Genomic DNA, 59633 nt, shown 5'->3' with positions numbered 1-59633 from the left:
AATAATATTGAGTGATAGTTCTTTCCTTTTAATAACTGTCTTTTCATAATTTTTATCAAATTTGTGAAAATTCCAACGAATATAAAAAGACTCGAAGATAAAAACTCTCTCTTTTTCTTTTTCTCAACGGGGAGGGGGAGTGAAATCTTGCTACTTTTATAGTTTAATTTGGTGAATTTGTGATATATATGTACTAATGCATATATATTTTGAAAATATATTTTGAAAATTTGTGTTACATGAAAATATATTTTGAAAATTTTTCTTGAGCATAATTTTTTTGATTAAAACATCTTAAAATATTTATTTTATGGTCTTTAGTTAATGTATTAATGCATATATATATGTATACACATTAAGATAATGCTTTTTCAAGTTTCAACTATAGCTTTTAACTATAATACTAATTAATGGAATATTGTGTGAAAAATAATATTAGTCAGCCTATCGATCAAGTTCAAACTCCAATTGAAATTTGGTTAACAAAATAAAATCAAAGATATTTTTTTTAGATATGGATTATATATATATATATATATATATATATATATATATATATATATATATATATATATAATATGGAATGAAATTTAAATATTTAGTAAATATACATATTTTTATAAAATAAAATTTTATAAAAGTAATTAAAACGTTTTAAAAATAAAAGATAAAACGGGAAAAAAATTAAGAAGAATGGATCCATAAAGGAGAGAGATACAATAAAATTTTAAAGAGAAACAATAACATAATAACAGGATATATTTTATTTTTAAATATTAGTATATATCACAAAAACAAAGAGGACAATTTCCAATCTCTATACGTGAGATGATCAACTTGGCACCTTCTCCATCACATACTCTGTCCCAGAGCAGTTTATGCAATTTATATTTGTAAGTATTTTCTTAGCTTTTCTTTTCATGTACTAAAAAGAAAAAAAGAAGATATATGTTGATTCAAAGTAATTAAAAGGTATTTTCAAATAATATTATTTTGAGATTGAATATTCAAATAATATTATTAGATAAATAATAGTTTCAAATTTTTTATAATAACTACACTGAAAATGATGTTTTTCAAAAAATAATTTCAATTTAATAGTGGATAACTATCATTATTAAAAAGTAATTTAATTAGTTAATTCAATCGAATTTTAATAATTGATGTCAATGAAAAAGAATCTAATATATAAATTGAAGTGGTTGGTTTTAATAAATTGGGAAAATTAGAATTTTATTATGCAAAATTATAAAGAAGATTTAGATGACAAGTACGTATTGTCAAGACGTGTGAAAAAAAAAATTATATTCTTGCAGACAAACAGATATGAGTTTGGTCATTCAAAAAGATAATCTACAACGACCCTTACGTTTTTATGAGGCACAAGACAAAAAAACTTTTCTTTCTTGTATGTTAGGTTTTAGACAGAATTATTAATTATAAAACAAAAGAACATGCACATGTAAATAGAGAAAATTTAAAGTTGTAACATTTTCTTTGATTAAACAGGATCATAGCCTATAATGCACATTATTTTTTAAAAAGTTTCATTTATTGTTCATTTGACATTTTGCATCTGTCGGTAGGATATGTTCTTTTGCTTTCTAAATTGAGAAATTGCACGTGGAGGTATAGGAATTCATAAACTTCAGTAATTGCCTAAAGCTGTTCATAATTGAGAAGGGTTTTATTTCTTTAATATGAATCAAAGAGAGTGTCATGTTTTACTCAATTGATCAATAAATGGATGATTAAATTGTAACATTGAAAAAATATATATCTATTAAACCTTTGATAGATATCTATTAAATAGTCGTTGAGAGCGCTTCTCTTTATAAATTTGGTGTAACGCGAGTTAGGTTAGACTTAATTCAACAGGTTAAGAACACTTGTAGTATATATATATATATATTTGAAAGTAGGTGTGAGTATTCAGTTTAACTGAATTAGACTGAACCAAATTGGTTCAGTTTAGCCTGGTCGAATAGATTTGAATCTGAATTGAAAAGCGTGAAAATCAGTTTGGTATCGAATTAAATGAGATAGATTTTGATTGATTATTCCTATTTTGGGAGTAAATATCAATTAAATTAGCTATGCAAGTGACAAAATAAAAAACTGTTCAGTTATCACTATTGAAATCGAACTGTAATTAAATTCCTAAAATACTAAGTGAACCAAACCAAAATGAGTCAGTTGAGTTTGATGATTCGTATGGTCTTGGGAGAGCTAATTTCCACATCCTTTAGCATTTTGAGACCCATAAACACTAGCAAAGGATAATGGGATGAGATTAAAAAAAAAAAACTTCAAGAAGTCTTACTTGTTGAATTTGATAGTTATATATTTTGTATTAGTTGTATGCACAATTGCACATAATTGAAATGGACGGATTTAAATTTTTTCTCTTACTAAACTTAAATTACTTAATTTTTTTGAGTACTGGGAAAGAAGATTCAAACATGGTCTATACCATTAGGTTGATTTGAGTGAAAGAGACTCAAATCTCTTAGATAAGAAACGAGTATTCGATCATTGTAAATGAAAAAAAAAAAAAATTCCTAATTGGAGCATGTTCTCCTTATGAGTGCACGCGGCGCGAACAGAATTAGACGGATTTCCATATATCCTATATATGAGTTTTACATAAACACCGATAAGAAAACAATTAGCTGTATACTGATTTTTAACAAGATTAATACTCAGTTTGTATTGAAAAATTAAATTAAATCGACATCTTTTCGGTTTAATAAGATTGCTAATTAAGCGAGGTCTTTAGTTAATTTGACTTGCCATTTGAATTTGAGATAATTCAAAGAATAGTTCTACAGACGAGTCCAATATCGTTAAGTTAAAATCCTTTTTTTTATTTTTATTTTAGCTCTTGCCATAGATGTGTTTGGCCTTTTTGGCCTGCTCCTCGTGGACAATAATATTTATTAGTACAAGTATAAAATCATAAATAAAAAATAGAGTACAAATTTATTGCAGTTTTTGAATTAAAACAGAGAGAAATTCCAAAATTTTTTTTGCACCAGTTAATAATTAACATATATATTATAATAAATAGTTTATTCCGTAAAAAAAAAAAAATTACCACATTATCACTGATAAAAATTCAATTTAATTACATCCACCAAAAATTCTGAAGTTGAAGTATTTATTGTTGTACTATTTGTTATTCTTTAGCCAGTCAAGAATACTCTTCTCTGATTCAGATAGGTCCTGCTCTTTCTTTCCTCTTAATGACCCTTCTACATAGTCAAAGTAATCCTTGTAGTTCCGCTTGTAATAGCTATCCAATCTCTTATTACAAATATAAATGAAAAAACAACATATATAGAGTTAATCACATATAAACCAAATATATTAATTTCTGTTTAGTACTAGTATAAATTAGTTTCACAAAATTTTATTAAATTTAGTTAAAATTTTATATATGTTTTTTTTCAAAAGTATCGAGAAAGAAGATTCGAATCTAAATGTATTGTCAGGTTATATATGCACTTACTACTAGAAAATACATTGATGTGTGTATATGTTTTTTAATTTAATATAAATAAAAATATTTACTTTACTTTTACAAAAACTTTATGAAATCCAAGATAAATAAATCAAAATTTATCATGTGTAAATTAATTCCTAAAATTCAAATTTATTTATACCAAATAAAGAGCTGATTGAGGTTATATTTAATCAAAATTGGTTATATATGTAATATTTATGTCTCATTATCATTAGTTTAATTAATATATTGCTCGTTAATACTTATAGACAAAAATTAAAATAACCATAATTAACTTTTGATTTTATGCTTACCATGCATCATCATCTAATCTCACATTAGCATAATATCTATCACCACTGCCAAGTAATTAAAATTAAATATAAAAAAATTTTAAATTTTTATTTATGCAATTCTAATATAAGATGAAAATGACCACTATATCCATCACATTTTACCAAAATTACTAAAGAAATTACAAGCCATATGCGATGTCATACCTCTTTATCATTTTTGGTCTTGTTTTCCTCTGATTTCTTCAAATATTCTGATAAAATTAATTAAAGAAAATTGCAATCCACCATTTTTAAATCTCAAAAAAATAAGAAACCAAAAGTGAAAAAAAAAAGGAGAATAAATTAAAACCGAAATTAAGCATATACATATATATACATACTGTTAAGAAGCTCAGTTTTGGAATCAGTAGCTACTGGATAAGCAGCAACCAAAGTAGAGAAGAAGATTCCTCTTCTTCCAAAGGCAGAAGAAGGCGGTGTTGTAGTTGCAGAAGATCTTTTAGTTTCTCTTCTTTGAACTGCATGAACATTTGATGAAGCAAACTTGTTCACTGTAACTGTAAGTGCCATTAAAACACTTTGTGATATTGAACTCATTTTTAACCATTACAGAAAAGAAACCACTCTTTCTCTTTGTTTCAAGAACAACCTCAGCCACTGGTTTTTGTTTTCAGCCTTTAAGATTGATTTTTTGTTACGGGTTTTATCTCCTTTTTCACTTCAGTCCAAATACTCTTTTGCTTTCACAGAAAATACAGATTGCTAAGTTTGAATTTTTCTTTTTTTTTTTTTTTTTTTTTTAAATACGACTGGGCATGGGTTATAGCCCAAGCCCAGTCGTATTTGAGCCTGATGAGGTTTATTGATGAATGTAATATATTAGAAATGTTGAGTAGAAATCTTTAAAATTTGTTTATGAATTATTTTTTTGTTCAATATTAATGTATTTTTTATTTTTTATTTCGTGTATATATATATATATATATATATATATATATATATATATATATATACAGTACATAATGCCTCCTGTTTTTTCTTTTTAAAAAGAAGAAAGTTACTTCCTAAATAATCAAGCAATGGCTAATAAATAAGAATACAATTTATGTACCACGTAAAGCCCATTCAACTCACAGTTCAGTTGTGTTGCTGCTATGTAAAATTATTACAATTAAAGCCTGTGTGTAATAATCTCCAAATACACCATAAATCATGTATGTTTTCTGGGTATAGAATTATTAAGAAGACCTATACAAGGAGATACCTCTCTCCCCTCCCTGTGGTATTCCAGGGAATTCGAACCGAAATCCCTTAGAGAACACCATGTATATTATATGCATTGAGAGTTCTGTCAGAATTTTGTCACAAAGTATCATACAACCACCAGTCAGATTTATTGCCTCCTAGTACAGCTGGGCCTCATTTTATAAAGCCGATCAATTATTCTAATAATCGCTTGTGCTTGCACCAGGCAATAGCAATTACATACAGGAATACACTACCGGTGCAGCTGCCCCCAACAGTCCACAAGAACTTGCGCATTCCCACTTCTACTTCTTCATTGAATAACTCGATGTTGATATTCATGCCAAAAATACCGGCAACAACGACAAAACAGCTGATCACCAGGGTTGCTGTTGTCAACATGACTCCCATTTGTAGGAGATGATTCTGTTTGTCATCCAGCATTATGTTGATGTAGTCTTCTGTGTCGTCGACATACTCCCTCAGCTTCCAAGATTCAATCAGAATATGTAACACAATGATAAGCAAGAAAAAACATTAGATGCTATTCGATTGATCTTTCTACACCATGCGCGCAACACATTCTTGCAGACAAAATTTCTAGCACAAGTTTTGTATTAAGATATATGATTAGGAGGCAAGAAAATGTTAGATATCACAAGCAGTCACATACTTCAATGGATGAAAACCCAAATAGCATGGATATGCTTTGGTTACATTATATAGTGAACTAAATTCCAAAATTTAATGCCAGACATTCTTGCTCTAAAATTTGAGCAGTAACAAGTAGATTAGTATACAAAAGGGAAATGGCCAAACCCACATCATTATACATACACCAATTTAATTCAAGGATGTGCATAACAAGCATAACGAGTTAATACTTACAACCACCTACGGGACATTCATAGCCAAAATGTATGCTGATTGAAAAGTGATGCACATCAGAAGAATAGAGAGGAAATGTAAGTTGAATACCGTGGATAGTTTGTTCAGTGTGCCATCAATCTGAACAAAGTATGCCTCCAGTAGCATTTCTAGCTCCTCTACATCAAGGTGCTTGCTTATAGCACTTCTAGTGGTACTGGTATGTGTCCCATGACTGTCCCTGCTGAGCACATTAGGAGCACTAAACAGATGATCCTGTGGATTGTCAGCATTGTGAATATCGGCCTCCCCACTAGTAGAAGCTCCATGAACTTCCAATGAGACTTCAACAGGAATCCTGATGCCACAAAATAAGAATTTTGAGTGAAAAGATAGTATAATCAAAAATTGGATAACATTAAGAGTGTAATCAAAGCGGTGATGATTTTCTTAGGTACCTATTGTCCATGTCTGCTTGGAGATATTCATCATCCATGTCGTCTCTCTCATTTAAAGAGGTTGTGGATGAATTTTCTAGGTGTTGAACCAACTTTTCTGTTAGATACATCTCAGCCATGTCTTCATCATCATCCAACAAGTGTTCTAGCTCATCCCTAACCTAGTGATGTATATGCAAGCATAATTAATTACAATAGAATGAGGTATTTAAAATTTAAGTTAACAATTCATAACAACCTATTGCAACATAATAAGAAACATGAGAAAATGAGCAATAAAACCCTAGCAAACCTTTTGAACACGGCCAGTTATTGCAACCAAACGACTTTTAATTTGACGCACACGCTCTAAATTGAGAGTACTGATCTTTGAAGTCAGCTTATCCAAGGCTGGATGAGCCTCTTGCTCCAGTGTTTTTGCCTGGTGAGATTATGGAAAATGAAAGAAACAATGAGAGCAAAGAAACATTGCCACTAAATATACCAAAAAGCTACCAAAAGGGAAAATATGAATGCTCACTTCATTTTCTAAGCAACCACATGCAGCCTCAAGGCATGCCTCCAGTGCAACAAACTCAAATGGAAGAACATTTGATCCATCTCGATTTTCAAGACCCGGTTTCCCATCCTTACCTCTCTCAGCCTGACCCTGAGAATCCGGAAAGCCCTCTGGAAAATTTTTGTGACTTGCCTTTGATTGTTGTTCTTCAGTGTCGTACAAATTTGTCCAATTTGAATCATCAACCTCCTATACAGAAAAAACAAAAAGCAAAGAAGCAAGCACATGATGATTCAAAAGGCAACCAATTTTACAGTCAGTAATAGGTATACATTTACAAGTATTAAAGAGAGAGAGAGAGAGAGAGAGAGCAAAGAAAATAAAACACAAAAATTAAAGATATTTCTAAATCAGAATTTCCTCTAAATAAAAAAAAAAAATACAAGCTTGAAGATCGAGAGACATCAATTCCAAAAATTTATATATATATAGGGCTGTCCGACCTTAACTAAGTGGGACAAAGTTCTTTTTCATTCCAAGATTTGATCAAATACCAACAGAAACAGTCCAGTGAATTATTGTAGCTGATTCATTTTCAGTTTTTGACTCAACAGTTGGATTAAATAACCCATTTCCAATTCAAATACAATGTATTCACCAACTTGGTTATGCAAACCATTTAAGATCACAGCCGCAACAACTGCCCCCGCCCCCGCCAACACACAAAAAAAAGGTCCAAGTTTCATTGTCCTAAATTCTTCACATGATCACTGGAAAAAAAAAAATTCTTTTAACACCTAAAAGAACATTTATATCCCACATAAACTTAGATGCATTACTTTTGTATGCTGTAATTGAACCCAATATTATACAATGAAATGAATATTTAGTTCATTTTACTATTGAAATTTTATTTGATTGCATCCCATTTCTTTCAATTACATCCTACCAAATTACAGTAATGTGTTACCCACCAACAAGAGTAGACAAGCTCGAATTGCAAAGGTAAGTATCCAACAAAGAACAACAAAAATTACATCAAATTCCCACATAAAATGTGTTCTCAATAAACGAACACACTTCAGCATAATAGCTAAATGAATCTTGAATTATACTCTAAACAAGTGAATAAAATCAAACATCATTAGCAAATACGCATCAAATTTAATCACTTCACAAGAAAAAAAAACAAAAGATCAAGAACACAATTTTTAATCACAATAGAAAAAATACGATCACAAACCTGGGCTTTTTTAGCATTATAATGACACAAAAGCCTCCTTTGCAACTCCTCAACAAACGGTATAACAGACGGGTCTCTAGAATTCAACAAAAGAACCTCTTGGGCTGTAATTATTGCCTTTATATGCTCCAAATTAATGACGATCGCTCTCTCTCGACCCAAAATCGTAGATGGGTATGATAGTTGCGGGTCGAGAATCCGGAGATCACGGGCAGGTAGGCCAGTGCGGCGCATGATGGCATGTTTACCAGCCTCCACAACCTGGGACTGACCGGTGGAATCGAGCAGGAGCCAGGGCCGGACCCCGGTTCCTTTCTTGCGAACGCTGGGGAGCGCGGGTTGGGTTACATTGGGTCGGATTAATGGGTCGACGTCGTCATCGGGTTGGGGGTAGGCGGGTTTGGATAGAGGAGGAGGGTGAGACCTCATGGTGGTTGTCGGAGTCCGGCTTTAGGGGACTGTGGAGTTGAGAGCAGTTGTTTTCTTCTATACAAGATGCTCGGAAAATTTAAAATTTATAAACAAGTAAATAAAATAGTGCCCATTTTATCAACGGGAAAAATATAATTGAGTTACTATATATTATTACTATATCATTTGATTATATTACATAATTAATTTTATTATATTATATAATTATATTAGCAAAAGTTATATTTTTTTTCCTATATTTGGACATAATTAACTATTTTATCATCATAAAAAATTACAGTATTTTATTCTTGTAGCTTGCATTAAAATTTAAGTCAATAAGTGTTAGTGAAATTATCAGACTAATCTATATACAAATGAATTAAAAAAGAAAAGATTATATATTTTGATATAACTATTTATTTTGTTCTTGAATTTTAAAAATTACACTAATTTATCAATGTAGTTTAGATTTATTAATGACTTAAATCTAAAATAATAGAATGAATGATAATTTTGTTTAACAGAGACAAAATACAAAAATAAATTTGTATAATTTTTAAAATATTATTTAGTTATACCAAAATATAGGGACAAAATCATATTTCCCTTTTATATTATATTATGAATATATAATTCATATATAATTAATAGAAAATATATTTAATATAAATATAAACTTAATATTAATGAGAAATTTCGTCTTCAAGATGATATATGTTGTATATGTAAAGTCTAAATGTGAAAATTCACAGAATTCATCTACGAAAATAATAATAATAGCTAGCAAGACCTAAATCAATATGCTCGAATAGAAGCCAATCTAACATGGCATGGTTGGTTTTCCTATGTCTTATCGAATACGTGGGAGTGAGAGGTTTTGAGTTCGATTCTTTTTCACCACAAAGTTATATCACTAATTTAGTGAAGTGAATGTCATTCAAAGGAAAAGGCTATCATGCTATGTAGCACATAATATTATTCCGGCCCATTGGGCTTCTCAATAACAAAAAAAAACAGTTATCAAATAGAAGTAGAAAAAGAAAAAGGCCCATGAGCCATGGGATAGAAATAATAAAATTATAAATAGAGTTTAGGTTCAAATTCTATAAAATATGGATAATATCATCTAATGATAAACGAATAAAAAGCTTCTCAAAGCCCTTGTTTTTTATTCTTATTCATCCACTTCATATTTATATTTTAAAAATAAGTTAGTTGAACTTGAAAATTCAATTTTTAATTTAATTACATTATATTTCAGTCTCATAAAATATCCTTTCATCCATAAAAGCTCATATCACCATCAAATTTGAAAGAAAAAACAAAAATGCCCTTATTTTATTTTCGGCAAATTTTTTTTCCCTTTTTGGGTTGAGTAATAAATATAAAAATTAAAAATAAAAGAAAGATAACAAAAAAAAAAAAAAAAGAGAATCCTTTCTTATACTTGCATTTCTCCTTTTAATTTCAAGTGTTATGGTTCTTTGTATTAATAATTGAAAATTTTCCTTTTATTTATATCTATTTAGCCTCGTGAAGGGTTTTTTTTTTATTATTTCAAGAATTTTCTGCCCTTTGACTACTATTTTAGTAAAAAAACTCACTGCAAAAACCATAAAAAAATAGGCAGAGGGATCTATTTATGGAATGAAAGCATAATGCTTGAAAATAGTGGAACTTTTGTATTAATTAATATTAATATAATTTAGAGATTTGTTTATACTTTTCCCTTATAATAATAGGCGAAATGTAACATTTTAGAGATGTAGTTTACAAAAACAAAAAAAATTGTCAATCTCAAACTTTTATTTTAACATGTTATTTTTTTATTTTAAGAAAAATTTTAACTTAAACAATTACATCTAATAAACACTTTAATTTATAAAAACTTTTCTATTAAATATTCCAACTTATATTGAAACTAGCAATTTATACTGTAACTTTCTCTCCCCACAAGTATACAAACATTAGTTTATAAATATTTTCAATTGACATTAGACTAGTAAATATTTATTGAAACAACATATTTTGTCAAAGTCCCAATAATAACACTGTGTTTTAGTTTTAAATTGTGGTGAACTCTAGCTAAAATCTAGGTAGAATTAGTTGCATTTTATACCCATTCATTCCAAAAAAAATCCATCTTTCATTTTTGGTTTCTCCTAAAATGTAGTCCAATTTTCTTTTTTTTTGCATTATAGTTAATCCTTAAAGAATAATGCTATTTGGCTCATGGTGATCTTGAATCATGACACTTCAAATGATAGATATAACCTTGAGTGATTTTGACGGGATAAATGGGTGAAAAAGAAACTTAATTTTGGAGGGAAATGTATGCATTAAATGCATATTCCCACTATTAATTATTTTACTTCACTTTATCACATAATTAATTATATATGTTGTTGAAAATGATGACAATCATTAATTTTTTAACTTAAAAAAATATTTTTGATATCATCATGGTTATTGGTCATGGTTAATTTGATTTAGGCTAATCAAAACAATATATACATAATAAAAATTTTAATTCTAAAATAAATTCTATAAAGATTGAACAACGCCCAATTAATTATAAACTGGACTGGCAACCGAACCAATATCATGACCAGAATAAGGTTGGATCGGGTTGGACTAATTCAACCAGATTCTTAATTTTTTATATAAGTGTGTATGTATTGCAACAAAATAATTTTCAATCCCTTTTTCTTAAAAAAAAAAATCCAATTTTTTCCAAAAAAAAAGGTTTTTATTAAGAAATTGAATTTTTTTTCCAAAAAAAAAAAAAGGTTTTTATTAAGAAAATTTGATTTTGCCCGATTATATCAAGAAAATCCAGTTTTTATCATTGGTTCAACCTGATTTTCTCAAAAAATTCAATTTTTTTTTTTTCAAAAATCAGTCCAACTTGATAATGGAACCAAACAACCAATTGGTTTTAATTTAACTGGTTCGACTGGTTAATCCAATCTAATTCCAATAATACTGCATACGAATATCTTTTTAATTTATTTGAGAGGATACAAAATCCTAGCATATTAAACCTTTTAATAAAAATTTTAACCAAAGTATGGGTTCTACCATTGTTCATGCCTAATCAAAAAAATTTTAACTTTACTAAATTTAACTTAATTATTATGTGATCAAGTGCAATTTTAACTAATTATTACTTAATCTCGTTCCAATTTGGTTGTCTTAATTTAATTTAGTTCTAAGTATGAACTTCATCAATCACTAATTGGTTTAATTTCAATTAGTGTATTTTACTTTAATTTAATTTTAGATGTGATTTAATTTAATTCAAATTAGATTGTCTAATTAATTTGATTCAAGTGCGACTACTCAATTGTTACTTCATTTAACTTTAGTTTAAATATCTTAATTTAATTTATTTTTAAATGTGATTTAATGAAGTGTAAATTAACCATTCAAGTTATTGCCTTTATCTATATGCATTAAAATTTATATGTAGAGAACGTCTAATTAATTTGATTCAAGTGTGACTTACTCAATTATTACTTTATTTAACTTTAGTTTAGATATCTTAATTTAATTTGATTTTAAATATGATTCAATAGAGTGTAAATTAACCGTTCAAGTTATTGCTTATTTTAATTTAATTTCAGGTGTAATTTAATCAATTTGAATTAGATTATCTAAATTTAATTTGATTCAAGTGTGACCAAGTGTGATTTATTTAATTGTTACTTCATTACATTTCAATTTGAATATCTTAATTTAACTTAAGTTTAACTATGACTTAATAAAGTGTAATATAAATTTAAACAAGGGTAGCTTAGTGGCATAGAATAAAATTCTTGTAAAGTCAATTACTTTTATTTTAGGTTATGAGTTCAATCCTTTGTTTGCTTATTTTTTTTTTACTATTTATTCACGGTGTTGCCACTCCACCTACAAATGTTATGAGTTAAATCCTTTGTTTGCTTATTTTTTTTACTATTTATTCATGATTTTGCCACTCCACCTAAAAATCAATATGCATATAAAGCAAGCATTTTTTCCTTAAAAAATTGACATGTAGCATATCTACTTGGTATTTTAATTTGACATGTGGCATATTCCTCCAATTAGGCCCCCCACTTGGCATGGTGTCATTTGATTGTTTAATCAATTGATATATTGGCTTGGTTTGATTTGGTTTAGATTTATTTTGAGTTTTGGTTTGGTTTGATTTTATTACTCAATGTATTAATGTATTGATTTAGTTTGGATTCACTAAGAGTTAGTCTTTTTGATTTGGTTTGATTTGATTAATTAATGTATTAATATATTGGTTTGTTTTGGCTTTATTTTGAATTAGTGTTTTTAGTTTGGTTTGATTTGATTTAGTTATTTAATGTATTAATGGCTTTAAGTAATCATTATTAATTATTAAATTTTAAAAAATGATAAAGTTTAATGTATTAATGTATTGCTTTGTAACAAATTTTTACTCTCAAATTTGTGAAGTAACAAACATTTCCATTATCGGTTATTCATCTAACCACAGTTAATATGTCTTTAATGTTTCCTATCTAAACGTTTCCATTTATTAATATTTTTAAATAGTGTAGCAATGCACCTTTTTTTAAATTTTGAATTATTTACTCTCACGAAATACTTTAGCTTTTTTAGAAATACTATATAAAAGTTTTATCTCTGTATTCTTTTGTATTATTGGTAAAGGTATATTGGTTGTTGCTTTTAAATATATTATTCATTTTTTTAAAAAAGTTCAGAATTTTCTATATTTTAACTATTTCTATTAATGGGGTTAGTAGTTCTTACTCAAATTTTATATATTAACATGTTAATATATATAAAGTAGGCAAAATTTTCTTTGGTATTGCCACATAGGATTCCAAATTAATGACATGTGTATGACTTAATTGTTTGTTTTTATATTTATTTAAAAATAAATTAATTTATGATTAAATTAAACCGTCTTAAATGTAACTGATTAATATGCCGTAAGAAAATTAATAGTGTGTTAAGTAACAATTTAATAACTTTTAATGATATAAGTAAATTACATAATTTATAAAAATTTTAATGATATGGGCAATTATTATTTTATATTAAAAAATTAAAAATATTTATATTAAATTAAATTATGTTAAATATAATTAATTAATTATAGGATTAATAATATGATAAGTTGAAGATTTATACAACATTTAATTATTTAAAATAAATTATTTTTTCATGTCTTAGTAAATAGAAGCTGTGAATGATGATGTAACTGACAGTGTATTTGTAGATGTCAAATTTTAAAAATGGATCTCCAATGCTTCTTATTTATATTAGAATTTTCTGATGATAAAAAAATAAAGAAAAAAATAAAAGAAAGTAAAAAAAATGAGAAAAAATGAATAAATAGGAAAAAGAATAAATGTTTGAGCCACGCTATCTATTCTGATAATAAAAAAAATAAAGAAAAATGAAAAATAAAAAATGAATAAATAGAAAAAAGAATAAATGGGTGAGTAACGTTGTCTAACATATACTCTGAAAATAGAGATTATGATGAACGATGTCCATTTTTTTTATGATATATCAGACTAACAGACTAAATAGACAATAACATTAGAGATTTTTTTTTTTTACTTTTAATTTTTTAAATGTGATAAATAAATTAGAGCAATCCGTGATTGCATTAGAGATGCTATTATCATAACTTTCTTTTCAAAGGCTCCCTCGTAGGCTTCTTTCCTGTGCATGCTTTTTTATGATGGATTGTAAAATTATTGTCTCCTAATCCCTTCATTATATTCTTATGTTTTCTATATGCCTATTAGAACAAAACTAACATTTGTTCAAATTTAGGGTCTTTTCGGCAAAGCTAACTGTGTTTTAATAGCTGTTAGCTCTTTAGTAGACTTTAGCTGATAGCTTTTTTAATAGACTTTAGATATTAGCTCTTTTAATAGACTTTAAACGTGAGTTAATTTTTTGTAAAATACTACTTCAATGTCTAAAAACTAATTAATTTTTTCGTAAAAGGCTACATTAATTTTTAAAAACTAGTTTAAACGCTATGTTATCAAATGGAAAAAACTTACCTAGACCAGGTCCATGTCTCCATCTATGGACTAAGCAGAAAATTAAGAATTTTTTAAAAAGTGTTCTGACTTTATTATTATTATTTTTTTTAAAGTGTATGGTTAGAAATACTATCGTTTCAAAAAGAATAGTGAATTTCATTGGTTTGGCATAAGTGAGAACATGGACTGGATTAGATAAGGTTTTCTAGGCATGGAGCCGGTGGTTTTAAAATATTGAACCTGAAACCGCCTTTGAATCGCTGGTTTCGGTTTTGGCCAATTCAACATGGTTCCGATCACGGTTTCGGGCGATATGTGTATTAATTTTAAAAAAAAATAAAAAATTGATCTAAGGCGTCTTTTTTTTTGAAAAAATTATGTGAATTTTAAAAAAATATTGATAAATTTATTTTAAATAACTTTTAAAATGCTCGTACTCATATAAGCAATAAAATTAATTAATTTTATAAAATAATCAAATAAATTATCATTTTATTTTGTCTAAATGTTATTAATTAAATAAATTATTAAAAAATTTTAAAAATTCTTCAAACAATGTAATTTTGAACTAAGTAAAATATTTAAAAGGAAAAAAAATGCTAAACTCCCATTTGTATTAAACAATATAATTATATACTAAATTTTATAAAATAGGCTAAGTAATTATAATTTTAAAAATAAAAAAAAAAATTTCTGGTTAGAACTAGACTGGAATTGGCACGCCGGTTCTGGGCCAGTTCAAGTTCAGAATTTAATATTCACATGAATCTTAATCGATACTTGAACCACCAGTTCTGGTTCAAAATTTTGAACCAACGATTTCGATCCATTTTCAACTTGTCTACAAAACGATTCAATTCTGGTTCGATTTCGATCCAAACAGAGTCGGCGGCCATGTCTAAGTTTTTATGTTACCAAAATATTATAAAAAATGAGGTTTTAAAAAAAAGCTATTGTTGGATGGAGCCATAGATCAAAAGTCAAAAAAAGAAAAAAGGAAGTGATTATAAAATATTCATTTTCCAACTCAATAATATGTAATTTTTAATTTCTTCTCCATCGCATGCATCCACGTCAACTTGATGTGTCTTTACATAAAACTTTGAAATATTTTAATTAAAAAAAGAAAAAGAATAAAAGAAATTCAGAATTTCATCCATTGCAATTATATTATATTTTAATTATATAAATAAGTATATTTGTGAAGTTGCTCAATATTATATTTATCAAGTTGCTCAATAAGTAAGTATTATTATACTCCAACATAAACAGAAGGGAAACATGAAAATTCACATCAGATCCTAAAACACCATAAACTAAAAATACAGAAAAACAAAGAGAAGAGCCATTGCAGGCTTTCACATCAGGTCTTAAAAAACCACCCATTAATTATTTGACGATAAAAACTAAACTCAGAAGAAACACAAAGAAGAGCCATTGAGTGAATTAACATACAAAGAGCTAGCTAGAAGCTTAGTAGTGATAACGTATGGCATAAACTGTCTGTAAGAAAGTGAGAATTAAAATTGCAGTGGCAGCGAAAAAGGCAATAGTTGAGCAAGGAGTATTGAAAATATCTCTTAATAACATTGCTCGCCATTGAGGCCACCTAGATTTATAATATGCATTGACTTCGTCCGATATTTTTCTGTAAGGATAATTTTCAATATGAGCATAATCGTATAGTCTGTTGAAGAAACTAGATACCTCCTCTGCACTCAAGTAGAAACTTACTATTCCTTTTTCTCTGAGATACTCAACATCTTCGCTTGACTTGATAAGATTGTCAAGAAATGCAAAATAACCTGTGATCTTATCTCTTAGACTCTTGTCACATTGATCATATGCAACAAGGTTGCGAATTAAAGATTCTGCATTTTCTAGAATTACTAATGGTGGAATAGTCAATATCCCATTTCTGAATGTGATCTTCACTAGTGCCTCCGTTTCTCCGACGGCGAAGTCAATACCAGCTTTCAAAAGGTCAGTCACACAAGGGATTGCCAAGAAACCTCCATTAGCATCTTCACCTCTAGAAAGAATCAGATTTCGCTGGAGATCAAGTAAATGCTTATATTCTATTGTTGCGTTTACTTCAATACCTGTCGTTCTCAAAGCATTCCAGTAGAAGTAATCCTGAACAAGATTAGCAAGGCTGCGATTTTGCGGGTCACGGATATCTGCCCTTGTGAGATTGAATAATCTATGCAAGACAAACCAAGGAAGTTGATTCTCAAGTAAGAGTAACTCTGTCACCAGAACTTTTCGCAACCAGGGCATTTTAAACAAGGGATCATCTTCACTTATTTGTACTATTTTCGAAAACCTACGGAATAACTCAAGAATAAAACAACCATCAATGATCATCATTTCAATGAACTCATCATCAGTCTGTTTTGGAAATTCTTCACTATAGTATTTGCGACATCTTTGCACATCAGGTTTTATAGCTTCCACAAAAGATTGAAATCTTGTTCTACTAGAAGTATCACTTGGTACTCTAGCAAGAACACGATTTAAGTACCAAAGTTTAATTCTTTCTGAAAATTAGAACTTTTTTTCATCTCGATGATATGGACCAATTGAAATAAAATTGGGCTTGAAAAGATGATATGGACCAATTGAAGTCAACCCTCTAATTTTTTTTTTAAAATATTAGAAAAAAGATTCAAATCTAGATTTATTTATCAGGCCGTATATGCCCTCTTCACTAAACTAAGCCTTTAAGCCTTGATATGCTGTCAACCCTCTAATTGAAAAAGTATATAGCAAAACTCAAAAAAGATTCTAATGATATGTTGCCAGATTTTTAAATTTTTTAAAAACTGATGTTAAATCACTTTCATATCAAACTAATGGTCAAATTAATAAAAAATACTTCCATTAATTAATTTAATAAGTTGTATTTAATTTATCTGCTCATATGTTTATAATAAATACACACATTGTTTATAAGCCTATAATTTTAACATTATTTAATTTTTAGATCATTTCCTCATTATGTTTGCATTATATTTCTTTATTTTTATAATTCTTATACAGTAATTTCTATAGTTTTCTAAACACAAATTTTTTTAATCTAACTTTAAAAAATGCAGTGAAGGTAGTTGCACCTAACCAATAATAATAATAATAATAATCATAATAATATCCGGGTGAGATAGGATGACAAGAATTAGTCATTTCTCCTTTATAGGTTTCGAGTTCGAACTCTAAGTATAGAGTCCCTTTAAACACTCGGAAGAAAGTGCTTCCACCCCTCCCCCCCCTCCGGGGCCGCTCTTTGTAGGTCTACCTGGCGCTAATCCGGATTAGTCGGACTAGTGGATTTCGGATACCGGATGGTTAAAAAATTAAAAAAAAAATCTAAATAAATAAATAGATAGGTTTTCTGACATGTATTGGATCCTTGGAAGCAACTTCACCAATTCCCTGTTAATGATCTCTAGAACTGCTTATTCTATCCATGTCATCAGCCACTAAATTGATCCTTTGACCATATTCGATTCATAAGCACATTGGCTAACTGTAAAAGGTGAATTAGTTACAAGTTAATTATATTTTTCATGATCATGGTTCAACTTTAGTCGATTAGTTCTGTTCAAATTGGTTCTCGGTTCAATCTATTTACCAACCAACTTCATTCAGTTTGATTTAGTTCACCTTATAAATTGATTTGATCCGGTTTTGAATATTTGATGTTCGGTTTAATGGGTTTGGTTTGAAATCCGCAAACAGTTGCTCAGGTCAGGCCTAGAAAATACTGATACTGTTATGTTGTAGAAGAAATATTACAGCAAGAGATCAAAGAGTTATGTTAAAAATCAAGGAAGGAGTAAGCTGCAAACCCAAGTTGTTAATCATAACTTTCACTCTGATAATGTTAATCGGATTTGAAAAAGTGAATTTTAAACAGAATTTGAAATGAACATCCCCCTCTAAAAATATAGAATCTTGTATTAAATTTCCTTATCAGAAAATTTGAAATGATTAAGTGTTTATATATCCGCCATTAGAACACAATCTGATTTCTCATATTTGAAAAACACTACAATTTACAAATCCATCATCATGGTATGCACACAATTAAGCCAAACTATAAAATATATGCTCTACCTAAAAGAGAAGATTGACGTGAAACTTCATGTCAGATCTCAAAAACCACCCATTATTTGAAGATGAAAACTAAAAATACAGAAAAACATAGTGAAGAGCGATTGCAGGCCAAAGAAAGCAGGCAATGGGCAAACCAAGTCAATGAACATAAAAAGAGCTAGATGCTTAGTGATAAAGCATGGCATAAAGTGTTTGTAAGAAGGTGAGAACTAAAATTACAGTGGCAGCAAAAAAAAAAAGCCATAGTTGACCAAGGATTGTTGAAGTAATCTCTCAATAGCATTGTTCGCCATCGAGGCCAAAGAGATTCACAGTATGCATTGACGTCTTCTGAAATCTTTCTGTAAGTGTAATTTACAAGATCAGCATCTTTGTAGAGTCTGTTGAAGAAACTAGATATATCCTCTGCACTCAAATAAAAATATACAATTCCTTTTTTCTTGAGATACTCAAGATCTTCACTTGACTTGATAAGATTGTCTAAAAATGCAGCATAACCTGTAATTCTATCTCTTAGACTTCTGTCACATTGCTCATATGCAATAAGGTTGCCATATAAAGATTCTGCATTCTCTAAAATTACTAATGGTGGAATTGTCAAGATTCCATTTTCGAATATGATCTTCACTAGTTCCGTCTTTTCTCCAACGGTGAAGTCAATACCAGCTTTCAGAAGGTCAGTTACACAAGGAATTCGCAAAAAATCTCCCCCAGCATCATCACTTCCAGAAAGAATTATATTTCGCTTGGACATCAGGTAAATGCTTATATTCCATACTTGAGTTTACTCCCATACTTTGTGCTCTCAAAGCATTCCAAAAGAAAAAATGCTGAACAAGCTCAACAAGAGAGCGAGTTTCTGCGCCGTGATCCACCTTTGTGAGATCAAATAACCTGTGCAAGACAAACCATGGAAGTTGATTCTCAAGTAACAGTAACTCTGTCATTAGAATTTTTGACAACCAAGGCATTTTAAACAAAGGGTCATCTTCACTTGGTTGTACTATTTTTGCAAACCTGCGGAATAACGCAATACGAAAACAACCATCAATTATCATCATTTCAATGAATTCATCATCATCAGTCTGTATTTCCACTTCTTCGCTATAGCATTCGCGATATCTCTTTACATGGGGTCTAATTGATTCCACAAAAGATTGCAATCTTGTTTTACCAGAAGTATCACTCGGTGCTCTAGCAATAATACAATTCAAGTGCCAAAGTTTAATTCTCTCTGTAAATTGGAATTTCTCTACATTAATTCGATGATATGGACCAATTGAAATAAAATTTGGCTCGAAAAGATGCTCGTTGTGTTTTCGAAGTGTACTAGGAACTCTATATATGCAGCTGCCGAGTGACATTGGAGATTTATCGACCAATTTGCTTTCAAGACGGCGACATAATGACAAAAGCTCAATATCAAAAATATTGTTCTGCTGCTCCATTTTTCTTGGAAAGGTAAGTCAAAATAATTAACATGACAAGATTGTTTCAACTGAGCATGTTAGGATTAATTCAAAATAATATTATGAAAAATCTGTTGAGATTTCAATTTTATTTAGTGCAGATATTTTGCATAGAATTTGATATTTCTGTTATTAGGATTGAAGATTTTTAGGAGTATTTTTAGATCTTCTTTGATTCACTTGTAAGCCTATAAATAGACACATTCTTTTGTTAATTGAATGCAGTGAAAAACATGAAGTGCTAAACATTGTTAATTATCTTGTGCATTTCCATTCTTCCTTCCAAAATCTCAACATGGTATCAGAGCCTGTTTGTTAAATGGCCACAAACACTATTCCATTTTCTTCCCCTCCAATTTTTGTTGGTGAAAATTATCAGCTATGGGCTGTTAAAATGAAAGCTTATTTACAAGCTTATGACTTATGGGAGCATGTTGAAACAGAAAAAGAAATCCTTCCATTGCCATCCAACCCAACTATGGTTCAAATTAAGAATCATAGCGAAGAAAAAGCCAAAAAATTCAAAGCAAAAACCTGCCTTCATTCTTCTGTTTTGGATATAATTTTCACAAGTATTATGACTTGTGAAACAGCAAAGGAGATATGGGACTCATTAAAAAAATGAGTATCAAGGCAACGAGCAGACGAAATTGATGCAAGTTTTGAATCTTAAAAGAGAATTTGAGATGCAAAGATGAAAACATGTGGAGGAGTCAAAGAATATGTTAACAATCTCATGTCCATTGGTAACAAAATTAGATTACTTGGTGAGGAATTTCCTGAAAGAAGGGTGGTTGAAAAAATTCTAATAAGTCTACCCGAAAAATTTGAGTCCAAAATTTCTTCTCTTGAAGACACAAAAAATCTTTCTGAAATTTCCATTGATGAACTAACTAATGCACTACAAGCTGTGGAGCAACGAAGAGCATTCAGAGAAGATAATACTATAGAGGCTACTTTAGTTGCCAAGACAACGAACAAATTTTTATCAAAAAGAAGAAAATTTCCACCATGTGGCGTATGCAAAAAAGATAATCATGATGAAAATGATTGCTGGCATAAAGGTAAACCTCAATGTTTTAATTGTAAGAAATTTGGTCATATTCAAAAAGATTGCAGGTATAAAAATCAATCAAATTTTGAGCAAGAGTGAGACACCCCGAATTTTTATTTTCGAAAACTTTCGAATTTTTAATAAATCAAAAATCTCGATTTTCAACTAATGGGCTATATATATACCAAACAATCTCAATTCGAGCCCAAAATTTTACGAGTCAGGCCCAAGCCCAAATAAAATATCGAAAAGAAATTTTGAATCGTAAACGGTTAAAATTTTTGAGAATAATACGAAACCCCGTAATTTAATCTATTATGAATATATATAAAATCATTATCCTAAAATCAAATATTGTTACTATAAATAATTTTATAATTATTGAGTAAATGGAGAAAATATTACGAAACCGAATTAAACGGTTAAAATAAATTGAATCAGGCCCGAAAATCAGTTTAATTTGTCGAGAACCACCCAAATAATCCGAGAACCGAGGGAAAAACTTGAAAATCAAGCGAAATGAGACCAAACCACTAAATCAGACCAAACCGGTTTGAATCGAACCGGAATGGCCTAGAGTTTGCTAGAAACCGCCTTACTTTTTTTTTTCGTTTCTTTTCTTTCTCCTCTCCTTCTTCAGGCGCGCGACAGCCTCCCTCCACCCTCTCCCTCCGTTTCCGGCCACCGCTCGACGAGAGCGAGATGGCGATCGTCTCCGCTAGAGCTCCTGGTCCGTTTTCCGACCTCCTTCCACACTGGCAGAGTCTCCAGTGACGCGAAGCGGGACTGTCTCCATCGACAATTCTCCTTCTTCGATCTCCGACGAGATCGAGCAATTCCGGCGACGTCAACACGAAAGGCAGGCGTCGATCGAGTCACCTCCACCTTGTGCGTGTTTCTCCTCCATTAATTCCGGCTACAAAGCTTGAAATGGCGAAATCACCATTAATGGCGGCACCAAGCTACTGTCGGACTAATTCAGCCAAATGGAGGGCCAACCTCGCACAACCGACATCAAAAACGGACTCCTCGATGAAATTTGAGTGGGGTGGCGTGAAGAAGGGTCAATTCTGGGTGGCCCCAACTTTTCCGGCCACCGTGGACGGCGGCGGCGGCGGCGGTCCGGCGAGTCTCCGGCGAGGCACCAGGGACAGAATGTTCCTCTCTTCGCAAGGATCGTGGAATCGTCGCTTGAATTTCAATTGGTATGCTCTAAGACCAATTTCCTATTTTGGTATAAATTCTAAACTTAGTGATCATTAGTCAATTAAATTGAAAATTTGAATGAATTGATTCATATATCATATACGAGCTAGGTTGAGAATGACCTATTTTGATGAACAACAACTAATTTGAATAATTGAGAACATTTAGATAAACTAGTTATAAGAATTGATATATATATATATTAGTATATATATAAGGGCGAGTCGAGCTACTTATAATTAATTATAATTATATATATAATTAATTGGATAAAAATTAATTGAATTATAATTAATTGAAGCATTTGTTCTTATTGGCTAGTATAAAATTTAACCAAGGTATAAAAAAAAAAAAAAAAAAATGTGACGTATTAGCTTTAAGCAAGAACGAAGAAATGAAAGTAATTGAAATTAACTTACTGATATAAGTTTTATTTGATTATATATGTATTAAAGCTTTCATTTGTTTGGTAATTAGCTATACTAGCTAGTTATAATTATATGATGTAAATAATGATTGTCATTATCATTGAAACATAATTGTTGTGAACTAATGGTTGAGCGTTGATATCGTGGTTTTGGGAGGAGGATGGGGTCTTAAATTGATTGATTGCCCGATGGATGGGCTGTGTGTACTGATTGATAAATATATAATAATACTGTGTTATCTAAACAGGTGGATAGTCCAAATTATAGGGGAGGTGCTGCCGAAATTTCGTTAGAACTTGAACTAGTTTTAATTAATAACATAATTAAAAAGTTTATTTAGATTAATTCTATAACCTAATGCATAATAAACAGAGTGCTCTAATTATTTATTTATTTTTCTTATTATTCATTTAATTATTTAAGTATTTAATTATTTTCATTGTTACTGTTTATTCTTATCATTGATTTTATTGTTGTTGTTTGTTGTTAATGGTAATTATTTAGCTATTTAATTGCATTTGAGAATGAATGTCCAATTGTGCATTGCATTACGATGTCCAACTGATCAATATGTCTGCATTTGATTGCAATGTTTGATTAATTGTGTTGTGAAAATGCTGTGCTTTGTTTGTGTGGAATTGGGATGATGTGGACCACCATGGGTTTGTGAGGACGGTCTGTGATATGGATCCTGAATACGATATGATACTTGACCGTCGGCCGGGAAAATGGGAGATCGGCGCCCCCTTGTGCACCTGATGATATAGATTATATGGGGATTTACAGGATGGCTACTTGTTGCGCACCTGATAATCTAGATTTGATTGTAGCCCGCAGGGTGGCCTCCTGTTGTGAGCACTTGATGATCTAGATTGGATGGAGACCACCGGGTTGCCTCCTGTTGATATGGAAAAGAAACGAGAGAGTAGAAAAACAATGAGAGGACTGGTCAGTGAGGATTAGACCAGTTGGCCGTATGGGGGATCGGCTCCCTGGTGCACATGTACGAGAGGGCGAGCCATGTGTGAGGACGGCTCGTTGGGGTTTCAGGTGGTGCCACTGACTAATTACCACTTGCTTGATTACTTGAAGGTGACATTACGTGTGAGTGCTGGTATGTGCCATTTGTGTGACTGGCTGCGTGAGCATATAACTAGTCGAATGACTAGATTGAAATGTTTACATATTTGTGTGACTGCGTGTGTTGTGCAATAATTATTACTCCTTAGAAAACTCACATGTCTTATTTGAATTTTCAGGAAGTAAGTTTTTCTTTAATCCGATTTAGGCTATGTGTCTTCGGCGCAGGGCAATAGAGAAATTTTTATAGTGCCATAATTATTTTACTATGTAATTATGTGTATAAAAAAGCCATGTATACCAAACAGTTAGTGACTCCGCAGTTGTAAAAATTTACATATATTTAGTTGTGTATTAACATAGACAAATTAATCCTGTAAGTCCATATTAGAATGTGATGTATTGTAAATTGGGCCCGAACTTTAGAATGCTATAGGAGATAAACTTGGGCCGAGAAATAATAAAATATTGAGGTTTATTGTTCATAATCATATGGGCTGAATGTTGAAATTTATACCGAGATATTGGATTCTAGTGTTTCAGGCTGACTACGGGCCTCGGGGGCCTTAAGCTTACCTGGGCCCTAGTGCCGGTCCGGCCCATGGAATCGGGTCGTGACAAAGAGGAAGGAACTCATCAATCAAATTTTGTGCAAGAGGAAGGAACTCTTCTTTGAGTATTGGAGAGAAGTGCTCCAAGAGAACATTGGAGAGATGTGCTCCAAAATAAAAGAAAGCGATGAGAAGTGCATCAATATTTGAAGATAAGTGCTTCAAAAAAAAAAATTGCTAGTTTGATGAGAAGTGCATCAATATTTGGTGAGAAGTGCATCAAAATGATGAGTTGGAGAGAGGTGCTTCAACAAAGTTAATTGAAGAGAGGTGATTCAAATGCTAGATTAAAAATTTTAATTGTTAATTATTGTAATAAAAATATTATGTTTGAATTAAGAGAGAATGTTAGGATTAATTCAAAATAATATTATGAAAAATCTGTTGAGATTTCAATTTTATTTAGTGCAGATATTCTGCATAGAATTTGATATTTCTGTTATTAGGATTGAAGATTTTTAGGAGTATTTTTAGATCTTCTTTGATTCACTTGTAAGCCTATAAATAGGCACATTCTTTTGTTAATTGAATGCAGTGAAAAACATGAAGTGATAAACATTGTTAATTATCTTGTGCATTTCCATTCTTCCTTCCAAAATTTCAACAGAGCAATGGAAAGAGAGAGAAAGGCAAGAGAAAAGAAAAAAAGTACAATTAATTTTACTTTTAGAGGAAATGTAAGTACTGCAAGAGAAAAGAGAGTACCTGTATCTGATCTGATACAAATTGTCTTTTCCTGCAGTAGTTTGAAAGAAATGGATAGAGCAATTCTTGATGCCTAATCTGGATGGAGTCAGGAGTTGAGGTATATGTAGCTATCTTTCTCAATAGCTTTCTCTTCAGAAAGTCAATAACTAGTTAAAATGCGGTGACCATTGTTTCACCTAACAAATACTAATTATAATAATAGTAATAAAAATAAATAGGCTTTCACGTGTATTGGATCCTTTGAAGCAACTAATAGATTCTTTTACTATGTCATATTCATAAACAATTTGACTAATTATAAAATGAACAACTGCTTAGGAGCTAGTTAGAATAAAGTAGGGTCCAATAGGTCTTTTGCCCTGCTGTTACAAGAATCATGGCAGGAAGAAGCTGTAAACCAGTTGTGTTTCTTCCTGCTGTTAATGATCTATGCAACATATGACGGTGTGCAAGATTAAGCAAAGAGTATGTAAAACTGAAATTTTCTCATAAAATTTTGTTTCTCAAATTTGAGAATACACCACAATCAGCCATTTGCTACAAGTTTCTACCATTATTTATATATAATTAAAATTTTACTGAAGAATTTATATCAATTTATCTTGACAAACTTGGAGGTTCAAACTGTAATAAGCCCCCTTCAATGATCGTTACATGCCATAATAAGACAACCACCTATCAACCATTGCAAGGCACTCCTTAGGCTTGTACTCTGGAGCTGTATGACCTCCTCCCTACACACACACACACACACACACAAAAAAAATGTCAATGTACTTATTTTAACAGTCTGACTTTGTAAGGAATTGAAGTCAAGTGTTTTTCTTGCCTTTACAGTGGCAAATGTCAAACCATCTCCAACATCGCGAGAATACTTGACCGTGAATCTACAAAGGAAAAGGAAAGTGAAACATTATTATGAATGTGTCGTTTGGATTTGCAACTGCCACTGAACCACAAACACAGTCACAGATACAGATACAAGATATAACATTGATACGACATAGGGCGCGTGTTGGATTTTGTGTCTTGTTGTGTTGGAAAAGTGTTGACGACATGGATATGCACCCAAAACTAAAGTTGCAGTGCTTCATAGGTAACTGATCTGACCACAATTAAAATAAATTTTCAAATTTAGAAACCAACCCTGCTATTTGACCTTCAACAAACCAAGGTCTCCAACCATCACTCATGGTTAAGTTGAGGGAGTTAATCCATGTGACTGTACCAGTGTAAGGAATTAGCATGTCATGGTCACCGCTGCAAGAAAACAAATAGCATAAGGAATAAGACCACATAAAAGAAAAGAAGAAAACACTTCAAGTGATACTTAACGACAAGCTATTTGAAGAAATATCTATTTTCCTCAAGTTTCAGAATTAATATTTGTGTTCTGAAATTCCAAGATCTCCGGGTGACATACAGGAAGCATACACCTCTTGTATAATATATATATATATAAGGTAAGGTAAGGTTAAATGTAAACTGATCCTTTGACAAATGATGACAATTATTTTTATATTTCAAAATCTGCTCAGTGATGGAAACAGGTTAGTACATTCACTAGTAGATAACCTGAAGATCAAAGAAAGAACAAAATACCTATATACCAGAGCTCGGTAGCCAGCTGTAAGTAGTTCTTTATGATAAAAGACAGTACTCAATAAGTCATACTCATAAGCCAAGGTTTTGTTGCACCTCTTCCAATCTGTTATTGTACCCTGATTGCCAATGAAAGAAAAAAATGCCTTGAGTTTATCTCTGTGAAATTAGTTTAAATTTAAGCACCAACTTGAAATCAGCATACTGATACAGACAGCCTAATTTTACTTTTTAAAGTGACTTACATTTCGGATATGAAGTGCCTCTTGTACGCCTTCATCATTTGCCCAGATGTAAGAGAGTACATAATTTGAATTCTGAAACAAAGTTTGTAACATAATTTACTGAATATGTAGTTTTGAATTGAGATCTAGTAGAGTTGCATAAGTATCCAGTAGATTGAAGGACTACATATCCCTGGTAGGGATTGGAGCGGGAGAAAGAGGTATTACCCGGCACCAATTATCAGGGACTTCTTCTGATGATAAAGCAATGTCGATGGGAGTGTCATCAAAAAATTTGCGTCCCCATTTCAAGCCCTTTGGTTTTGGTGATGCAAGAGTGCACTTAGGTTCCAGTATTTGTGCGTCACATATCTTTAAAGTGCACTGCAAATGTCAAATAGTTATTTGGTCTCATTAGTAAAAAATGTAGGGAATATCATATAAATTGTGATGGAAAATTAGAACATTTTGTTAGGGCCCGGCAATGAAATTACGAGAATAATAACACAGTGGAAAAATAAAAATTTGACGCACAGATATTTACGTGGTTCACCCTTTAACTATTTAGGGCTACGCCTACGGGACAAAAACCGAATATTTCTTCCACTATTAAAAATAGTTGGCTTATTAGTGACACTCAAAAGTGATTCCCAAAAACACTCCAAATTATCCTCACTATTTTCTCTACCCGAGTTTAGAACACAGTTCTAAAACTGGAACAACTCTCTCAAAATCTCTCTTCTTTTTACTTTCGCTCTTGTTGTGTACTGAAGTTCTAGCACCGTCTCCTATTTATAGGAGAGGTGGAAGCCTGATTAGGAGAGGTCGACGCGTGATTAACGCATCCACCGAAAAACACCTACCAAATAATTTTCTCAAATTTTCATCTTTCCTTTTTCAACTGTGGGACCTACCACGCTTTCTTTTCTTCTCTTTTTTTATTTTATTTCAAATGTGGGTCCCACTCACAACACCTTTTTCCCCTTCCATTCAATAAAAGAAAGTAGTACTTCTTCTAACCTCTGCAATATGCTGAATGGTATCCATACAATCAGCATTGCTTATATTTGGTGATATATATTCGCCGACACAGTACGTTGTAGCAGCCTGGAAAAGCATAAAACAACTTCAATTATATTTTTTGACAAAAATATGATTTAACAAAATGAATGCTGAATGAAAGCCACACTGACTATCTTTAACTCTATGAATGTCGAGATTTATTCAATGTATCATGCGCATTGCATAATTCACAAATCATGTTATGCAAGCATTAAAAATATGGAGAAATAAGTGAATGTGAATTAGTTAGCAAAACCAAATTGTTCTAATGCATATCTAACTACAAAACATTATTAACCCTCTATGCACATAACTTATCAATCACAGTCAGGGGCGGAGGAAGGGGGGACTTGGAGGAGCCCCGGCCACCCCAAGCTAAAAATAAAAAAAATTAAAACTTTTATCTATAAATAGTGCAAAAAAAAAAATTTTTTCCTTGATTTGCCCCCTTAATTTTGAAAATTTTTTTTGGCCCCCTTTAGTTTTGGAGTCTGCCTCTGCCCTGATCACAGTGAGCTTATGAAATAATCAGTGTGTATTAGTTTTAATCTACAGCAGTCAATTACCGTATATAGCTCATTAGATATGAGTCCCACTCGGTAGAAATATTCAACTCTTGAATTCTCATCATTATGTAAATCTGTTACTGGATTACCAAGCATGTATCCCTGATTCACATTTAAGCAATATCAGTCTTAGATACACTAAAAAGACAATGATGAATTGAAGCGATAGTATATAATTTAAATTTCTGAGAAGTACAAATGTGTACCTGGAGATTCAAGTAAGGCTTGTGTTTGGCTCTGTTTCCTGCAAGACAACCGTCAACAAAAATCAATGTGATAATAAAAACAGAACTCCAAGATTATTTGTGTTACATCCAAGGAAGAAAGCTACCTTCTACTACTTGGATGGTAACTGTTGGAACAATCATGCCAGAATAAGAATCACCAGCAATGTAAAGTGGATTGTACAAGAATTTGGGATGATCAATTATCCACTGCAGCATAACTTACAAAGTAAACAAATTTGGAAATAGTTTGCCTTTCTTTCAACACATTGTTCTTAAAAGTAATAATCTTCCCCCTTTTTTTACCATTCTATGCATGTTCGCAGATAGATATTAACGTACAAATATATATGAGGGCTGACCTTCCTTAGAAACTGATAAATTGCCTTCGACGATAACGTGTCTGAAGTGTAGTAACCCTCCTGGCTTTTTGAGTAGGAAAATCCAGTTCCAACTGGTGCATCCAAGAATATAATATTCGCAATCTAGAAAATATGTGAAAAATATTGATGAAAAAGAAATCCAGTTATATTTAACGTTCAAAGTAAAATTGAAAGATAGTAAGATTTAATTTAGCACCTTTGTCCATGAATATTGATTCTCTATAAGTGATGGCAAACTCCCATTGAAGGCTTCATAATCAAAGTTTAATGGACCTGCACAAAAGTTAGAAGTCCATAGAAATCAATAAAAATGATGCTAAAACAATGAAATTGCTTGATCTTTCTCTTTGTAGGTCTAACTTTATGAATTACACATGAAGCATACAAAATTAAACAATAATCCCCACATGAGAAACAATACTGGATACTCATAAAATATCCTCCAGAATCAGAAACCATAAGGAAACACCAACCCATTTTACCAATTATTCATTCAGACAAATCGTCGAGCAACTTATCGTCATCCAAAAAAAAAAAAAAAAAAAAAAAGGATTGATATCATAGCTTTACTATTAGGAGCAGGCTTATTCATTCAATAAAGGCGTATAAAATTACAGGCCAACTCAAAATTTGAGAGCTTCGAAGCTAGTGAAATTTGAGCCTTAAATATATAAATGATTTGTTAAAAGTTTTCAGTTTTAGCCTACAACATTGTATTATTAATCCGAGCAAACGAAACTATCTGAGAGCTACTTCAACTTTGAATCGGAAATTTTGAACTTAACTTTGAATTGGAATTGATAAACCATATTTTGTAATTAGTATTTAAACATGGCCAAATGTAGAAATTGAGATTTGCAAAATTTAATAACATCCTTAATTTTTATTTTAATTCACCCTTTAACCTGTAAAATTATATTCGGTTGGACACTCTAACTTGTAAATTACATCAATTAAATATTTTAATTTATAAAATTAATTGAAATTATTATTATTGAAAACTAATAAGATAGTTAAACAAAGCCAATATTACTATTTAATATTTTGTGCTAAAAAAAGTATAAAGTATCTGTACTCATAAATATATTATTTAGTAATTAAAAAATATGTAAATTTATATTTTATAAATGCGAATTTACAAATTAAAATATTTAATAAGTATAAATTTATAAATTAAAAAGTCTAAAATCCCAAAACAAAAGCTAGGGATGTCATTAGACTTTTCTTATAAAGTTCAATACTTACAATTTAAACTTTTTAAAAAAGTTTAATACATAAATTTAAATTAATATCTGAATTTTACAAGAAAAACAAAATTGCAATTTAATTTTTAAGTCGAGCTACTAGAACTTGATATTTATAAAATTATATTAATTGGATACAAATTTTCATATTTTTTAATTATCAGATATTGTATATTCAATAAGTGTAATACTTTATACATATTTCCCCACAAATTACAAAATAAAGATCTTCATATTTTTTAAATATATTGTTAATGTTTTACAAGTATAATCTTATGACTAAAAGTATTCAAGAAAAATAATTATAAAAAGTCTATATTTATTTTTTTAGTTTAAGCACTACTATTTCCACGTCTGTTTTGGGTATTAAGACTACGTTCAGTTTGGGATTCATAATTTTTTTCTGTAGATTGAACCTTTAATCTTGTAGAAATCATCTACTAGATTCAAACATGTTTTATTACTAGAATCACTCTTTAAAAATTAAAAAAAAAAAAAAACTTTCTTCGATTTACAACATTTTCAAAGTTCTAGTTTAGAATTGGAGTGAATAAATAAACAAGATTTAATTTTAATTGAAAATTTTTACAAAAATGTAATCAAAATTAAGTATAATGAATAAGGAGCTAGCATACCAATTTCATAAATTAGGCCAGAGAAAGCAGAGCAACCAGGACCTCCTGTAAGCCAAAGCACAAGTGGGTCTCTTACAGGATTCCTCTCTGACTCTACAAAGTAGTAGAAAAGCTGCAGTTCCTCCAAATCTCCCACACCCACATAACTTAAAACACAAAAAACCCAATATTATAAAAAGAAAATTATTTACGAAAAAGATACTGAAATCCTCTAAACTAATTAAAACTCACCCTGTTTCAAGCTTAAATGGAAGTCTGCCATTATAACCTGGTAATGTCTCCACAATTTGTCGTGAAACGGCAACACTTAGCAGTAAATTGAAGCAAACCCAGAAACCAAAAAATGCAGGAGCCACTTGAGGCACTCCTTTTGGTGCCATATCTTAATTTCTAACTATGGTGCATTAAATTTCCTAGTTATTACTAAATTTTATAAATCTACGGCCTTTGTGTTTTAGTTTTTCTTGTTATTAGTGGGAAGATGACCAACAATAGTATTAAGTTGAAGAATTAGATATAGAAATATATCATATAGCGGTATTTCTTTCTGCTAATGAGATGTCAAAAGGTTCAATGATTTTCTGATAACCACAAGCTTATACGGTTGTTAGTCATAGTCAGTCTTGTACTTCAATCAACAAACAAGCATTCTTGTTTTATTAAAAGAATAAATAACCAGTCCTAATCAGCACTTAAATTAATAAACTATGAATCAATTCATTTATAGACTGGGTTACCCTCTCGGTTTTATTTATTTATTTATTTATTTTTTTTATAAAAAGCTGAAAATTAGTTACACTTGTAAAATTGTAGCTAACGTTCCACCACTAGTAATCAACGGTTTTTGTATATACATTGAAGAGCTGGTTACATCAGAACTGTCATTCGTAAGATTATAGTTTAACTAGTCAAATGAATATCCCTAATTTATATGGTGTCACATTGTTTATTCTTTTCATAGAGAACATGTTTCATGTTTCCAAAATGATGTAGATCTGTATGTATCACTAGCACATACCCTTTTACCTCTTCAAATCTTATCTGAATAAGATCGATAAAATATGCTCCATTATGTATATATAATAACAATAATAATAATTTTCCTGAATATAACCTAATCCGAACTAATTCCGCCTAATCAACTTTAATAATTTTTACGGTGTTTAGTAATAATATATATATATATATATATATATATATATATATATATTTTGTGTTGAAGGAAAGAGATTTGAACTTAAGTTTATTATCGTGGTATATGCACTTATCGTTAAATTATGCTTAAAGTATGAAATTAATATCATTTCAAGTCTTTCAAAAATATTTATTCATAAATTAAAATTCTTAACTTTGCAGAAATTGTTGACTAAACTTTGCATTTTCTCGATTGATATTTAAAAAATGAAAAAGAAAAGAGAATTTAGAAAATGCAAAAACCAAAAAGACCGATATAACTAAAAGAAACCTAAAAAATTCAAGAGATTAAAGAGGATGGGTTGTCTTCCTACTTCATTCCTCTCATTCTTCACCATAGAAGAAAATCTATAAGTTTGAAAATATTATGTGATTTGAGCCTAGTTTGAAAATACTAGACTCGATATTTTCAATTAAGGCTTTTGATTGATAAATTTTTTGCTTCTTTATTAGTTTTTAGCTTGAACTTTTTGGCAATACAAATTATGGCAACTAAGTTTCATAATTTGGGTGTTAGTATAATTTTTTATGGACATTACTATGTTGATCTCAGTTTTTAAATACAGTAACATCTCTGAACTTGTTTCTGTTTTCTTCTTCCCTTTTTTTTTTTTTTTTTTGGTTTTGTTAAAAAGATGTTGCTCAGAGCTACTCATTCTATGTAGGTCCTGGAGAGTGGATCTCTACTCCACCTTCTTTTATTATTGCTACTTTATTTTCTGATTCCCATTAATAATACTTAACACAGTCAAAAAAAAAAAAAAAAAAAGAAAAGAAAAGAAATATGCATATGCAAGTTCTTATTTCAACTTCAAGATTTAATCACACCATTTATTCTGAAACATAAAATTTGTAATGAACAAACAACTCACACCATTAATTCTAAAACACAGAAGAATAATTTTAGAAATAATCCATGCTAATACACCGGAAGCTGTTAAACAGCTTAAAAAGTAAGGTCGGAACCGTTGAATTTGTCTTTAGTTATCTGATCAAGTCGTTTTACCATCTCGGGAGTTAAATAATTCTTCCAATCACCTACCTTACCTTTTCTAAAGAACGCATTATTTTCAAATTTAGAAGGAAATGCAATAAGAATTAGTTCATAACTCCTTTTCACTTGTTATAATAAATTTAAAACATTAATTTAATGCAATAAGAATTTAAAAAAAAATGGAAAAAAAAGAAAAAATCTATTTATAAATATTTTGATCAAAAGAAGGTCAGCAACTTACATAAGTCCAACATTTTTTATTGTAAAGTCCAATTTCAGAAATGTAGGATCAAATACTCAAAATGCTAAATATTGATTGGGACTTTTGATCTCATTTTCATTTGGATTTATTCAAGTAATTAAAGGTGGAATTATTATTTTGTATTTGGAATTTGTTGACACGTGGAAATTTTGGATAGAATCCATTTCTGGCCTGTTTGTTTATTTTCCAATTTTGTCCCCTTTTTTATGTAAAGTCGTGTTCTGGCCCAATGGATAATTTTTTTTTCCTTGACCCAATGGATAAATTCACTGATTTATTTTATGATAAAAAAATATTATAGAATTTTCAATTTTTACTTTTAACTATTGAACCTTTCCATTTATAAAATTATACCAATTAAATATTTTAATTTATAAAAATTATTATATTCAATACTTAAAAGTTTAAAATTAGATTAATTAAACGTTAAATAGTTGAAAAATGTGAAAATTATTGTCAAAAATTATACTAACTACATATTAAGTGAATATTTTGCGTAGAACAAAAATATATACACAAAAAAAAATGTAATTGCTAATATAAAGAATGATACAATGTTAGCAAAATTCATAACTTCAAAGGCATAATAGTTGATCACTCGCAAAGCTTGGTGCCACAAGATTTTTTCCATAAAGCACGTGAGTATATTTATACATTAGCTAAACCATTTTTAATACCTCAAATTTTATGGATTTTTACAATTTCACTCTCAAATGAATTTAACCCCAAGATACTCCAATTCCAAACTTACATTGCAATTGCACTCTAAATACCGAATTGGTCAAAGTTGATATTTTAAAAAAATAATAAATATGGGACCTACACCAATTAGCTAACCCAACATGGTGTGCTTTAATCATGCTGGGCTTTAATTATGGTGTGTTATCGTAATCATAATGATGCTGGGTTTTAATTACGGTGTGTTATCGTAATCATATTGCTGATGTTTTAATTTGGTGAAATACATAATTTAATCTCTGAACTGTAAAAAAATAATATTGCGATATTCTAAACTCTAAAATTGTTTGTTAGCATCTTAAATTCAATTTTTTTATAATAATTCGCAACTCCTTACATTAAAAACAATAATATTTAAGATTTTTAATTTTTATACATCAAATATTGATTTCTTATGTGGTTTATAAAATTATTGAAATAATATTTAGATTTTTTAACTTTTCAATTACTGTTTTCATCAATTTAATTTTACAGTGTTCAACGGATCAAATAAAATATTTAACAGATCTAATTTTTAGATAAAAAAAGGAGGCAATAAAAAAAAATTGTTCTTTTGAATAGAATCTAACTATTGATTTGGTAAATAAAGCCGTGCTTATAACCTTGTAATTGCTTAATTTTATACGAAATCTATGGCCTTTTTTTATCTTGTAGTTTTTCAAATATGAACACCAATAGTGTTAGGTTGAAGAATTAGATATAGCTAGAAATCATAAACTTCTAATAGAGTTTTTTCAACCAAATAAAGTTAAAAATCCATATACGTTCGTTTTTGTCTTAATTGGGCAATAGTTCATTATAAATTTTTTTAAAATATAATTTTCTTATCAACCTATAATAAGTTTAAAATATTTTTAAAAATTAAAGATAATAATTAATAAAATTATTTTCATCATTAATTTATTATTTAAATAATCATCAAAGACAATTTATATTCATTATTAGTTAGAAAACTAAATACATAAAATATTATAGACAATAAGAAACTTTTTTTTTTTTTTAATTTACACTAAGTAATATCGACATCTAAATCTATACTATATATAAAAATGGGAATGAGAGGAAATCATGAGATTTTTTATATCACCCTTAATAAAATTTAAAATGTTTCCGTAATGATGGCCAATTAAAAAATTACAGTTTATTAATTGATTGCATATAATTTATAAAAATTAATTTTAGGTCAATCATATGCGGTTTTATTATTTTCTACTTATGTGAAGAGTGAGAGGTTTCGAATTTGAGTTCTCTCGACCACAAATGTTTCATCAATTTGATTATTGTGTAGTTTCCAATGTTATTTTGGCCCATTATGTAACGTCCCATTTTCTATTGAATTGAGTTGATGCTTAGAGTCGAGTCGGGCTGATCTAAAACCCGGTTCGAGCCATTAGAGTCTAGAGTGGGCGAGAATGAAATAAGGAGAAGAAGTGGACTTACTTGAAGGAAACAAAAAGATCAAAGTATAAGGATTAGGACTTACTTGCACAAAAAGATAAAGTTGAGGTATTGAGTTGTACCATTTTGACACTTGAGGTACCATTTGGTAATTTTCACATAAAAATCAATGATATTCTAGAGACTACCCGTGAGTTCCATTTCATTTTCATTTCTTCATCCTTATCTTCATCTTCTTCCTCTACTTTCCTCTTCCACTTTCTTTTCTCCATCACTTTTAATGGTAGTGAAGATTTTAATGGGATTCAAGCATTAATTCAACTTCTATTCTATCCAAGAGAAGTGAGCTCAAAGGTAAAAGGAAGCTAAAAAGAAGAGTTCAAGCTTTTTGGAGTGAAGGTGTGCTATCTCTTTTCGTTTAATTAATTTCCTTGCATGAGAATTTGTGTGGTGTGTTGATAATGAGAAAATATGTTGTTTCATGTTGAGTAAGATGACTGAAAATGGTGAAAAAGCATGAGATGAAATGAATAAATGAAGTAGATATTGAGTTTTTGCTGAAACAAGTTTTGCTGGAAAAGTTACCAGTAACTTCACCTTGGTTTTTACCCCATTTAACGATGGAATTAGGAAGTGTCATAGAAGAGTTTTTTGTTCCTCTATGTGTTAGCTTTACATGGGTTTTTGAATCACCCAAATCGGAGTTGTAAATTGAGAGATATGACCAAAAGAGTACAGACTGCGCAGGCTGGAAAACATGTTGCGCGCTCGCGAATTTCATTTGCGCGCTCGCGACTTGGCCTGTAAACTCACTGACTCTCTTTTGGTGCTTTGCGCGCTTGCGACTTTCATTTGCGCGCTCGCGACTTATGTTTTTATGCTCTTTTGACTTCATTTTCAATGCAATTGTATTCCTTTGCTCAACTTATATGCCTCCAATCATTTTAAAACAAAAAGACAACATTAGAACATGCATCAAAACAACATGCAAGCATGCAAATGATGTGAAATGAGGTAAACACAACTTGTAATTGTATTCTATGCAATTGTGAAATGATGTGAAATGGTGTATGAAGTTATGAATTCTATGCAATTGTATTCCTTTTCTCAACTTGTATGTCTTCAATCATTTTAAAGCAAAAAGACAACATGAACACATGTATAAACACAAAATGCAAGCATGCAAATGGTGTGAGACTAACATGACACAAGTTGCCCGCTTGGCGAGGCTATCAGCATACAGGTAAGCAGTAAATTTTATGAAATGATGAAGCAATTAATTTTATGACACAAGCAAGTGAAAATAACATGACACAAGCATGCAAATTATGACACAGTTACTATGCATTTGTTTTATCTATTGACATGCCAACATTATGCTCCATTGAGGTTAGGTAGAAACCATGTAGATAAGGCTATGTCGCGACATAGAATAGCAGATCTGCGCCCCATACAGTTTGGTACTCCGGCTACAGGCCGTTGAGTGGATATGATTATATAGGCCATAGCAGCCAAGCATACAGTTTCATCCAGTTTCATACAGTTTTTCTTATCACTTCGGTTTCACTATAACCTTATGGAGCCATACAGATATCTTGACATAACATTGCATGAATCATACAGTATACTAAACAGCAAGAAAGATTATCAAGGTAAAATGAAAGTATCATGATATGTGTGCTTACATTCCATATGTGAGTACATGTTTATTTCTATATATGTATGTGCTTATATGTTTCTTTATTCATTGTGATATTCACTGAGTTTAATCAAAGTTGCAGAATTCATACAGCATAAAGAACATCAGGTAAGATCATGAAAGTATAATGCTATATATGCTTACAAGTTTATTTATTGAATCTTTAAGGAGCCATACAGTCATGAGATGTTATTAATCATAACTTATATGATGTGACTAAAAGTGCATAAGTCATACAGCATAATGAATAGCAAGTAAGACAATGAACATATACTGTTATGTATTCTCACATGTTTATTGATCTCATCCATACAACACAATGAACATCAGGTAAGATCATGCTAGTATCATAATGTGTGATTACAGGTTCATGTAAAGGAGTTATGAGATAATTAGAACTAAATTATTGATGTTTATGAATTAGAAGTTTATTCGTTGCTATAAAGAGACATTTATGTTGAAATTTATTGATTCTATGATGATCAGTGCTTTATGAAATTTGTATTTTAAGTTAGTTGCCATCGCACTTTATTAAGTATGTGAATTATGAGCACCACTGAGTTTTATACTCAGCCCGTCGATTTTTATCACGCGTAGGTTGAAGATCGTGGTTGCTACTTGAAGACTTGAGGAGTACTTTCAAAGCAGAAGTGACTAATTTGGTCATAGTAGATTGAGAGTTGTATAATTAAGAATTTTGGCATGTATTAAGATTTATGGCATGTATAATTATTAGATTTGTTAGAGCTTATGTGATTGGAAATATAATGGAAGCATGTAATTATTGTGGTGTAAGTATTTGGAGGAAATGATTGAATATGAAATATGTTACTATAGTTGGTATGATAGGTCATGAAGACTTGATATAGATCATGAATGCACTTAATTGCTGGATATTAAATGCTATTGAGGATTTATACAGTTATGACTATATATATAAAGTGTTGTTGTGTTATGATGATTAGTTGGAGATATTGAAAGTTTGGAGTTTAATTGGGAATATTTTGTATTCATAGTTAGCATACAAGATGATATCAACATGACAGGATATAAGTTCAACCAGATTGTAGCGTATCGGCTCAGTTCATTCGGGTTAACGGGTGGACCGGGAAGGGATGTTACAATTTTTGGTATTAGAGTCTAGGTTTAGGCGGTTCTCGGACTATAGGGGTATCTATGTAGGAATTTATCTATTTTGCAGTGAGAGTATGAGTAATTTAATTTCAAGACATGCCATATTGGTTTGATTGGAAACAACCAGCCATTGGAGAATGGTGTCGTGGTAAGCGGAGTATATATTGAGGTTACTATTGATGATTACTGGTTATATCCTTTTAGACCATTATGCATGGAGTATATGCTTAGAGAATATTGGATAGGGAATTCGATGTAGTGGTTATTGGAGATGAAATATTATTGAGGTGTTAAGGATTTGTGTGCTTTCATGAGTTGATATGAGTTCTCAATGTTATAAGTATTATGAGATGTATTTTGAAACTGATTTTTATCCATGATTGTGATAGCATGAATGACTTGTAAAAATGTTTGTTCATGAACTATGAAGTATATTGGTTTATGACTTAAACATGAAAATAACATATATGTATATACTTAAGTATGTCGGATGAAGTGTACACTTGTATGGTTGTGTATGCACAAAGCTATGTTAAGTTATGCATGATTAAGATTATAAAGGTCAAGTTGAGATAATCTATATGGCACATTGCATGATTTGCATAACCTTGTGATTGTGTATAATTACTTTCATGTATTGACATTTGGAACTTTGGTTTCATTTTGTTTTCTTCTTGAGTGGAACTTGCAAGTATGCATGTATGACTATATGTATATATGCATGACAGTGGATGAGAAGAAGTACCATGACGGTACCATGACGACATGAAGTTATTCATACAGTTATGAACATAAACTATATGATCTCAGTATATGTGTCTATAATCTCATCATGCTTTATGAGAATTTACTTTATGCAAATCTTTGAATAGGCTATTGCAATGAAATGCCTTGATATGTATATGAGATGATGATATGATCTGTATATGATATGATATGTATCTGATACGCTGATATGTTTGGTATGAGCGGTATATAGGTCTTTGGATTGAGTGCTGATATGGACTGGATATATTAGCTAGTATGGATGTTCATTTGGGAGAATCATGTGGAGAACATAAGGCTAGTAAGTGCTCGCCGATTATCGAAGAATCAAATTGAGTTGGAAGCTATTATGAGAGTTATCAGTGTTTAATGTAAGTGAATTTCGAGGACGAAATTTGTTAAGAGGGGTAGAACTGTAACGTCTCATTTTCTATTGAATCGAGTTGATGCTTAGAGTCAAGTCGGGCTGATCTAAAACCCGGTTCGAGCCATTAGAGTCTAGAGTGGGCGAGAATGAAATAAGGAGAAGAAGTGGACTTACTTGAAGGAAACAAAAAGATCAAAGTATAAGGATTAGGACTTACTTGCACAAAAAGATAAAGTTGAGGTATTGAGTTGTACCATTTTGACACTTGAGGTACCATTTGGTAATTTTCACATAAAAATCAATGATATTCTAGAGACTACCCGTGAGTTCCATTTCATTTTCATTTCTTCATCCTTATCTTCATCTTCTTCCTCTACTTTCCTCTTCCACTTTCTTTTCTCCATCACTTTTAATGGTAGTGAAGATTTTAATGGGATTCAAGCATTAATTCAACTTCTATTCTATCCAAGAGAAGTGAGCTCAAAGGTAAAAGGAAGCTAAAAAGAAGAGTTCAAGCTTTTTGGAGTGAAGGTGTGCTATCTCTTTTCGTTTAATTAATTTCCTTGCATGAGAATTTGTGTGGTGTGTTGATAATGAGAAAATATGTTGTTTCATGTTGAGTAAGATGACTGAAAATGGTGAAAAAGCATGAGATGAAATGAATAAATGAAGTAGATATTGAGTTTTTGCTGAAACAAGTTTTGCTGGAAAAGTTACCAGTAACTTCACCTTGGTTTTTACCCCATTTAACGATGGAATTAGGAAGTGTCATAGAAGAGTTTTTTGTTCCTCTATGTGTTAGCTTTACATGGGTTTTTGAATCACCCAAATCGGAGTTGTAAATTGAGAGATATGACCAAAAGAGTACAGACTGCGCAGGCTGGAAAACATGTTGCGCGCTCGCGAATTTCATTTGCGCGCTCGCGACTTGGCCTGTAAACTCACTAACTCTCTTTTGGTGCTTTGCGCGCTTGCGACTTTCATTTGCGCGCTCGCGACTTATGTTTTTATGCTCTTTTGACTTCATTTTCAATGCAATTGTATTCCTTTGCTCAACTTATATGCCTCCAATCATTTTAAAACAAAAAGACAACATTAGAACATGCATCAAAACAACATGCAAGCATGCAAATGATGTGAAATGAGGTAAACACAACTTGTAATTGTATTCTATGCAATTGTGAAATGATGTGAAATGGTGTATGAAGTTATGAATTCTATGCAATTGTATTCCTTTTCTCAACTTGTATGTCTTCAATCATTTTAAAGCAAAAAGACAACATGAACACATGTATAAACACAAAATGCAAGCATGCAAATGGTGTGAGACTAACATGACACAAGTTGCCCGCTTGGCGAGGCTATCAGCATACAGGTAAGCAGTAAATTTTATGAAATGATGAAGCAATTAATTTTATGACACAAGCAAGTGAAAATAACATGACACAAGCATGCAAATTATGACACAGTTACTATGCATTTGTTTTATCTATTGACATGCCAACATTATGCTCCATTGAGGTTAGGTAGAAACCATGTAGATAAGGCTATGTCGCGACATAGAATAGCAGATCTGCGCCCCATACAGTTTGGTACTCCGGCTACAGGCCGTTGAGTGGATATGATTATATAGGCCATAGCAGCCAAGCATACAGTTTCATCCAGTTTCATACAGTTTTTCTTATCACTTCGGTTTCACTATAACCTTATGGAGCCATACAGATATCTTGACATAACATTGCATGAATCATACAGTATACTAAACAGCAAGAAAGATTATCAAGGTAAAATGAAAGTATCATGATATGTGTGCTTACATTCCATATGTGAGTACATGTTTATTTCTATATATGTATGTGCTTATATGTTTCTTTATTCATTGTGATATTCACTGAGTTTAATCAAAGTTGCAGAATTCATACAGCATAAAGAACATCAGGTAAGATCATGAAAGTATAATGCTATATATGCTTACAAGTTTATTTATTGAATCTTTAAGGAGCCATACAGTCATGAGATGTTATTAATCATAACTTATATGATGTGACTAAAAGTGCATAAGTCATACAGCATAATGAATAGCAAGTAAGACAATGAACATATACTGTTATGTATTCTCACATGTTTATTGATCTCATCCATACAACACAATGAACATCAGGTAAGATCATGCTAGTATCATAATGTGTGATTACAGGTTCATGTAAAGGAGTTATGAGATAATTAGAACTAAATTATTGATGTTTATGAATTAGAAGTTTATTCGTTGCTATAAAGAGACATTTATGTTGAAATTTATTGATTCTATGATGATCAGTGCTTTATGAAATTTGTATTTTAAGTTAGTTGCCATCGCACTTTATTAAGTATGTGAATTATGAGCACCACTGAGTTTTATACTCAGCCCGTCGATTTTTATCACGCGTAGGTTGAAGATCGTGGTTGCTACTTGAAGACTTGAGGAGTACTTTCAAAGCAGAAGTGACTAATTTGGTCATAGTAGATTGAGAGTTGTATAATTAAGAATTTTGGCATGTATTAAGATTTATGGCATGTATAATTATTAGATTTGTTAGAGCTTATGTGATTGGAAATATAATGGAAGCATGTAATTATTGTGGTGTAAGTATTTGGAGGAAATGATTGAATATGAAATATGTTACTATAGTTGGTATGATAGGTCATGAAGACTTGATATAGATCATGAATGCACTAAATTGCTGGATATTAAATGCTATTGAGGATTTATACAGTTATGACTATATATATAAAGTGTTGTTGTGTTATGATGATTAGTTGGAGATATTGAAAGTTTGGAGTTTAATTGGGAATATTTTGTATTCATAGTTAGCATACAGGATGATATCAGCATGACAGGATATAAGTTCAACCAGATTGTAGCGTCTCGGCTCGGTTCATTCGGGTTAACGGGTGGACCGGGAAGGGATGTTACACATTAGGCCCCTAATGAATAAAAAAAATTATTTTTTTAAAAAATAGATATAAATAATTAAACATTTCAAAAGTTTTAGTTTTATCTTTACTAAATTTAGTTTGTAATGAACATATATGATAATGTGATATTTGAAATTTTTTATATTTTATTTATTAAATAGTTAATTCTTTTTAGGAAATATATAAAAAAATAAAGAAAATATATATCTTTTTTCTTTGTATGATATGATTGGATATTTTAAAAAAAAAAATTCAAATAGAATATATATAATAGTTTATTTAGGAGAGAGATAAAAAAGAAGAAAAAAGTATATTCTTTTTATTAATGTTTTTGTTCTTTGTGTTTGTAAGGTGAATCCATTATTTTGAGTAAAAATTAATATTTTATCCATTTAAATTTTTTTTTGAGAAATTATCCATGTAATATCTCAATAAGTTTTTAATGTGAATATATATAAAATAAAAGTCTTTTAAGGTGAATCTATTAGATATATAATAATTCTCAAATGAAAATACACAATTTATATAAACTAATTTTTTATTAATTTTTATCATTGAAATTTTAATTTGAATCAATTTAGACAAAAAAATCATAAAAATATAAATTTATATTAGATATTATTTTTCTTGAATTTAAATAACGTATCAAATATTATTAATTTATTGATTGGAGTAATAAAAGAATAATCAAACATTATTTTAAAAATAGTATTTGTAGAGCCTTATATAAGTTTATAATATCAATCTTTAATTTGCTTAAAAAAATTATTATCGAGATTTAATAATTAATATTTAATGGATAGTTATTTATTATAAATACACATAACATTACAAATATTATGTATGTACGTGAACTACTAAAATTTTAAAATAATTTCCACATTTTGAGAGAAGATATATAGCATTTATTGATTAATCAGATCTAAAAAAATAAAAAATTATGCAAACAAATCAAATTAAAGAAGAAAATTAGCCATAATAATTTTTTTATATATAAATCAATGGTACATCAATTTTATATTATAAAATTAACTTTGAAATTATTTATAATTATGCATTCAAAAAATGCAATGGAAACTCACATTAAGTATTATTTATATAAATTAAAAAAATTTAAATGAATAACTATTTAAATTATAGCAAAAATGTAATTAAAGAATAATAAAAAGGGTTAAGTGGGAAGATGATATTGGACATTAATATAATTAAATAATTATAAAATGATTAAATGGATACAATACTATTATGGCAGGAATTTAATCAGAGAATAATATAAGGATTAAAAAAAATTACAGAATTTTGTTAAAAAAAATTGTAGAATTTAATTAATTATGTATGTATTTTAATATTTATAGTTCTAAATATTTATTTTATTGCTCTTACTCTGATAACTTAAATATATTTAGATAATTTTAATACTATAACATTATGTACACAACACCTGTCACGAAAGCCTTGCAAATTAATTTAGGAGTCTGCATCTCTTTTTACCAATAAACTATTACCGCTAACTATGCCAAATATAATAAGTGTTACTCAGTTTTAATATTTTAGTTAAAGGGTTGAGAAACTTCGGGATCATTTATTCAGTTTTAATATTCGGAATTTAGCTTAAAAATTTTAAAAATTAAGGACAAAATTAATTTAGCCTAAAAATTAAGTTACAAAAAATTCAACTGAATAATTCAATTTAATTTATTTAATTTTATAAAATATTGAATTTTTTAATATAGAAATTCATTTTATTAGATTTATTACTAATTTAATTTAATTTTGATTGAACAAACCAAATGTTGACCCTTGCTTAGAATTCCGGCCCATTCTTTTTCATGTGAACTCGTGTTTTTCATTAACATAATCATGCTGTCCCTTCAAAAGAAAAATAACATAATCATGTGAAGCTTTAATTACGGTGCGTTGTGATAATCACAGCGCTGAGATTTCGAATCCTTGAAATACATAATTTAATCTCTAAATTAATAAAAAGAAAGTAATATTATGATACCATGATCTTCCGTGACATTTTAAATTTTATTCTTATTAACAAGTCATGTCTCTTTACATTAAAAATAATAATATTTAAAATTTTTAATTTTTATATATAAAGTATTGATTCTTTTTAAATAATAATTTTTAAAATTTTAACTCTTTAATACATGTTTTAATTAACATAATCAAGCTGTCCCTTCAAAAGAAAAATAACATAATCATGTTGGGCTTTAATTATGGTGCGTTTAAAGGTTCCTCATATCAAATTATTGTCTGCTTTTTAAAGGTTCCCTCATAGGCTTCTTTCCTACGCCTGCTTTTTTACGATGCATCGTCAAATTATTGTCTCCTAATCCCTTCATTATATTCTTATGTTTTCAGTATTCCTATTAGAACAAAACTAACATTTCTTCAAACTCAGCGTGTTTTTGGCAAAGCCAACTATATTTTAATAGCTGTCAACTCTTTTAGTAGACTTTAGCTATTAGGTGAGTTAATTTAAAAAATTAACTAGTATTTGAACCGCTGTTTTCGGTTTATAGAATCGGCGATTTTAAAATATTGAAGTTGAACTAGCCTTTGAACCGCCGGCTTCGGTGCGATTTCGGTTCCGGCTAGTTCTGATGTGGTTTCGATCACAGTTTCCGACGATATGTGTATTAATTAAAAAAAAATGATCTAAGGCATCTTTTTTTTGAAAAAATTAATGAGAATTAAAAAAAAATATTGATAAATTTATTTTAAATAACTTTTAGAATGCTCGTACTCATATAAGCAATAAAATTAATTAATTTTATAAAATAATTAAATAAATTATTATTTTATTTTGTCTAAATGTTATTAATTAAATAAATTATTAGAAAAATTTTAAAAATTCTTCAAACGATGTAATTTTGAACTAAGTAATATTTAAAAGAAAAAAAATGCAAAACTCCCATTTGTATTAAATAATATAATTATATATTAAATTTTATAAAATAGGCTAAGTGATTATAATTTTAAAAATAAAAATAAAAAATTTTCGATTAGAATCAGTCCGCCGGTTCCGGATCGATGCAGGTCTAGAATTTAACATTCACATGAATTTTACTCGGTCCTTAAACCGCTGGTTCCAATTCAAAACTTTAAATCGACGGTTTCAATTTGATTTCGGTTCGTTTACAATACAGTTCGATTTCGGTTCAAACGGAATCGATGGCTATGTCTGTTTTTCTGTTACCAAATACTATAAAAAATGACTTTTTAAAAAGCTGTTGTTGGCTGGAGCCATAGATCAAAAGGAAAAAAAAAAAGGAAGTTATTATAAAATATTCATTTTCCAACTCAATAATATGTAATTTTTAATTTCTTCTCCATCGCATGCATCCACGTCAACTTGATGTGTCTCTACTTATAGTTTTGAAATATTTTAATTAAAAAAAAGAAAAAGAATAAAAGAAATTCAGAATTTCATTATATTTTAATTATATAAATAAGTATATTTGTGAAGTTGCTCAATAAGTAAGTATTATTATACTCCAACATAAACAGAAGATTCCAGTTCTGGAAGGGAAACATGAAACCAAAAACTAAAAATACAGAAAAACACAGAGAAGAGCCATTGCAGGCTTTCACATCAGATCTTAAAAAAGCACCCATTAATTATTTGACGATAAAAACTAAAACTCAGAAGAAACACAAAGAAGAGCCATTGAGTGAATTAACATACAAAGAGCTAGCTAGAAGCTTAGTTGTGATAACGTATGGCATAAACTGTCTGTAAGAAAGTGAGAATTAAAATTGCAGTGGCAGCGAAAAGAGCAATAGTTGAGCAAGGAGTATTGAAAATATCTCTTAATAACATTGCTCGCCATTGAGGCCACCGAGATATATAATATGCATTGACTTCGTCCGAAATTTTTCCGTAAGGATAATTTTCAATATGAGCATAATGGTATAGTCTGTTGAAGAAACTAGATTCCTCCTCTGCACTCAAGTAGAAATTTACTATTCCTTTTTCTCTGAGATACTCAACATCTTCGCTTGACTTGATAAGATTGTCAAGAAATGCAAAATAACCTGTGATCTTAGCTCTAAGACTCTTGTCACATTGCTCATATACAACAAGGTTGCGAATTAAAGATTCTGCATTTTCTAGAACTAGTAATGGTGGAACAGTCAATATCCCATTTCTGAATGTGATCTTCACTAGTGCCTCCGTTTCTCCTGACGGCGAAGTCAATACCAGCTTTCAAAAGGTCAGTCACACAAGGGATTGCCAAGAAACCTCCATTAGCATCTTCACTTCTAGAAAGAATCAGATTTCGCTGGAGATCAAGTAAATGCTTATATTCCATTGTTGCGTTTACTTCAATACCTGTCGTTCTCAAAGCATTTTAAAGGGTCGAGAAACTTTCGGGGTCATTTTAGTTTTAATAATGATTGAACAAACCAAATGTTGACCCTTGCTCACAATTCTTTTTCAGCAACATAATCATGCTGTCCTTTCAAAAGAAAAATAACATAATCATTGAAGCTTTAATAATAGTGCGTTGTGATAATCACAGCGCTGAGATTTCGAATCCGTGAAATACATAATTTAATACCTTTATATTAACTTTAAATAATCTATGTAATCCATTAAAATTAATTAATTCATATTAATTATTTTTAAAATTAATCTATCTTTTTTATGTAAGGATCAAAGAGCAAAATTTTGAATTGGCTATCATATGGTTGATATAGGTGGCGACAATAATGATTTATTTTATATGATTACTGGTAATATTAATATATTTGTTGAAACAATAATATATAATAGCTTTCTGCCAACAAGATGTCAGACAGTTCAATAATTTTCTGATATGCACAAGCTTTAATTAATGGTAAATTCATGGCTAAAATCATGGATTACTTTAATTAATTCTTTCGATTTATTATTTTTATTATTATTATTTAATGGTAAATTGTGTAATCATGAATCAATTTTTATCTTATATTTTATTAAGTTGATTTTCTTTTTCTAGTTCCATCAAAGACAGATAAACATGTAATTACGGGTTAAAAAGTAATTGTTATAATTTAATTTTTTTTATTAACCTAATTCGTAAAGATTAAAATATTACTACTAAAATTAATATTAAGGTCATGCATGCATATGTAATTACTCTTTAACCATTAAATAAAAAAATAAAAGAAAGAAAGAAATATGAAATTTGCTTATTACTTCTAACACCAAGACTTAATCACATCGTTTATTCTAAAACATGGAATTGTAATATCAAAAACAAACCAATCAAACCTTTAATTCTAAAACATAGAACAATAATTTTGAATACTACTAAATAACCTATAAAATAAGACCACTAAATTTCTCTTTAGTTATTTGGTCAAGTCGCTTTGCCATATCAGTGTTAAATAATTTTTCCAATCATCAATCTTACACTTTCTAAAGAATTTCATCCATTACAATTATATTATATTTTAATTATATAAATAAGTATATTTGTGAAGTTACTCAATAAGTAAGTATTATTCTTCTCCAACATATACAGAAGGGAAACATGAAAATTCACATCAGATCCTAAAACACCAAAAACTAAAAACACAGAGAAGAGCCATTGCAGGCTTTCACATCAGATCTTAAAAAACCACCCATTTATTATTTGACGATAAAAACTAAACTCAGAAGAAACACAAAGAAGAGCCATCGAGTGAATTAACATACAAAGAGCGAGCTAGAGGCTTAGTTGTGATAACGTATGGCATAAACTGTCTGTAAGAAAGTGAGAATTAAAATTGCAGTGGCAGCGAAAAAAGCAATAGTTGAGCAAGAAGTATTGAAAATATCTCTTAATAACATTGCTCGCCATTGAGGCCACCGAGATTTATAATATGCATTGACTTCGTCAGAAATTTTTCTGTAAGGATAATTTTCAATATGAGCATAATCGTATAGTCTGTTGAAGAAACTAGATACCTCCTCTGCACTCAAGTAGAAACTTACTATTCCTTTTTCTCTGAGATACTCAACATCTTCGCTTGACTTGATAAGATTGTCAAGAAATGCAAAATAACCTGTGATCTTATCTCTTAGACTCTTGTCACATTGATCATATGCAACAAGGTTGCGAATTAAAGATTCTGCATTTTCTAGAATTACTAATGGTGGAATAGTCAATATCCCATTTCTGAATGTGATCTTCACTAGTGCCTCCGTTTCTCCGACGGCGAAGTCAATACCAGCTTTCAAAAGGTCAGTCACACAAGGGATTGCCAAGAAACCTCCATTAGCATCTTCACCTCTAGAAAGAATCAGATTTCGCTGGAGATCAAGTAAATGCTTGTATTCCATTGTTGCGTTTACTTCAATACCGGTCATTCTCAAAGCATTCCAGTAGAAGTAATCCTGAACAAGATTAGCAAGGGTGCGATTTTGCGGGTCACGGATATCTGCCCTTGTGAGATTGAATAATCTATGCAAGATAAACCAAGGAAGTTGATTCTCAAGGAAGAGTAACTCTGTCACCAGAACTTTTCGCAACCAGGGCATTTTGAACAAGGGATCACCTTCACTTGTTTGTACTATTTTCGAAAACCTACGGAATAACTCAAGAATAAAACAACCATCAATGATCATCATTTCAATGAACTCGTCATCAGTCTGTTCTGGAAATTCTTCACTATAGTATTTGCGACATCTTTGCACATCAGGTCTTATAGCTTGCACAAAAGATTGAAATCTTGTTATACTAGAAGTATCACTTGGTACTCTAGCAAGAACACGATTTAAGTACCAAAGTTTAATTCTTTCTGAAAATTGAAACTTTTGTACATCTCGATGATATGGACCAATTGAAATAAAATTGGGCTCGAAAAGATGCTCCTTGTCTTTTCGAAGTGTGCTAGGAACTCTATATATGCAGCTTTCAGGTGACATTGGAGGTGACATTGGACGCAATTGGTTTTCAATATCAAAAATATTGGTCTGCAGCTCCATTCTTCTTGGAAAGCTATGTCAAAATAATTTACATGACAAGATTAATCCAATTAAGCAATGGAGAGAGAGAGAGAGAGAGAGAGAGAGAGAAGAAGAAAATATTACTAATAATTTTATATAGAGGAAACATAAGGACAACAAGAGAGAAGAGAGTACCTCTGTTCTGAGACAAATAGTCTTTGCCTGTACTAGTATAAGAGAAATAGATGGAGCAAATTCCTTAAGGCCATGTTCACAGCTTTCTCTTCAGAAGGTCAATGACTATCAAAATGATCAATAATAATAATCATAATATCAATAAATAGAAAGTCTATGACTGTATTCATGTCATTATCAACTAAATAGATCATCTAAACATATTATATTCATAAATAAATTGACTAATTATAGAAGGAGGACTAATTGATTATATGTTAATTAATTATAATAAAGCAGGATAGGATACATCTATTATTATCTTTAATTTATTGCCCAGATGTGATAAAATTCCAGCAAGGAGCAAGATGTCAACCCTCTAATTTTTTTTTAAAGTATCTGGGAGAGAATTCGACTCTGGATTTACTTATTAAGTCGTATATTCACTTCCCATTAAATTATATCTTGACATGCAGTCAACCCTTTATTTAATAAATATATAGCAAAACTCAAAAAAGATTCTAATGATATGTTGCCAGATTTTTAAATTTTTTAAAAATTGATGTTAAATCACTTTCATATCGTAACGGTCAAATTAATATATAATGCTTCAATTAATTAATTTAATAAATTATATTTAATTTATCTGCTCATATGTCTATAATAAATACATACATTGTTTATAAGCCTATAATTTTTACATTATTTAATTTTTATATCATTTCCTCATTATGTTTACATTATATTTCTTTATTATTATAATCTTATACAGTAATTTCTATAGTTTTCTAAACACAAATTTTTTTAATCTAACTTTAAAAATTGCAGTGAAGGTAGTTGCACCTAACCAATAATAATAATAATAATAATATCCGGGGCGAGATGGGATGACAAGAATTAATCGTTTCTCCTTTATAGGTTTGAGTTCGAGCCCTAGGTATAGAGTTCCTTTAAATACTTGAAAGGAAGTGCTTCTCCCCGCTCTTTTCAGGCCTATCTGGTGTGAATCTAGATTTGTCAAGCCAGCGAACTTCAGACACCGAATGGTTAAAAAAACCAAAAAAAAAATTATAAATAAATAAATAAATAGGTTTTCTGACATGTATTGGATCCTTGGAAGCAACTTCACCAATTCCCTATTAATGATCTCTAGAACTGCTTATTCTATCCATGTCATCAGCCATTAAGTTGATCCTTTCACCAACTAACTGTAAAAGGAGAATTAGTTACATGTTAATTATATTTTTCATGATCAGGGTTCAACTTTAGTTGGTTAGTTCTGTACAAATTGGTTTTCGGTTCAATCTATATGCCAACCAACTTCAATTGATTCAGTTCCATTTAGTTCACCTCATAAATTGATTTGATTCGGTTTTGAATATTTGATGTTCGGTTTAATGGGTTCGGTTTAAAATCCGCGACCAGTTGCTCAGGTCAGGCCTAGAAAATACTGATACTTTTATTTTGTAGAAGAAATATTACAGCAAGAGATCAAAGAGTTGTGTTAAAAATCAAGGAAGCAGCAAGCTGCAAACCCAATTTTTCAATCATAATTTTCACTCTGATAATGTTAATCCGATTTGAAAAGTGAATTTTAAACAGAATTTGGAATGAACATCCCCTGCAAGAAATATAGAATCTTGTGTTAAATTTCCTTATCAGAAAATTTCAAATGATTAACTGTTTCAATATATCCGCCATTAGAACACAATCTGATTTCTCATATTTGAAAAACACTACAATTTACAAATCCATCATCATGGTATGCACACAATTAAGCCAAACTATAAAATATATGCTCTGCCTAAAAGAGAAGATTGACGTGAAACTTCATGTCAGATCTCAAAAAACCACCCATTATTTGAAGATAAAAACTAAAAATACAGAAAAACATAGAGAAGAGCGACTGCAGGCCAGAGAAAGCAGGCAATGGGCAAACTAAGTGAATGAACATAAAAAGAGCTAGATGCTTAGTGATAAAGGATGGCATAAAGTGTTTGTAAGAAGGTGAGAACTAAAATTACAGTGGCAGCAATAAAAGCCATAGTTGACCAAGGATTGTTTAAGTAATCTCTTAATAGCATTGCTCGCCATCGAGGCCAAAGAGATTCACAGTATGCATTGACGTCTTCTGAAAGCTTTCTGTAAGTGTAATTTACAAGATCAGCATCTTTGTAGAGTCTGTTGAAGAAATTAGATATATCCTCTGCACTCAAATAAAAATATACGATTCCTTTTTTCTTGAGATACTCAAGATCTTCACTTGACTTGATAAGATTGTCTAAAAATGCAGCATAACCTGTAATTCTATCTCTTAGACTTCTGTCACATTGCTCATATGCAATAAGGTTGCGAAATAAAGATTCTGCATTCTCTAAAATTACTAATGGTGGAATTGTCAAGATTCCATTTTCGAATATGATCTTCACTAGTTTCGTCTTTTCTCCAACGGTGAAGTCAATACCAGCTTTCAGAAGGTCAGTCACACAAGGAATTCGCAAAAAATATCCCCCAGCATCATCGCTTCCAGAAAGAATTATATTTCCCTGGACATCAAGTAAATGCTTATATTCCATACTTGAGTTTACTCCAATACTTTGTGCTCTCAAAGCATTCCAAAAGAAAAAATGCTGAACAAGCTCAACAAGGGAGCGAGTTTCTGCGCCGTGATCCACCTTTGTGAGATCAAATAACCTGTGCAAGACAAACCATGGAAGTTGATTCTCAAGTAACAGTAACTCTGTCATTAGAATTTTTGGCAACCAAGGCAGTTTAAACAAAGGGTCATCTTCACTTGGTTGTACTATTTTTGCAAACCTGCGGAATAACTCAATAAGAAAACAACCATCAATTATCATCATTTCAATGAATTCATCATCATCAGTCTGTATTTGCACTTCTTCGCTATAGCATTCGCGACATCTCTTTACATGGGGTCTAATTGATTCCACAAAAGATTGCAATCTTGTTTTACCAGAAGTATCAATCGGTGCTCTAGCAATAATACAATTCAAGTACCAAAGTTTAATTCTCTCTGTAAATTGGAATTTCTCTACATTAATTCGATGATATGGACCAATTGAAATAAAATTTGGCTCGAAAAGATGCTCGTTGTGTTTTCGAAGTGTACTAGGAACTCTATATATGCAGCTGCCAAGTGACATTGGAGATTTATTGACCAATTTGCTTTCAAGACGGCGACATAATGACAGAAGCTCAATATCAAAAATATTGTTCTGCTGCTCCATTGTTCTTGGAAAGGTAAGTCAAAATAATTCACATGACAAGATTGTTTCAACTGAGCAATGGAAAGAGAGAGAAAGGCAAGAGAAAAGAAAAAAAGTCCAATTAATTTTACTTTTAGAGGAAGTATAAGTACTGCAAGAGAAAAGAGAGTACCTGTATCTGATCTGATACAAATAGTCTTTGCCTGCAGTAGTATGAAAGAAATGGATAGAGCAATTCTCGATGCCTAATCTGGATGGAGTCAGGAGTTGAGGTATGTGTAGCTATCTTTCTCAATAGCTTTCTCTTCAGAAAGTCAATAACCAGTGCTTCATAGGTAACTGATCTGACCACAATTAAAATAAATTTTCAAATTTAGAAACCAACCCTGCTATTTGACCTTCAACAAACCAAGGTCTCCAACCATCACTCATGGTTAAGTTGAGGGAGTTAATCCATGTGACTGTACCAGTGTAAGGAATTAGCATGTCATGGTCACCGCTGCAAGAAAACAAATAGCATAAGGAATAAGACCACATAAAAGAAAAGAAGAAAACACTTCAAGTGATACTTAACGACAAGCTATTTGAAGAAATATCTATTTTCCTCAAGTTTCAGAATTAATATTTGTGTTCTGAAATTCCAAGATCTCCGGGTGACATACAGGAAGCATACACCTCTTGTATAATATATATATATATATAAGGTAAGGTAAGGTTAAATGTAAACTGATCCTTTGACAAATGATGACAATTATTGTTATATTTCAAAATCTACTCAGTGATGGAAACAGGTCAGTAAATTCACTAGTAGATAACCTGAAGATCAAAGAAAGAACAAAATACCTATATACCAGAGCTCGGTAGCCAGCTGTAAGTAGTTCTTTATGATAAAAGACAGTACTCAATAAGTCATACTCATAAGCCAAGGTTTTGTTGCACCTCTTCCAATCTGTTATTGTACCCTGATTGCCAATGAAAGAAAAAATGCCTTGAGTTTATCTCAGTGAAATTAGTTTAAATTTAAGCACCAACTTGAAATCAGCATACTGATACAGACAGCCTAATTTTACTTTTTAAAGTGACTTACATTTCGGATATGAAGTGCCTCTTGTACGCCTTCATCATTTGCCCAGATGTAAGAGAGTACATAATTTGAATTCTGAAACAAAGTTTGTAACATAATTTACTGAATATATAGTTTCGAATTGAGATCTAATAGAGTTGCATAAGTATCCAGTAGATTGAAGGACTACATATCCTTGGTAGGGATTGGAGCGGGAGAAAGAGGTATTACCCGGCACCAATTATCAGGGACTTCTTCTGATGATAAAGCAATGTCGATGGGAGTGTCATCAAAAAATTTGCGTCCCCATTTCAAGCCCTTTGGTTTTGGTGATGCAAGAGTGCACTTAGGTTCCAGTATTTGTGCGTCACATATCTTTAAAGTGCACTGCAAATGTCAAATGGTTATTTGGTCTCATTAGTAAAAAATGTAGGGAATAGCATGGAAAATTAGAACCTTTTGTTAGGGTCCGGCAATGAAATTACGAGAATAATAACATAGCCGAAAAATAGAAATATGACACACAGATATTTACGTGGTTCACCCTTTAACTGTTTAGGGCTATGTCCACAGGACAAAAACCGAATATTTCTTCCACTATTAAAAATAGTAGGCTTACAAAGAGAGTAATACAAAAATAGTGGCACTCAAAAGTGTTTCCCAAAAACACACCAAATTATCCTTACTATTTTCTATACCCGAGTTTAGAACACAGTTCTAAAACTGAAACAACTCTCTCAAAATCCCTCTTCTTTTTGCTTTCACTCTTATTGTGTAGTGAAGCTCTAGCACCATCTCCTATTTATAGGAGAGGTGGAAGCCTGATTAGGAGAGGTGGACGCGTGATTAACGCGTCCGCCGAAAAACGGATCACCTGCCAAAGAACTTTCTCCAATTTTCTTCTTGCCTTTTTCAACTATGGGACCTACCACGTTTTCTTTCATTCTCTTTTTCTTTTTTATTTTATTTTATTTCAAATGTGGGTCCCACTGAGTGGGCACCGCACAACACCTTTTTTCCCCTTCCATTCAAGAAATGAAAGCAGTACTTCTTCTAACCTCTGCAATATGCTGAATGGTATCCATACAATCAGCATTGCTTATATTTGGTGATATATATTCGCCGACACAGTACGTTGTAGCAGCCTGGAAAAGCATAAAACAACTTCAATTATATTTTTTGACAAAAATATGATTTAACAAAATGAATGCTCAATGAAAGCCACACTGACTATCTGTAACTCTATGAATGTCGAGATTTATTCAATGTATCATGCGCATTGCATAATTCACAAATCATGTTATGCAAGCATTAAAAATATGGAGAAATAAGTGAATGTGAATTAGTTAGCAAAACCAAATTGTTCTAATGCATATCTAACTACAAAACATTATTAACCCTCTATGCACATAACTTATCAATCACAGTCAGGGGCGGAGGAAGGGGGGACTTGGAGGAGCCCCGGCCACCCCAAGCTAAAAATAAAAAAAATTAAAACTTTTATCTATAAATAGTGCAAAAAAAAAAATTTTTTCCTTGATTTGCCCCCTTAATTTTGAAAATTTTTTTTGGCCCCCTTTAGTTTTGGAGTCTGCCTCTGCCCTGATCACAGTGAGCTTATGAAATAATCAGTGTGTATTAGTTTTAATCTACAGCAGTCAATTACCGTATATAGCTCATTAGATATGAGTCCCACTCGGTAGAAATATTCAACTCTTGAATTCTCATCATTATGTAAATCTGTTACTGGATTACCAAGCATGTATCCCTGATTCACATTTAAGCAATATCAGTCTTAGATACACTAAAAAGACAATGATGAATTGAAGCGATAGTATATAATTTAAATTTCTGAGAAGTACAAATGTGTACCTGGAGATTCAAGTAAGGCTTGTGTTTTGGCTCTGTTTCCTGCAAGACAACCGTCAACAAAAATCAATGTGATGATAAAAACAGAACTCCAAGATTATTTGTGTTACATCCAAGGAAGAAAGCTACCTTCTACTACTTCGATGGTAACTGTTGGAACAATCATGCCAGAATAAGAATCACCAGCAATGTAAAGTGGATTGTACAAGAATTTGGGATGATCAATTATCCACTGCAGCATAACTTACAAAGTAAACAAATTTGGAAATAGTTTGCCTTTCTTTCAACACATTGTTCTTAAAAGTAATAATCTTCCCCCTTTTTTTACCATTCTATGCATGTTCGCAGATAGATATTAACGTACAAATATATATGAGGGCTGACCTTCCTTAGAAACTGATAAATTGCCTTCGACGATAACGTGTCTGAAGTGTAGTAACCCTCCTGGCTTTTTGAGTAGGAAAATCCAGTTCCAACTGGTGCATCCAAGAATATAATATTCGCAATCTAGAAAATATGTGAAAAATATTGATGAAAAAGAAATCCAGTTATATTTAACGTTCAAAGTAAAATTGAAAGATAGTAAGATTTAATTTAGCACCTTTGTCCATGAATATTGATTCTCTATAAGTGATGGCAAACTCCCATTGAAGGCTTCATAATCAAAGTTTAATGGACCTGCACAAAAGTTAGAAGTCCATAGAAATTAATAAAAATGATGCTAAAACAATGAAATTGCTTGATCTTTCTCTTTGTAGGTCTAACTTTATGAATTACACATGAAGCATACAAAATTAAACAATAATCCCCACATGAGAAACAATACTGGATACTCATAAAATATCCTCCAGAATCAGAAACCATAAGGAAACACCAACCCATTTTACCAATTATTCATTCAGACAAATCGTCGAGAAACTTATCGTCATCCAAAAAAAAAAAAAAAAAAAAAAGGATTGATATCATAGCTTTACTATTAGGAGCAGGCTTATTCATTCAATAAAGGCGTATAAAATTACAGGCCAACTCAAAATTTGAGAGCTTCGAAGCTAGTGAAATTTGAGCCTTAAATATATAAATGATTTGTTAAAAGTTTTCAGTTTTAGCCTACAACATTGTATTATTAATCCGAGCAAACGAAACTATCTGAGAGCTACTTCAACTTTGAATCGGAAATTTTGAACTTAACTTTGAATTGGAATTGATAAACCATTTTTTGTAATTAGTATTTAAACATGGCCAAATGTAGAAATTGAGATTTGCAAAATTTTAATAACATCCTTAATTTTTATTTTAATTCACCCTTTAACCTGTAAAATTATATTCGGTTGGACACTCTAACTTGTAAATTACATCAATTAAATATTTTAATTTATAAAATTAATTGAAATTATTATTATTGAAAACTAATAAGATAGTTAAACAAAGCCAATATTACTATTTAATATTTTGTGCTAAAAAAAGTATAAAGTATCTGTACTCATAAATATATTATTTAGTAATTAAAAAATATGTAAATTTATATTTTATAAATGCGAATTTACAAATTAAAATATTTAATAAGTATAAATTTATAAATTAAAAAGTCTAAAATCCCAAAACAAAAGCTAGGGATGTCATTAGACTTTTCTTATAAAGTTCAATACTTACAATTTAAACTTTTTAAAAAAGTTTAATACATAAATTTAAATTAATATCTGAATTTTACAAGAAAAACAAAATTGCAATTTAATTTTTAAGTCGAGCTACTAGAACTTGATATTTATAAAATTATATTAATTGGATACAAATTTTCATATTTTTCAATTATCAGATATTGTATTCAATAAGTGTAATACTTTATACATATTTCCCCACAAATTACAAAATAAAGATCTTCATATTTTTTAAATATATTGTTAATGTTTTACAAGTATAATCTTATGACTAAAAGTATTCAAGAAAAATAATTATAAAAAGTCTATATTTATTTTTTTAGTTTAAGCACTACTATTTCCACGTCTGTTTTGGGTATTAAGACTACGTTCAGTTTGGGATTCATAATTTTTTTCTGTAGATTGAACCTTTAATCTTGTAGAAATCATCTACTAGATTCAAACATGTTTTATTACTAGAATCACTCTTTAAAAATTAAAAAAAAAAAAAAACTTTCTTCGATTTACAACATTTTCAAAGTTCTAGTTTAGAATTGGAGTGAATAAATAAACAAGATTTAATTTTAATTGAAAATTTTTACAAAAATGTAATCAAAATTAAGTATAATGAATAAGGAGCTAGCATACCAATTTCATAAATTAGGCCAGAGAAAGCAGAGCAACCAGGACCTCCTGTAAGCCAAAGCACAAGTGGGTCTCTTACAGGATTCCTCTCTGACTCTACAAAGTAGTAGAAAAGCTGCAGTTCCTCCAAATCTCCCACACCCACATAACTTAAAACACAAAAAACCCAATATTATAAAAAGAAAATTATTTACGAAAAAGATACTGAAATCCTCTAAACTAATTAAAACTCACCCTGTTTCAAGCTTAAATGGAAGTCTGCCATTATAACCTGGTAATGTCTCCACAATTTGTCGTGAAACGGCAACACTTAGTGAAAAAATTAACTGAATTCATCTTATTGAATAAGAAGATGGAGAGAGCGACAGATACAAGAGAGACCTAAAAACAGAGGAAGATTACAATATTGAAAAGGAGAAGAAGAATACTCTAGAAAACTTCACCACACAAGATCTTTATACAGTTCTTTATACATTTTTTACGGACGCCAATGACATATCAAATTTAGCTCTTAAAATCTATGACAACTCATCTTTCTCTCTTCATTCTCTGTAACTGATTTGCAACTCCTTAACTGTTTTCGTTATCAGCAAGAAGAAGGTATACTGCATATGTTTTGTCACTTGCATTCGTTAGCTGTGCGACGCCGTTTTTCTGCTTTTAATTTCTTTCTTTCTTTTATAAAACGGTGTCGTTGGCTACTAGCCGTTATTAGTAATAACTGCTTTCTTCTTCAAAACATCAGCATCTTCAACCTCTGTTACCCCCCCGCAAGCTGGGCCATGGATGTCAGACATGCCCAGTTTGGACATGAGAAACTTAAAGCGAGAAGGGGAAAGGGATTTGGTATACAAGTCAGCAAGCTGCAGCTCTGTAGAAATAGGCATAAGATGAACAAGGCCAGAATTAACTTTTTCTCGAATAAAATGGCAATCTATCTCTATATGCTTCGATCGCTCATGAAAGGCAGGGTTAGCTGTGAGATAAATTGCAGATTGATTATCACAAAAGATACTGATGGGTGCAGATAAATTATGACCAAGATCTGACAATATATAGCTCAACCATTGAAGCTCACAGGTTGTAACAGCAAGAGCTCGATACTCTGCTTCTGAAGAGGATCTGGACACAGTCACCTGCTTCTTCGATCGCCAGCTGATCAAGGAATCTCCCAGGTAAATTCCATAACCTGTTATGGATCGCCTTGTATCAGGGCAACCTGCCCAATCAGAGTCGCTAAAAGCAGTGAGCTTTGGTGCTGAACTAGCTTTATAGAATAAGCCATTACCAGGACTAGATTTAACATATCTGAGAACCTTGAGTAAAGCCTGATAATGAGATGTTCTTGGTGCAGATAGAAATTGGCTCAAGGTATTGACAGCATAAGTGATGTCTGGCCTTGTG

General features: G+C 30.6%; 7 protein-coding genes, 1 long non-coding RNA gene and 2 pseudogenes across 8 annotated transcripts; 1 reads left to right on the top strand and 9 right to left on the bottom strand.

Annotated features, from left to right (window-relative positions):
- Positions 1–2963: 2963 nt before the first annotated feature.
- Positions 2964–4525, bottom strand: LOC105650801 (photosystem I reaction center subunit N). The gene is made up of 3 exons (XM_012237760.4): positions 4182–4525; positions 4006–4052; positions 2964–3306 (listed from the first exon to the last, which is right to left on the bottom strand). Exons 1-3 carry the CDS (start codon positions 4396–4398, stop codon positions 3172–3174), a joined length of 399 nt encoding a protein of 132 aa, XP_012093150.1. The 5' UTR covers positions 4399–4525; the 3' UTR covers positions 2964–3171.
- A 360-nt stretch (positions 4526–4885) lies between these two features.
- Positions 4886–8625, bottom strand: MGT4 (magnesium transporter 4). The gene is made up of 6 exons (XM_012237761.4): positions 8114–8625; positions 6892–7119; positions 6664–6792; positions 6372–6532; positions 6025–6271; positions 4886–5532 (listed from the first exon to the last, which is right to left on the bottom strand). Exons 1-6 carry the CDS (start codon positions 8540–8542, stop codon positions 5242–5244), a joined length of 1485 nt encoding a protein of 494 aa, XP_012093151.1. The 5' UTR covers positions 8543–8625; the 3' UTR covers positions 4886–5241.
- Positions 8626–15957: 7332 nt separating this feature from the next.
- Positions 15958–17571, bottom strand: LOC149495435 (UPF0481 protein At3g47200-like; annotated as a pseudogene).
- Positions 17572–18852: 1281 nt separating this feature from the next.
- Positions 18853–20135, bottom strand: LOC105650864 (UPF0481 protein At3g47200). Its single transcript, XM_089723502.1, is given in 3 exon segments — positions 18853–18924; positions 18926–19432; positions 19434–20135. Coding segments are annotated over 3 exon segments (1281 nt in total).
- A 1720-nt stretch (positions 20136–21855) lies between these two features.
- On the top strand, positions 21856–24412 carry LOC149495434 (uncharacterized). The gene is made up of 2 exons (XR_016321175.1): positions 21856–22415; positions 24133–24412. It is a non-coding gene; the product is annotated as an uncharacterized LOC149495434 (long non-coding RNA).
- A 1299-nt stretch (positions 24413–25711) lies between these two features.
- On the bottom strand, positions 25712–31876 carry LOC105650865 (serine carboxypeptidase-like 18). Its single transcript, XM_089722237.1, has 14 exons — positions 31415–31876; positions 31184–31329; positions 29501–29577; positions 29284–29406; positions 29029–29131; positions 28904–28941; positions 28698–28799; positions 28090–28176; positions 27298–27453; positions 27091–27162; positions 26846–26964; positions 26390–26503; positions 26073–26130; positions 25712–25977 (listed from the first exon to the last, which is right to left on the bottom strand). The coding sequence occupies exons 1-14, from the start codon at positions 31561–31563 to the stop codon at positions 25894–25896; spliced, it is 1428 nt and encodes a 475-aa protein (XP_089578363.1). The 5' UTR covers positions 31564–31876; the 3' UTR covers positions 25712–25893.
- Positions 31877–46158: 14282 nt separating this feature from the next.
- On the bottom strand, positions 46159–47053 carry LOC149495433 (putative UPF0481 protein At3g02645; annotated as a pseudogene).
- Positions 47054–48170: 1117 nt separating this feature from the next.
- On the bottom strand, positions 48171–49916 carry LOC105650867 (UPF0481 protein At3g47200-like). Its single transcript, XM_089722240.1, has 2 exons — positions 49813–49916; positions 48171–49669 (listed from the first exon to the last, which is right to left on the bottom strand). The coding sequence occupies exon 2, from the start codon at positions 49654–49656 to the stop codon at positions 48403–48405; it is 1254 nt and encodes a 417-aa protein (XP_089578366.1). The 5' UTR covers positions 49657–49669; positions 49813–49916; the 3' UTR covers positions 48171–48402.
- Positions 49917–51482: 1566 nt separating this feature from the next.
- On the bottom strand, positions 51483–53330 carry LOC105650804 (UPF0481 protein At3g47200). The gene is made up of 2 exons (XM_037638293.2): positions 53191–53330; positions 51483–53089 (listed from the first exon to the last, which is right to left on the bottom strand). Exon 2 carries the CDS (start codon positions 53037–53039, stop codon positions 51762–51764), a length of 1278 nt encoding a protein of 425 aa, XP_037494221.1. The 5' UTR covers positions 53040–53089; positions 53191–53330; the 3' UTR covers positions 51483–51761.
- A 38-nt stretch (positions 53331–53368) lies between these two features.
- Positions 53369–58704, bottom strand: LOC105650868 (serine carboxypeptidase-like 18). Its single transcript, XM_089723164.1, is given in 13 exon segments — positions 53369–53517; positions 53862–53980; positions 54106–54177; positions 54313–54468; positions 55140–55226; positions 55748–55849; positions 55954–55985; positions 56077–56182; positions 56335–56457; positions 56552–56628; positions 58233–58378; positions 58464–58610; positions 58673–58704. Coding segments are annotated over 13 exon segments (1344 nt in total). The 3' UTR covers positions 53369–53372.
- Positions 58705–59633: the final 929 nt, after the last annotated feature.

This window comes from Jatropha curcas, chromosome 6 (genome assembly GCF_041381405.1).
Source record: "Jatropha curcas cultivar XTBG-Jc1 chromosome 6, XTBG_Jcur_1.0, whole genome shotgun sequence".
Classification (NCBI taxonomy): domain Eukaryota; kingdom Viridiplantae; phylum Streptophyta; class Magnoliopsida; order Malpighiales; family Euphorbiaceae; genus Jatropha; species Jatropha curcas.
Note: the sequence above shows the minus strand (reverse complement) of the source record. Positions and strands in the feature narration are given on the sequence as shown.

Excerpts from the sequence above, each read along its gene's own strand:
- LOC105650801 (XM_012237760.4), bottom strand. The coding sequence starts at position 4,398 with ATGAGTTCAATATCACAAAGTGTTTTAATGGCACTTACAGTTACAGTG. Across the intron at positions 4,053-4,181 it reads CAAAACTGAGCTTCTTAACA|AATATTTGAAGAAATCAGAG; the intron begins GTATGTATATAT and ends TAATTTTATCAG. Across the intron at positions 3,307-4,005 it reads AGACCAAAAATGATAAAGAG|AGATTGGATAGCTATTACAA; the intron begins GTATGACATCGC and ends ATTTGTAATAAG.
- MGT4 (XM_012237761.4), bottom strand. The coding sequence starts at position 8,542 with ATGAGGTCTCACCCTCCTCCTCTATCCAAACCCGCCTACCCCCAACCC. Across the intron at positions 7,120-8,113 it reads ATAATGCTAAAAAAGCCCAG|GAGGTTGATGATTCAAATTG; the intron begins GTTTGTGATCGT and ends TTTTCTGTATAG. Across the intron at positions 5,533-6,024 it reads CACTGAACAAACTATCCACG|CTGAGGGAGTATGTCGACGA; the intron begins GTATTCAACTTA and ends GAATCTTGGAAG.
- LOC105650865 (XM_089722237.1), bottom strand. The coding sequence starts at position 31,563 with ATGGCACCAAAAGGAGTGCCTCAAGTGGCTCCTGCATTTTTTGGTTTC. Across the intron at positions 28,177-28,697 it reads TATCTAATGAGCTATATACG|GCTGCTACAACGTACTGTGT; the intron begins GTAATTGACTGC and ends ATGCTTTTCCAG. Across the intron at positions 25,978-26,072 it reads TGACATTTGCCACTGTAAAG|GGAGGAGGTCATACAGCTCC; the intron begins GCAAGAAAAACA and ends GTGTGTGTGTAG.
- LOC105650867 (XM_089722240.1), bottom strand. The coding sequence starts at position 49,656 with ATGGAGCTGCAGACCAATATTTTTGATATTGAAAACCAATTGCGTCCA.
- LOC105650804 (XM_037638293.2), bottom strand. The coding sequence starts at position 53,039 with ATGGAGCAGCAGAACAATATTTTTGATATTGAGCTTCTGTCATTATGT.